The 72,089-nt window shown below is 33.5% G+C and overlaps 1 protein-coding gene across 1 annotated transcript; it reads left to right on the top strand.

Annotated features, from left to right (window-relative positions):
* The first annotated feature begins 19,812 nt into the window (after nucleotides 1-19,812).
* LOC139859321 (uncharacterized) lies at nucleotides 19,813-20,349 on the top strand. The gene has a single exon (XM_071848115.1). The coding sequence runs from the start codon at nucleotides 19,813-19,815 to the stop codon at nucleotides 20,347-20,349; it is 537 nt and encodes a 178-aa protein (XP_071704216.1).
* The last annotated feature ends 51,740 nt before the right edge of the window (nucleotides 20,350-72,089 follow it).

Raw genomic sequence — 72,089 nt, forward strand, 5'->3', positions numbered from 1 at the left:
CACCCAGGTTGGGTGATTCGGGTGAATTTATTGTTCCTTGTCTACTTAGTGATTGTGTCATGTATGATGCACTAGCAGATTTAGGTGCGAGTGTGAGTGTTATGCCTCTTTCATTATATAAGAGATTAGGAGTAGGTGAGTTAAGTCTAACAGAGATGAGTGTTCGACTCTTTGATCAAACAATTAGGCACCCAGTTAGAATCGCTGATAACCTACCGGTTCAAGTGGGTAATTTAACCTTTCTAGTCGAATTTATTGTCATTGACATAGAAGAGGACTCAAACATTCCTCTAATTTTAGGTCGACCATTCTTAGCGTCCACCGAGGCGTTATTTGATGTAAGAAAGGGTAGAATGACACTTAGTGATGGTGAAAAATCGATCACCTTTGTGAGTCGAAAGTCTAAATCTCCACCAACCAAAATCGTTGAACCAACAAAAACGATTGGTAAAAACTATATTGATTTACCAACTCCAACGGTAGTGCTTAACAATAATAAAACGCCTAAGTGTGGGGAAGATAAAGCAACACCTAATGATGACCTGATAACAAAGAACCCCGTTATTGATACGAAATTAAATGACTCTGTTATTAACAGTTCAATGAAGAAACTTATTAAACGGATTCGTGATACTAGAACCAAGGGGAACTTTAAGTTATGTAACCGGTTAGTATCCAATCTATCGCCTAAAGAAAAGGCAAAACTAGTTGAATTTGTAGATATTACACAGGAATCTGACCAATGGCTTAAAGCAAAAGTCACAGATATGCAAGTTGATTATGGTCCAAAAGAAATTGACGATGAAGTTAATCACAATTTCGACACCACAGCTACCTAAGTGTGGGGAGATTCAAATGTTCCAAAAAGAAAACATTGTCTAGAGTTAGTTGTTCAGTTCTCGTGTAGTTTCGAGAATGGAATCCGATTGGTCTTTTCCACTAGCAGACACTAAAGAACTAGTTTTCTCCCCCCATTCTGAATTTTTGTTTTGTAGGTTTTGTATGAAATTAATTTGCATTTTTAAATTTAATTTTTGTGTGATTTAAAAACAAAATTTACTTTATTTCATTAAGTTTAAAAAATGATTTCTAAAATTCATCGTAAGTTAAAGACTAGGTCATGGAACCGAAATTGCTTTACCCGAGGGCGGGGCGGAAAAAAATTTTTTTATCATTATTTTTAATTTTATTGATCTAAAGTATACCAAAAAAATTAAAAAAACTCAAAAATCTTTGCTTTTAAAACAATCGCTTTAAAAACGACAAATTTTAAATTTTGTCGAGGGACGGACTAGGTAAACATACCGAAACTACCTAAAGTAAAAGGAAACAAAATTTTAAAAAATTAGTCATTTAAATTGTTTTAATAAATAACTGTTTATATATATATATATATATATATATATATATATATATATATATATATATATATATATATATATATGTTTGTAGTTTATCTTATGTACAAAACAGGGTAAAACAGCTCATTTTCAAAGAATGACATTAAAGTTCAGCAAAAGCTACTAATTTTGACGATAAGACGCAAAACATATGTGAAATTACAACAAAAGGAATGAACGATGAGGCGCACCATCTATCATTCGACGACCTTAGTAATTACAAGCTGGGTATTTTTAATCACTTTTCTACACTAATCACCCTCATGAATTTATAATTATAGTCTGATTTCATGCAAATGAGGGCATTGCATGATCTCAAGTGTGGGAAAGGGTTATAAATTTTCAACTAAATGAATTCAAAATCATGTTTATACATATTTATGAACGATAAAACTAGGTGTTAATGCCGAAATTATTGTTACCTCGGAGAGAACATAAATGGAGAAACAACCCAAAATGTTAGAATTCATTTAAAATGGAATAGAGGAGAATAAAAAGGCAAAGAAAAAAATAAATAAAAGCTAAGTGTGGGAAGAATTTACCAATTTCTTTAAAACACATATCACATATTTGGAACAGATTATTGCAGGTACTTTTGTTTTGGACGATTTTAATCAGTTTTACCCGATTTACTGTAATATATTTAAAAGAAATATGAATCTACACGATGAATCAATTCCATCATTAAAAGGAAGTAAAGTCTTCCGAAAAAGACACGCGCTTCTTGATTTAGGTCAGGAAGTTGTCATCCAGACCAGCTGTAGGTTGACGAAAAATCTAGAAAAGTCATCTCTAGAATCAGCAGAAAATCCACGGACCTCAGCATCAAACAGGGTCGCCAAGTGGTCAGACTTATCCTAACCATGAGAGGATCTGTCTCGTAAAATGGGGAGGGCGCCGTGCAAATTAGCTTTATAAGACTAATGAATCAGATCCCCAGAAAGGATAATCTCCTTGAAAGATTAAAAATCAGCTTTTATGCCTGATATTACTCAATCCTTGAGGTTGACTTTAAAGATTGAGAATTACAAACTCATGGAATTCGATGATATCTAAACTCGAGCTTGAAAGAGAAAATATTTTGATCAAATTAAAACCGATTTGTTTTCCGAAAACCTATTTTCAATGCGTTCATTACCATTGAACGTAAAATCCTAAGAATTCACCTGGAATTCATTAGGTCACCTGAACCAAATCGGGTGTCAACCGTAAGAACGGTGGTTGCATAGCATGGTCGAAGACAGGACCTTGTGCCAGATCGAAAAATTATAGGGTGATCTTTACTATTGCTCCTACAAAGGATAGTAACTGCATCCGACATGTTTTTGACCATAATTATCTGCATGTCATTGGACATTGCCTTAACAGTTGCTTGTTCAATGCTTTCCTTTACAACCGGACGGTAGTTTACCGAAAGGTAATATACGGAGCAAGTAAACTGGATGTGTGCTTTCCTAATACAAGGATTAGCAAGTGGGTGACACAAAACCATAAGTTTTGAGCTAAAATTTTCAAATCTGAAACCCACAAAACCCATAAAAATAATTTGCAAACACCGGTGAAGGGTTATTCTGAAAAACTTATCTAGGGTAAAAGCTAGAATGAATTTTCAAAAGATCAAATGTTTTCATAAAGATCCAATTTCCTTAAGGATCTAAATTTTATAAGTCTTGTGAGACTGTAAACCACATCGTTACTATCATTGTTTATACTGCCGTATCAAAATCACTGATGTATAAAGTGTGAGAATAAAAAAAGTGATTCGAGTGAAGTGTGATTTTATTTCAAGTTCTGTATTGCTTGAGGACAAACAACGTTCAAGTGTGGGGATATTTGATAGTGCTCCAAATGAACATATATTTAGGCACAATATCCTTCCAATATGTAAAGCTTTTAGTTACTATTGTTCTATTTTTATGTAATAATCGTTTAAATAAATAAGTGCGAAGACAAAAGAAGAAAACGACGATTTGAAGACGCAAACGACCAAAAAGCTCAAAAGTACAAAGTACAATCCAAGTGCTTCAAATTATTGATAAGAAACATCTCAAAATTACAAGAGTACGAGCCGCGAAACGCAAAGTACAAGATATTAAATAGTACGCAAGGACGTTCGAAAATCCAGAACCGGGACCAGAGGCAACTCTCAACGCGCGACGCAACGGAGCTAAAATTACAAATCAACTATGCACATTAATATAATATATATATATATATATATATATATATATATATATATATATATATATATATATATATATATATATATATATATATATATATATATATATATATAATTATATAAAATTATATATATATATTATATATATTAAATAAATATGTCGACAAGCTAGGAGCCAAAAAGTATGTGACCAGGAAATGACGGCCATGCGATCGCATGTCAAGAAGGCACAAATCTCATGCGACCGCATGAGTTACTGTAGCAGGCCACATTCTATAAATTCAGCATTTTTCGGACGAATTTATCACATCTTTTTCTCTTCTCTTCATCTGTAATATAAATATATATATTTATAATTTTAATTTTAATTTAAGTTTAATAATAATTGGGTTATTGTAAGAAATGTTTTACGGGTTTTAAGTCGGAACTCTGTCCGGGTAACGCTACGCGATAAATAATCACTGTAAGCTATGTTCTTCCTTTTTAAATTAATGTCTTGTAACTAAGTTATTATTATGCTTATTTAAGCCAAAGTAATCGTGATGTTGGACTAAAAATTAAGATTGGGTTATTAGATTTTGTACCATAATTAAGGTTTGGACAAAAGACCGACACTTGTGGACATTGGACTATGACTATTAATAGATAGGGGGTATTGTCTAATCAAATGACAACTCATTAGAATCTGTCGAACCTATCTTCAAATTAGGTAATCTAATAATTATTAAAATGATTTTGTATGTTCTATTTAGTGACGTTTATACGACATCTTTTACGATCATTTAATTAATTATTCGGGTTGGGTAATTGATTATTCATTCTGATCAAGTGGGTAAATTAATATTCATATCTCATTAAAACAGGGGTGGATTACATATAAGGATAATTGGTGTAATTGTTAACAAAGTTATAAAACCTTGGATTACACGCAGTCGATAACCTGGTGTAATCATTAAACAAAGTATTAAAACCTTGTTACAGTTCGAATCCCTAATTAGTTGGAATATTTGACTTCGGGAATAAGGTTAATTTGACGAGCATTTTATAATTATGACCGATGGACTATTATGGACAAAAACCAAATAGGTATCAAATAATCCAGGACAAAGGACAATTAACCCGGGTAACAATTAATCAAAACGTCAAACATCATGATTACGGAAGTTTAAATAAGCATAATATTTTTATTTCATATTTCATCGTACCTTTATTTACTATCATTTTAATTACTGCAATTTACTTTATCGCAATTTAAATTCTGTCATTTATATTATCGTCATTTATCTTTACGCTTAAAATATAAAATCGACAAAACGGTCATTAAACGGTAAAACCCCATTTTATAATAATATTACTATATATAATTATATATTTTTTATATAAGTACAGTTGTTAAAAATATAGTACGTAATCACTAGCTCCCTGTGGAACGAACCGTACTTACTAAAAACTACACTACTTTATGATTAGGTACACTGCCTATAGTGTTGTAGCAATGTTTAGGTATATCTCATCTATATAAATAAATAAAACTTGTATTATATTTCGCCGTATTTCGTAGTAAACAATAATAGTATTTCGTATACACCTCGCATCACATCAAGTGGATTCATTGGAGAATGTGCATTGCTTTTAAAGACCTAATAAAGCATGTCCTAAAGACAATTATCCACTTCCAGAAATTGATTTGAAAGTGGATTCATTGCATACCTTCCCATATAAATGTTTTTTAGATGCGGCAAGGAGATATCATCAGATCCCAATGGCTAGGGAAGATGCAGATAAAATAGCTTTCCATACAGGCAAGGGCATATTTTCTTATATGATGATGCCTTTTAGATTAATCAACGCGAGTGCAACATATCAAAGGTTAATTGATACTGTGTTTGAAAACCAAATTGGGTGTAATCTCGATGCTTATGTAGATGATTTAGTAATTAAAAGCGCAACGCAAGCGCGTATTTTAGATGATATGCGGGAAACATTTGATACATTGCGCAGAATAAATATGAAACTTAATCCGTCAAAATGTAGTCTCGGTGAAACTGAAGGAAAATTCTTGGGCTATCTCGTTACTGAGCAGGGTATTCAAGCTAACCAAAAAAGATCGCGGCCATTGAGAATATGACTGCGCCTAAAATGGTTAAAGAAGTGCAAAGTTTGACGGGTAAATTAGCCGCGTTAACGCATTTTTTGTCCAAGGCCGCTGAAAGGCAATTACCATTTTTCAAGACCTTGAAAGGTTGTTTAAAACAAAAGAGTTTCGTATGGACAAGTGAAGCTAAAACTGCGTTTCAAGAAATGAAGAAGTTGTTGAGAACTTTGCCTACGCTAACAGCACCAATTAAAGGCGAAATTCTTTACCTTTATATATCGGTGGCAAATGAAGCTTTTGGTTCAGTTCTAGTTGTGAAAAGGGACAAAATACAAAAGCCAGTGTATTTTGTCAGCAAAGCTGTCACGGGAAGCAAAATAAACTATACGCCCATTGAAAAATTTGTGTACGCGCTTATATTAACATATCGAAGGTTGAGAAGATATTTTCAAGGACACCCGATACATGCGCTAACTAACATGCCAGTCAAGCAACCTTTAACAAAACCAAAAATTACTGGTAGGCTTGCATTGTGGGCAGTGGAGTTGGGTGCCTACGAAATCTCTTACCTTCCGCGCAATGCTATAAAAGGCCAAGTTTTGGCGGATTACTGAAATGTCCCGTTCATATCGATTATAAACGTTCCATATTAATTAATTTCGTTGCGAGGTTTTGACCTCTATATGAGATGTTTTTCAAAGACTGCATTCGATTTTTAAACAAACCATAACCTTTATTTTATCAATAAAGGTTTAAAAATATTACGACGATTATCAAATAATGATAATCTAAAATATAGCGTTTTCACACGATTATTACATAATGGTTTACAATAATATTACACATCAATTTAAATCTTCAATGCAATTTTTAAATATTATAATATAAACATGCTGACTCCAACTCTTGTCCATAAATTAGCATGCAACAGCGGAAGCTCTTAATAATCACCTGAGAATAAACATGCTTTAAACGTCAACAAAAATGTTGGTGAGTTATAGGTTTAACCTATATATATCAAATCGTAATAATAGACCACAAGATTTCATCTTTCAATAACATACAATCTGTATAAAAATCAATCATATGTTGAACACCTGGTAACTGACATTAACAAAATGCATATAGAATATCCCCAAAACAGAAATCCATCTGTATTAATAACTCGAAGTACTAAAGCATACCATTTTCCAATATGGGGGAAGTTAGTGCCCGTAGATCTACCTTTAGGATTCGCGTCAATTAGGGTGTCAGTTCCCTAATTCTTAGACTACCAAGCTAAAAGGGTGATATTCGGTATTCATAATCCAACATAGAATGTAATTTCAAGTACTTGTGTCTATTTTGTAAAACATTTACAAAACTTCATGTATTCTCATCCCAAAAATATTAGATTTAAAAGTGGGACTATAACTCACTTTCACAGATTTTTACTTCGTCGGGAGTAAGACTTGGCCACTGGTTGATTCACGAACCTATAACAAATATATACATATATATTTCAAAGTATGTTCAAAATATATTTACAATATTTTTAATATATTTTGATGTTTTAAGTTTATTAAGTCAGCTGTCCTCGTTAGTAACCTACAACTAGTTGTCCATAGTTAGATGTACAGAAATAAATTGATATATATATATATATATATATATATATATATATATATATATATATATATATATATATATATATATATATATATATATATATATATATATATATGTATATTATCTTGAATCAATCCATGACCCAGTGTATACACGTCTCAGGCTAGATCACAACTCAAAGTATATATATTTTTGGAATCAACCTCAACCCTGTATAGCTAACTCAAACATTACTGCATATAGAGTGTCTATGGTTGTTCCAAATAATATATATACATGGGTCGATATGATATGTCAAAACATTTGTATACGTGTCTATGGCATCCCAAGATTACATAATATATTAGAATACATGTATAATACAATATAAGTTAGCTAGGATATGATTTGTATAGAATTGTTACAATATTTCCCGTAGCTACAACAATCAAAAAATATCCAATCTTGTTTTACCCATAACTTCTTCGTTTTAAGAGGTAATCATTTCAGTCGAAAGAACGACGTCTTGATGACCATTTTGAAAAACATACTTCCACTTTGAGTTTAACCATGATTTTTGGATATAGTTTCATGTTCATAAGAAAAATCATTTTCCCAGAAGAACAACTTTTAAATCAAAGTTTATCATAGTTTTTAATTATCAAACCCAAAATAGCCCGCGGTATTACTACGACGGCGTATGTCCGGTTTTACGGTGTTTTTCGTGTTTCCAGGTTTTAAATCATTAAGTTAGCATATCATATAGATATAGAATATATGTTTAGTTGATTTTAAAAGTCAAGTTAGAAGGATTAACTTTTGTTTGCGTTCAAGTTTAGAATTAACTAAACTATGTTCTAGTGATTTCAAGTTTAAACCTTCGAATAAGGTAGTTTTATATATATGAATCGAATGATGTTATGAACATCATTACTACCTCAGGTTTTGTGGATAAACCTATTAGAAATGAGAAAAATAGATCTAGCTTCAAAGGATCCTTGGATGGCTTGAAAGTTCTTGAAGCAGAATCATGACACTAAAACAAGTTCAAGTAAGATTTCCACTCGAAATAAGATTGTTATAGTTATAGAAATTGAATCAAATTTTAAATATGAGTATTACCTTGTATTAGAAAGATATCTTACTATAAATAAGAAAGATTTTTTGAGGTTGGATGATCACTTTACAAGATTGGAAGTAAGCTAGCAAACTTGGAAGTATTCTTGATTTTATGAAACTAGAACTTATAGAATTTATGAAGAACACTTAGAACTTGAAGATAGAACTTGAGAGAGATCAATTAGATGAAGAAAATTGAAGAATTCAAGTATTTTTAGGTGTTTTTGGTCGTTGGTATATGGATTAGATATAAAGGATGTGTAATTTTGTTTACATGTAAATAAGCCATGAATGATTACTAATATTTTTGTAATTTTATGAGATATTTCATGCTAGTAGCCAAATGATAGTTCCCACATATGTTAGGTGACTCATATGGACTGCTAAGACCTGATCGTTGGATTGTATATACTAATAGTACATACATCTAAAAGCTGTGTATTGTACGAGTACGAATACGGGTGCATACGAGTAGAATTGTTGATGAAACTGAACGAGGATGTAATTGTAAGCGTTTTTGTTAAGTAGAAGTATTTTGATAAGTGTCTTGAAGTCTTTCAAAAGTGTATGAATACATATTAAAACACTACATGTATATACATTTTAACTGAGTCGTTAAGTCATCGTTAGTCGTTACATGTAAATGTTGTTTTGAAACCTTTAGGTTAACGATCTTGTTAAATGTTGTTAACCCATTGTTTATTATATCTAAAGAGATGTTAAATTATTACATTATAATGATATTATGATATATTAATATATCTTAGTATGATATATATACAGTTAAATGTTGTTACAACGATAATCGTTACATCTATGTCTCGTTTCGAAATCATTAAGTTAGTAGTCTTGTTTTTACATATGTAGTTCATTGTTAATACACTTAATGACATGTTTACTTATCATTTATCATGATTAAACATAGTGTATCAATATCTTAATATGATTCATATGTATTTAGTAAGACGTTGTTATAACGATAATCGTTATATATATCGTTTCGAGTTTCTTAATTCAATAAACTCAATTTTATGTATATAATTCATTGTTAAAATACCTAATGAGATACTTACTTATCATAATATCATGTTAATCATATATATGTCATCATATAGTTTTTACAAGTTTTAACGTTCGTGAATCACCGGTCAACTTGGGTGGTCAATTGTCTATATGAAACCTATTTTAATTAATCAAGTCTTAACAAGTTTGATTCCTTAACATGTTGGAAACACTTAATCATGTAAATAAAAATTTCATTTAATATATATAAACATGGAAAAGTTCGGGTCACTACAGTACCTACCCGTTAAATAAATTTCGTCCCGAAATTTTAAGCAGTTGGAGGTGTTGAAGTATCTTCTGGAAATAAGTGCGGGTATTTCTTTTTCATCTGATCTTCTCATTCCCCGGTGAACTCGGGTCCTCTACGATTATTCCATCGAACTTTAACAATTGGTATCTTGTTTTGCTTAAGTCTTTTAACCTCACGATCCATTATTTTGACGGGTTCTTCGACGAATTGAAGTTTTTCGTTGATTTGGATTTCATCTAACGGAATAGTGAGATCTTCTTTAGCAAAATATTTCATCAAATTTGAGACGTGGAAAGTGTTATGTACAGGCGCGAGTTGTTGTGGTAATTCAAGTCGGTAAGCTACTGGTCCGACACGATCAATAATATTGAATGGTCCTATATACCTTGGATTTAATTTCCCTCGTTTACCAAATCGAACAACGCCTTTCCAAGGTGCAACCATAAGCATGACCATCTCTCTAATATCAAATTCTATATCTTTTCTTTTAATGTCGACGTAGCTCTTTTGTCGACTTTGGGCGGTTTTAAACCGTTGTTGAATTTGGATGATCTTCTCGGTAGTTTCTTGTATTATCTCCGGACCCGTAATCTGTCTATCCCCCACTTCACTCCAACAAATCGGAGATCTCACTCTCTACCATAAAGTGCTTCAAACGGCGCCATTTCAATGCTTGAATAGTAGCTGTTGTTGTAGGAAAATTCTGCTAACGGTAGATGTCGATCCCAACTGTTTCTGAAATCAATAAAACATGCTCGTAGCATGTCTTCAAGCATTTGTATCATCCTTTTGCTCTGCCCATCAGTTTGTGGATGATAGGCAGTACTCATGTCTAGACGAGTTCCTAATGCTTGCTGTAATGTCTGCCAGAATCTTGAAATAAATCTGCCATCCCTATCAGAGATAATAGAGATTGGTATTCCATGTCTGGAGATGACTTCCTTCAAATACAGTCGTGCTAACTTCTCCATCTTGTCATCTTCTCTTATTGGCAGGAAGTGTGCTGATTTGGTGAGACGATCAACTATTACCCAAATAGTATCAAAACCACTTGCAGTCCTTGGCAATTTAGTGATGAAATCCATGGTAATGTTTTCCCATTTCCATTCCGAGATTTTGGGTTGTTGAAGTAGACCTGATGGTTTCTGATGCTCAGCTTTGATCTTAGAACACGTCAAACATTCTCCTACGTATTTAGCAACATCGGCTTTCATACCCAGCCACCAAAAATATTTCTTAAGATCCTTGTACATCTTCTCCGTTCCAGGATGTATTGAGTATCTGGTTTTATAAGCTTCTCTAAGTACCATTTCTCTCATATCTCCAAATTTTGATACCCAAATCCTTTCAGCCCTATACTGGGTTCCGTTTTCCCGAATATTAAGATGTTTCTCCAATCCTTTGGGTATTTCATCCTTTAAATTTCCCTCTTTTAAAACTCCTTGTTGTGCCTCCTTTATTTGAGTAGTAAGGTTAGTGTGAATCATTATATTCATAGCTTTTACTCGAATGTGTTCTCTGTCCTTTCTGCTCAAGGCGTCGCCTACCACATTTGACTTCCCCGGGTGATAACGAATCTCAAAGTCGTGATCATTCAACAATTCAATCCATCTGCGCTGCCTCATGTTCAGTTGTTTCTGATTAAATATGTGTTGAAGACTTTTGTGGTCGGTATATATAATACTTTTGACCCCATATAAGTAGTGCCTCCAAGTCTTTAATGCAAAAACAACCGCGCCTAATTCCAAATCATGCGTCGTATAATTCTGCTCGTAAATCTTCAATTGTCTAGACGCATAAGCAATTACTTTCGTTCGTTGCATTAATACACAACCGAGACCTTGCTTTGAGGCGTCACAATATATCACAAAATCATCATTCCCTTCAGGTAATGACAATATAGGTGTCGTAGTTTACTTTTTCTTCAACAATTGAAACGCTTTTTCTTGTACATCCTTCCATTCAAATTTCCTCCCTTTATGCGTTAAAGCAATCAAGGGTTTTGCTATTTTGGAAAAATCTTGAATGAATCTCCTGTAATAACCAGCTAGCCCTAAAAATTGGCGTATGTGTTTCGGAGTTTTCGTGGTTTCCCACTTTTCAACGGTTTCAATCTTTGCTGGATCCACTTGAATACCTTCTTTGTTCACTATATGACCGAGGAATTGAACTTCTTACAACCAAAATGCACACTTTGAAAACTTAGCGTACAGTTTTTCTTTTCTCAGCAACTCTAGTACTTTTCTCAAATGTTCTTCGTGCTCTTGATCATTCTTCGAGTAAATAAGTATGTCATCGATGAAAACAATGACAAACTTGTCAAGATATGGCCCACACACTCGGTTCATGAGGTCCATGAACACAGCTGGTGCGTTAGTCAATCCAAACGGCATAACCATAAACTCATAATGACCGTAACGCGTCCTAAAAGCAGTCTTCAGAATGTCATCCTCTTTCACCTGCATTTGGTGATATCCAGAACGTAAATCGATCTTCGAATAAACCGACGAGCCTTGTAGTTGATCAAATAAGTCTTCGATTCTCGGTAATGGGTAACGGTTCTTGATGGTAAGTTTGTTCAACTCTCGGTAGTCGATACACAATCTGAATGTACCATCCTTCTTTTTGACAAACAAAACATGAGCTCCCCATGGTGATGTGCTTGGTCGTATAAAACCACGCTCTAAAAGTTCTTGTAATTGGCTTTGGAGTTCCTTCATTTTACTGGGTGCGAGTCTATATGGAGCACGAGCTATTGGTGCAGCTCCTGGTACGAGATCTATTTGAAATTCAACAGATCGGTGTGGAGGTAGTCCCGGTAATTCTTTCGAAAATACATCGGGAAATTCTTTTGCGACGGTAACATCACTGATGTTCTTTTCTTTAGGTTTGACTTCTTCGATGTGTGCTAGAATGACATAGTAACCTTTTCTTATTAGTTTTTGCGCCTTCAAACTACTAATAAGATTTAACTTCGCGTTGTTCTTTTCTCCGTACATCATTAAAGGTTTTCCTTTTTCACGCATAATGCGAATTGCATTTTTGTAACAAACGACCTCTGCTCTTACCTTCTTCAACCAGTCCATGCCAATTATTACATCAAAACTCCCTAACTCGACTGGTATTAAATCAATTTTAAACATTTCATCACCCAGTTTAATTTCTCTATCCCGACATATATTATCTGCTGAAATTAATTTACCATTTGCTAATTCGAGTAAAAATTTATTATCCAAAGGTGTCAATGGGCAACTTAATTTAGCACAAAATTCTCTACTCATATAGCTTCTATCCGCACCCGAATCAAATAAAACATAAGCAGATTTATCGTCAATAAGAAACGTACCCGTAACAAGCTCTGGGTCTTCCTGCGCTTCTGCCGAATTAATGTTGAAGACTCTTCCACGGCTTTGCCCATTTGTATTTCCTTGGTTTGGGCATTTACTCTTGACGTGACCCGGTTTTCCACATCCATAACAAATAAAAGCAGCATTACTTGTCCCGACATTACTCGTTGCATTGTTTTTGTTGATCATCGGTCCGTAGATTTGACACTTCGTCGCGCTATGACCACCTCTCTTACACTTAGTACACGTTGTCATGCAGAACCTAGTCGGATGGTATCCTTCACACCTCTGACATGGTTTTTGCCTTTTGTTATTATTGTTGGGATGGTTGCTGTTGTGGTTGTTGTTGTTGTTGTTGTTGTTGTTATTGTTGGGACGTTTATTGTAGTTATTGTTAGGATTGCGGTTATTGTTGCGATTGTTTTTGCGGTTGTTGGGATAGTTATTGTGATTGTGGTTGTAATTGTTGTTGTTGTTGTTGTTGTACTGGTAATTAGTATTGTTGTTGCGGTTGTTGGGATAGTTATTGTGATTGTGGTTGTAATTGTTGTAATTGTTGATGTTGTTGTTGTACTGGTGACTCTTGTCACCGTTTTCCTCCCACTTCCTCTTGAGTTGTTTCGTGTTGGCTTCTTTGGCCACCTGCTCTTTAATTCTTCCCTCAATCTGATTTATGAGTTTATGAGCCATTCGACTTGCCTTTTGTATGGACGCAGGCTCGTGTAAACTCACATCTTCTTGAATCCTTTCTGGTAACCCTTTTACAAATGCGTCGATTTTCTCTTCTTCATCTTCGAACGCTCCCGGACACAATAGGCACAACTCTGTGAATCATCGATCGTACGTGGCAATATAAAATCCTTGTGTTTGTAACCCTCTAAGCTCTACCTTGTGCTTATTGACCTCATTTCTGGGACGGTACTGCTCGTTCATCAAATGCTTGAATGCTGACCACGGTAGTGCGTAAGCAATATCTTGTCCCACCTGCTCGAGGTAGGTGTTCCACCATGTTAACGCAGTACATGTGAAGGTATGCGTAGCGTACTTTACTTTGTCTTCTTCAGTACATTTACTTATGGCAAACACCGATTCAACCTTCTCGGACCACCGTTTCAATCCGATTGGACCCTCGGTTCCATCAAATTTCAAAGGTTTGCAGGCAGTGAATTCTTTGTAGGAGCATCCTACACGATTTCTTGTGGAATTAGTTCCACTGCTAGAACAAGAGTTATTGTTGTTATTTTGCAATGAGGCCTGCACGGCAGCTATGTTCGCAGCAAGGAAAACACGGAAGTCTTCCTCGCTAATGTTCAAGTTCTGACGAGTAGTCGGTGCCATTTCCTTCAAAAATAGCCAAAAGAATCGAGTTAATCATACAGAATATTAAGAGTAGTCAATAGTATTTCGTAGCATAATATGAACTCATTTATAAAAACTTTTTCTTCATATTGGCGTTTTATAAGTTTAAATTCGGGTACTACCTATCCGTTAAGTTCATACTTAGTAGCTAATATACAATTCAACTACTACAATTCCATATTAAAAACTGATTATAATAATATATCACATACAAATATTCTTCAAACTTGCAACATCTCTATATTACATATAACATGAAATATAGTACACTTTGATATAGGACAGTTTTGAAGATAAATCTAGTTAATACGCAAGTTGTTCAGCAAAGGAAATAAAGACATGTAATTCATAAGTCCAGAAACAAGTCATGCATTTTGGTTTTACTAAGACGACTTCCCATCCTTGGTCTTGTGGAAAATAACCGTTATGTCCATTGGCTAGGCAGCATGTTGTAATGTCGTCAAAAGGACGAGGGTTTCGTAATGTCCAACAGCCCCGTAATAATCTAAAAACCTTGTTTCTCACCCCAACTACTGAATCCGTCACTTGTGGGAAGGTTTTATTTAAAAGTTGCAATCCGATGTTCTTTTTCTCACTTTGGTAAGAAGCGAACATCACTAACCCGTAAGCATAACATGCTTCTTTATGTTGCATGTTAGAAGCTCTTTCTAATTCACGAAATCCTATGTTGGGATATGTTGAGTCAAAATAGGTTCTTAACCCGTAGCGTAAAATTGCATTTGGGTTCCCCGCATTTAACGCTTTAAAGAAAACACGGCGTAACTTACGGTATCCCCAATGTGATATACCTCACCTATCAAAGGAAAGCCTTTTATAAACTAAGGCATTTCTGGAAAGTCTTTCAAATGTTTGACAAGTTAATTTTGCCATAAATAATTGTGCTGATGAATTCTGACCGACTCTAGACAAGATTTCCTCAATCATATCCTCTGGTAGATCTTCTAAAATATTCGGTTGTCTACCCTTAATGTCCATTTTGTTTTTATACTGTAAAATAGACAAGGATTAGATTCGTAAAAGATAATTAACAAACAATACAAGCAATTTTTACATAGAACATAAAAGTACAAGCACACTACAATACATATAATACACAACATGATTACAACCCTCTAATCTGAATCACTGGTTTCTTCTTCTTCGGACTTGGTTCGTTTTCCTAATTTTCTAGGAATATATGGTGTTCCTCTAATACGAGCCGCCATTTTTCACAATGGTTTAGAAAAACCTGGTGGTTTAGAGGTTCCCGGGTCATTGTTACATTTTAGGAAATACGGATGTTGCCGATACATATAAAGTTCATCGGGGTTGGAATCGGGTTTCTCTATTTTTATACCTTTTCCCTTATTATTTTCTTTCGCTTTATTAAATTGGGTTGAGGTAATTTCTATAACATCATCGGAATCCTCATCGGGATCCGATTCATCGGAAAATTGATAATCTTCCCAATATTTTGCTTCCTCGGCGGAAACACCATTGACCATTATTAACTTTGGTCCATTGGTTGAGGATTTTCTTTTATTTAATCGATTTACTATAGGTATCAATATTTCCTCCTCCGAAACCTCTTCTTCTTCCGGTTCCTCCTCTTTCGGTTCCTCCTCTTCCGGTTCCTCCTCTTCCGGTTCCTCTTCTTCCGGTTCTTCTTCGAGAATTTGTGAATCTTCTCAAAATATATTCGACTCTTCATTATTATTAGGTGAATCGATGGGATTTGTACTAGTGGTAGACATCTATCACACAATATCAAACACATTAAGAGGTTAATATCTCACATAATATTTACATGTTAATAATATATAGTTTCCAACAGAAGTATTAAGCAATCGTTTTTAAAGAAAACACGGTCGAAGTCCAGACTCACTAATGTATCCTAACAAACTCGATAAGACACACTAATGCAAATTTCTGGTTCTCTAAGACCAACGCTCGGATACCAACTGAAATGTCCCATTCATATCGATTATAAACGTTCCATATTAATTGATTTCGTTGCGAGGTTTTGACCTCTATATGAGACGTTTTTCAAAGACTGCATTCGATTTTTAAACAAACCATAACCTTTATTTTATCAATAAAGGTTTAAAAATATTACGACAATTATCAAATAATAATAATCTAAAATATAGCGTTTTCACACGATTATTACAAAATGGTTTACAATAATATTACACATCAATTTAAATCTTCGAATGCAGTTTTTAAACATTATAATACAAGCATGCTGACTCCAACTCTTGTCCATAAATTAGCATGCAACAGCGGAAGCTCTTAATAATCACCTGAGAATAAACATGCTTTAAACGTCAACAAAAATGTTGGTGAGTTGTAGGTTTAACCTATATATATCAAATCGTAATAGTAGACCACAAGATTTCATCTTTCAATAACATACAATCTGTATAAAAATCATTCATTTGTTGAACACCTGGTAACCAACATTAACAAAATGCATATAAAATATCCCCATAACAGAAATCCATCTGTATTAATAACTCGAAGTACTAAAGCATACCATTTTCCATTATGGGGGAAGTTAGTGCCCGTAGATCAACCTTTAGGATTCGCGTCAATTAGGGTGTATGTTCCCTAATTCTTAGGCTACCAAGCTAAAAGGGTGATATTCAGTATTCATAATCCAACATAGAATGTAATTTCAAGTACTTGTGTCTATTTTGTAAAACATTTACAAAACTGCATGTATTCTCATCCCAAAAATATTAGATTTAAAAGTGGGACTATAACTCACTTTCACAGATTTTTACTTCGTCGGGAGTAAGACTTGGCCACTGGTCGATTCACGAACCTATAACAAATATATACATATATATATATATCAAAGTATGTTCAAAATATATTTACAATATTTTTAATACATTTTGATGTTTTAAGTTTATTAAGTCAGATGTCCTCGTTAGTAACCTACAACTAGTTGTCCATAGTTAGATGTACAGAAATAAATTGATATATATATATATATTATCTTGAAATAATCCACGGCCCAGTGTATACACGTCTCAGGCTAGATCACAACTCAAAGTATATATATATTTGGAATCAACCTCAACCCTGTATAGCTAACTCAAACATTACTGCATATAGAGTGTCTATGGTTGTTCCAAATAATATATATACATGGGTCGATATGATATGTCAAAACATTTGCATACGTGTCTATGGTATCCCAAGATTACATAATATATTAGAATACATTTATAGTACAATATAAGTTAGCTAGGATATGATTTGTATAGAATTGTTACAATATTTCCCGTAGCTACAACAATCAAAAAATATCCAATCTTGTTTTACCCATAACTTCTTCGTTTTAAATCCGTTTTGAGTGAATCAAATTGCTATGATTTCATATAGAACTCTATTTTATGAATATAAACAGAAAGAGTATAGGTTTATAGTTGGAAATATAATTTACAAGTCATTTTTGTAAGAGGTAGTCATTTCAATCGAAAGAACGACGTCTTGATGACCATTTTGAAAAACATACTTCCACTTTGAGTTTAACCATGATTTTTGGATATAGTTTCATGTTCATAAGAAAAATCATTTTCCCAGAAGAACAACTTTTAAATAAAATTTTATCATAGTTTTTAATTATCTAACCCAAAACAGCCCGCGGTGTTACTACGACGGCGTATGTCCGGTTTTACGGTGTTTTTCGTGTTTTCAGGTTTTAAATCATTAAGTTAGAATATCATATAGATATAGAACATGTGCTTAGTTGATTTTAAAAGTCAAGTTAGAAGGATTAACTTTTGTTTGTGAACAAGTTTAGAATTAACTAAACTATGTTCTAGTGATTTCAAGTTTAAACCTTCGAATAAGGTAGTTTTATATATATGAATCGAATGATGTTAAGAACATCATTACTACCTCAGGTTTTGTGGATAAACCTACTAGAAATGAGAAAAATAGTTCTAGCTTCAAAGGATCCTTGGATGGCTTGAAAGTTCTTAAAGCAGAATCATGACACAAAAACAAGTTCAAGTAATATTTCCACTCGAAATAAGATTGTTATAGTTATTGAAATTGAATCAAAGTTTGAATATGAGTATTACCTTGTATTAGAAAGATATCTTACTGTAAATAATAAAGATTTCTTGAGGTTGGATGATCACTTTACAAGATTGGAAGTAAGCTAGCAAACTTGGAAGTATTCTTGATTTTATGAAACTAGAACTTATAGAATTTATGAAGAACACTTAGAACTTGAAGATAGAACTTGAGAGAGATCAATTAGATGAAGAAAATTGAAGAATGAAAGTGTTTGTAGGTGTTTTTGGTCATTGGTATATGGATTAGATATAAAGGATGTGTAATTTTGTTTACATGTAAATAAGTCATGAATGATTACTAATATTTTTGTAATTTTATGAGATATTTCATGCTAGTTGCTAAATGATGGTTCCCACATGTGTTAGGTGACTCACATGGGCTGCAAAGAGCTGATCATTGGAGTGTATATACCAATAGTACATACATCTAAAAGCTGTGTATTGTACGAGTACGAATACGGGTGCATACAAGTAAAATTGTTGATGAAACTGAACGAGGATGTAATTGTAAGCGTTTTTGTTAAGTAGAATTATTTTGATAAGATTCTTGAAGTCTTTCAAAAGTGTATGAATATATATTAAAACACTACATGTATATACATTTTAACTGAGTCGTTAAGTCATCGTTAATCGTTACATGTAAATGTTGTTTTGAAACCTTTAGGTTAACGATCTTGTTAAATGTTGTTAACCCATTGTTTATTATATCTAAAGAGATGTTAAATTATTACATTATCATGATATTATGATATATTAATATATCTTAGTATGATATATATATACAGTTAAATGTTGTTACAACGATAATCGTTACATATATGTCTCGTTTCGAAATCATTAACTTAGTAGTCTTGTTTTTACATATGTAGTTCATTGTTAATACACTTAATGACATGTTTACTTATCATTTATCATGATTAAAAATAGTGTATCAATATGTTAATATGATTCATATGTATTTAGTAAGACTTTGTTATAACGATAATCGTTATATATATCGTTTCGAGTTTCTTAATTCAATAAACTCAATTTTATGTATATAATTCATTGTTAAAATACCTAATGAGATACTTACTTATCATAATATCATGTTAATCATATATATGTCATCATATAGTTTTTACAAGTTTTAACGTTCGTGAATCACCGGTCAACTTGGGTGGTCAATTGTCAATATGAATTCTATTTCAATTAATCAAGTCTTAACAAGTTTGATTGCTTAACATGTTGGAAACACTTAATCATGTAAATAACAATTTCATTTAATATATATAAACATGGAAAAGTTTGGGTCACTACAGTCACCTTGCGGAAATGTCTGGTGAGTTGGAGGTAATCAATGAGAGAACTGAGTTAAAGCCAGTGCAGGGTAAAACTTGGGATTTGTTTACTGATGGAGCCTCATGTGCAGAAGGTGCTGGCGCGGGTTTGGTGTTAGCAAGCCCAAGTGGCGAGGAGCATACATACGCGCTACGTTTTAATTTCGATGTAACAAATAATGAATCTGAATATGAAGCGTTGCTTGCGGGTTTAAATATTGCGCATAAAATGAATGTTACCAAGTTGCGCGCTTTTACAGATTCGCAGCTAGTGGAAAATCAGTTTAACGGCTCTTTTGATGCACATGATCCCTCAATGCAAAAATATTTGAAGTTATTGCAAGAGTCAGCTGTGTGGTTTGAACATTTTGAGCTCGCACAAGTACCAAGGAGTCAAAATAAAAAAGCGGATGCGTTAAGTAAGTTGGCCGGTTTAACATTTTCACACTTTCAAAAGCAAGTTTGGGTTGAGGAATTGCCATGTAAATCCATAGATAATGATTTAATGGTTGCGTCAGTTGAAGAAGAATAGCCAAATTGGATGAACCAATTCTGTAATACATACGCAATAATGTTTTGCCAAATGATAAATGCGAAGCTCGTTTAGTTCGTGAGCGTCCACCAATGTACATCATTCAAAATGATATTTTATATCTAAAGTCATTATGCGGGCCAATGATGCGGTGTGTTGGCCCAATTGAAGTCGAGATGATAGTGGATGAAATACACAATGGTTCTTGCGCATTACATTCAGGCTATAAAACTATTGCGGCCAAAATTATGCGATTGGGTTATTTTTGGCCATCTTTATATCATGATGTTGCAAAGATTGTTAAGCGTTGCAAGAGTTGTCAAAGACATGCATCGCAGAATAGAATGCCAAGGCATGATATAATTCCTGTTAACTCGCCATGGCCATTTCACAAGTGGGTTATTGACATTGTAGGGCCATTTTCCGCAGGTCCTGGTAATGTCAAATTCCTAATTGTGGCCATTGACTACTTTACAAAATGGGTTGAGGCTAAGGCGGTTCGCACACTGGAGTGCAAGTGCGTAATTTTGTTTGGGAATATATTGTCTCCAGATTTGGCATTTCACGCGAACTACTTAGTGATAATGGTGCTCAAATAGCAAAAGATCCTTTTAAAACATGGTGCACTGATTTAAATATAGTCCAAAAGTTTACATCAGTTGCACATCCGGAGGCTAATGGCTTGTGTGATGTAACTAATCGCGATATTGTAAGTGGTATTAAAAAGCGGTTGTATGAAAAGCGAACTGGTTGGGTGGCTGAGCTACCCAATGTATTATGGGCACACCGTACTACTTTTAAGAAGAGCACAGGTGAAACACCCTTTAGTTTAGTATATGGCTCTGAAGCAGTAAAACACGCTGAAATTCCTGTGTCAACGCATAGAGTTGCTAATTTTGATGAAGAAGCAAATGGCGAAGCTTTGTGCGAAAACTTGAATTTAATAGAAGAGCGAAGATTAATGGCTACTATCACAGAGGCAAATAACAAACAACAAATTGCTAAGTATTACAACAAAAGAGTGTGCGCATTATCCTTTGATGTAGGTGAATGGGTACTGCGAAATAATGATGCGAGTAGAGCAGAAAAACTTGGTAAGTTAAGACCCAACTGGGAAGGTCCTTATCAAGTTGTTGCTATTAATGCGGTAGGATCATATAAGCTCACAGACATAGAAGGGCGAAATCTCCCTAATGCGTGGCATGCTGCCTTATTAAAGCGATATTATGCATAAACTTGTAAAAAAATAAAAGTGTGGGTCAATGTGCATATACATTCAACGTGCAGCTTGAGATATAGAAAGCAGAAATGCAGTTGCTATTTTTCTATGTGTTTTTTATTTTTATTTTTGTAACTCTTGATCACACTTGCAACAATATACTGAATACACACATGTAAGAATACGCGAAAAGCTTGTTTATATTGGTAAAATAAATAATACTTCACGGCATATCTATAGTTTATGAAACATTTCAAAAATGTTTAGCTTTAATGTACTGATATGTTTCACGAAGGCTAAATCGCGTAGTGATGACATTGCCCACTTACACAAAAGCTAATTATCGCGAAAGGATGTTAATTTCCTAAGTGTTTGATTTTGCCATGCTTAGATGCTTCGCGATGCTAATTCATTGCCTAAGGATCGTTTTGGTGGACTTAGAAGATACATAACGTATAAATATATGCAAATACAGATTATTTCGCGAAAGTACATACTTATTATGTGCACGATAATAATAGTTGGAAATTGCAAAGGGCAAGTCTATGTTATGAATATTATTGATAAAGCGCTATATAAATATAAGTACTTGCAAAAATATACAAATAAGCAAAAGTTTTATTAATGATAATGCAGAGATAGCTGCGTGCTATTTTTACATGATGAAATTTTATTCCTTAGATAAGTCAAGCTTGATGATGTCATCTGCAGTGGCATCATCCTGCTTGCTTATCGCCGTTATTTTTTCGATGGGGATCTCCGCTATGCTTTCCCTAGCAACAGCAAAGGCATACTGAGCATCTGCCACAGAGCATAATCGGTCCGCTATATCAGTCGGTAGCGGTTCTGGCAAAGGGCAGTGCATGGCAATCTGATCCATGAATTCCACCCTTTCGCGCAGTTGTAGCGCAATGGCGTATGTTGAAAATTTAGCAAAAATAAGGTACGAGTTGAGAATTTTCCTTGACAACTCAGGCAGATGTCGGCGAAGCTTTGTGAACTCAAGCTCCGCAGAGGCTTTAGCAGCTAGAGCGTTGTCCCGCTCTGCAGTTAGCTTTGCAACATCCTCTGTTAGCGCTTTAACAGTGGCCTGAAAATTGTTTTCTTTATCTGCTGCAGCAGAAACTTGATGTTTTAACTCATCAATAGCAGTTTTTGCTGCTGTAAGCTCATAAGACAGATCAACACAACGCTTTTTTCTATCCGCAGCTTTAGCCTTCTTAGTGAAATATTTGGCCTTCTCAGCCTCAAGAACATTGAAGAATTGCTCTTGACGGCTCATCATGTCGTACGCAGAGTTGAACACCATGTAGAAGTTTTGCACGAAGCAATTGTGTGCTTCAGGTGCAGGAAGCTTTGCGAATTCATGGCGAATGTAAAGGCCCGTCCTAATCTACCTGGACGAACACTTCAACATCTGGTCCCATTGCGAGGTACTAACCTAAATATGCCATGAACGACTCCAAGTAATATCTTTAAAATGAGCAAATGCACATCGGAAGATTTTTTTCATACCTAAGAATAAACATGCATAAAAGTGTCAACCAAAAGGTTGGTGAGTTCATAGGTTTATCATAACAATCATTTCCATAATTTTAATAGACCACAAGATTTCATTTTCAGAGTTAACTGCAGGAACACTCATCTGCAAAAATCATCATACAGGAACACTCATCTGTATAAAATCCATTCATATGGTGAACACCTGGTAACCGACATTAATAAAAATGCATCTAGAATATCCCCAGATATACAGGAACACTCATCTGTATAATATAAAAGTCGAAGTACTAAAGCATCCATAACCTGGATGGGGTTTGTTAGGCCCAATAGATCTATCTTTAGGATTCGCGTCAATTAGTGGCCAGTTCAATAATTCTTAGGCTATCAAGCTAAAAAGGGCCATATTCGGTTCGATAATCCAACCATAGAATGTAGTTTCGATTACTTGTGTCTATTTCGTAAAGAATTTATAAAAGCAGCGCATGTATTCTCACTCCCAAAAATATATATATTGCAAAAGCATTTAAAAAGGGAGCAAATGAATCTCACGATACGATATTTTGTAGTAAAAATATGCATACGATGGAGCTGAACAATGCAGGGTTGGCCTCGGATTCACGAACCTATATCATTTATATATATATTAACACATATAATCGTAATCAAATAAATTAGTGATATTATTTTATGACTTATGTGTTTCATTAAAATAGTAATATAGTTATATCATATGTATTAAATATATTTTTATATAAATTATTTGTTTTAAAATAATAGTTATATTATTACTAAAATAATAATAATAATAATAATAATAATAATAATAATAATAATAATAATAATAATAATAATAATAATAATAATAATAATAATAATAATGATGATGATGTTAAAAATAATAATAAAATATTGTTAGTACTAATAATAATAACAATAATACTGATAATAATAATAATTCTAAAAATGATAATTTTATTAAAAATGTTATTTTTAATGATAATGTTAATAATTATAAAATGATAATTTTAATAAGAATGATAGTTTTGATAATAATGATAATTCCTTTAATCGTGACCTTTATTATAATTATACTCATAACCAATTATTTATATCTTCTTAATCATAATCTTCTCATAATCAAATTAAATAAATGAATCATAATCTTCATATCATTATATTTATAATTATATCCATAATTATATTCATCAAGTTCTTAATTAGTAATAAAAATAATAATAATAATAATGATATTAATAATAATACTTGTATTATTACTTAATAGTGATAATAAAAATGATAATAAAAATAAATGATAAGATTTATACCATCCGATATCATCATCATCTTTAAGTGATCATCATCATTATTAACGGGTCATCATTCGATTATCATTTCATGTATCACTATTAATACCATTCATCATAAATCATATAACTGTAATCATCATCTAATCCATCATCTAATCCCATCGATATCGCCATTCATTATCATTGTCCTAACAACATCATCATCATACCCATAATCATCATCACGACGATCATCATCATTTGAATCATAATCATCATGATCATAACTAATTCATTATCAATATCATAAAATCTCATCCTCATCGTGACACCATGATTATTTATCACTTATCACCCTTGCGTTTTAAACTTAAACCGAAGGTAAGCAGTAAAAATAGTTTCAGCCCAACTGAAAAAGAAAAGAACTCGGGACCAAGCTGCGTTAATAGTCCAACAACATAAGTAGGGATCACGGCCCAAAGCAAAACAAACACAGCCCAATATTTATAACTCATCGGCCCACTTATCAACTTATGGGGTTTCATTGGTTTCGATTTACTCTTCCACTATATTTGCTTTTCTTAAACATGTTTCCCACTTTCTTCTACTCCTTGTTTTCTTTCATTAATTTACGGAAGAAAACAAAACTCTCCATATCATTTATTTATTTTTAAACGACTTGTATAATACGGACAGATTGCTATCGTTAATTCATCATTCGCTGTTTATAGTAAGAAGTAGAAACAGAAGGCCGATGCTAGCAAGAACGAAAAATCACAGGAGGTGGTGGTTGTTTAATGGTGGAGGTGGTGTTTTGGGTCGGTTAAACCGAAAATGAAACAGACGTAGCAGGCGTGGGTCATGGTGGTTGAAAGACTGCAGCAGTAGCTATTCGATGGTGTTGGTTTGTGGTTGATTGATGAAGATGGTGAGGTTTTGTTGTTTGATTTCGGCCAACAGTGTATCAAGCAGCTAACACAAGAAGGTTATCGAGTAACAACAGGTTAATGATAGTTGTCGATAGTTTTGAAGCAAGATACGTGCCTACAGTAGTAGTCCATGGTGTGTGGTTTTAGAATGGTGGTAGTAGGGTGTTGATTGATTTACAAAACAAAAGGTTATTAATGGTGGTGTATACGATAGTGATGATATCCGAAACAGTAGCAGCTAATTATTGAACAAATGGTGATGGTTTTTGGTTGATCACGATTAGAAAAGAAACAGAAGAAGTAAGCAATCGGATTGGCAAGGTGGTCAATTATGGTGGTAACTATAAGGAAGAAGAATCAAGTGGTGGTGGTTTGTTTTTGTGCTTGACGGGATAGAAGAAACAACGTCAGCAGTAGCTGCACACCAAGAAATTGTTGATGGTGTTGATTATGTTGGTCGACACTTATGAAATAAAAATAATAATAAAATGCAGAGGTGGTTTCACGGGTTAAGTGGGTTGGAGATGGTGTCTTTGAGGGTTGTTCTTGAAGGCGAGGAGTGGCGGTTTAGGGAGGGTGGTGATTTGTATCTGTGTCCATCAATATATCTAAGTGCTATATATGTATATATATCTCACTCATGAGATGATTAAGCAAAACAAAACAGTGCATATCTTTAATAATTTTCTACTCACGGATTGAATATAAGTGTTGTAAGTTGTAATTGTTAATGGGACAAAAGTGGTAATCATTCACTAGTGCATAGTTTAATATGAAAAGATATAGATTAATAATAGAAGTGTTGAATAACAGAAAGTGATTAAGGTGGTGGTCCTTGTTTGCTCAACAGAAGATAGAAAGGAAATATAATAAGGAAATGGGTTGGTGGATGTTTTGATAATTGTTGAATTTGATTAATGGTGGGTTGTTGAATTAAGAGATGCATGATTAGATTCCTTTTAATTAATTCATATTATGAATAATGAATGTGAAGTAGTGAGTCACTAGTGGGTAATTTAAATATTTAAGTTGTAATGTAGTAGAGAAAGATTATAATAGATTGATGAGACTTGATGATGGTGTCGAGCACCATAAATTAAGAAAGGAAAAATAATTAGAATGTGGCCTAGTGGGTTTGTGTAGGTTCAGTAATTATGAAAGATGCATACATATTATTTGTTTTTGTTCACAAAAGCAAACACAAGTATACATATAATACTTACATTTATTCTAACGTGCAATTAATCATAATATAATAAGAATATATATTAGCCGCCATTTTGTAAGTGTATCATCGACACAAGTTTCTAATTATTTAGACTTCATGTTTTCACGGACTGGATCTATATTAATACTAATGAAAAGACATCCGAGTGTTACCATCGTTTTCCTAACTAGATTCAAAACCATATATATATATATATATATATATATATATATATATATATATATATATATATATATATATATATATATATATATATATATACACACACACAAACACGTTTTAAATAGCGCGTTTTATTTTATCGTAAGTTATTTACATATTTCATTCTAACAATTAAGTCATTTAATATTTCAATTTATTATTATACATATATGTAATTAAAGATATACATATCTATTTACAAATATATGTTCGTGAATCATCGAGAACAGTCGAAGGGTAATTGAAACAGTTCAAAATTTTGAGACTCAACCTAACAGATTTTTCTTATCATGTCAAAAATACAAAATCGTATCGAGAGTTTGGTTTAAAAGTAGTCAAAAATTTCCGGGTCATTACAGCGAAGTTCGTCTGGTATCGCCAGCTTCATCTGATGGCGTTGGTCCAATGCCGCAGATGAGGAAGTGCAGGTATATCCTGACAGTCCGTCAACTCTCACCCCATAGGAGTTGGGTGGAGTACGAAATAACTCAGTAATTTGAGCGGCAGTGTCAGGACTGGTGAAGATTGGGTTACCAGCTGAGTCACCTGTGATAAAAAATTATGATTTAGCAAAGAAATATAATAAGTGAAATCGCTACGATAAGGGTGCAATGTTTTTTTTTGGCTTACCCATCTGTTGCTCAGAATCGTAATCTGATGTCACTATGTTATCAAAAAGTGTGGTGTCGCGCTGTTTTAATTTTTTGCTTTGCGATGATGGCGGCGTCTGGTCTGGTTGTTTAGCAGAGCCTGGTTTGGTGAGAGGTGATTTAGAAGTTAAATCGAAAATTTGAATCGTCTGCTTCTCCTTGCCAGACGATGCTGTCGATTTACTCTCCGGGCTCGTTAGTAGTTTTGTAATCAGCGTTTTCGGGTTCACTTTGCTATCAACCTCGTCGATCTTCATTATTGATGATGAGTAAGTTGTGAGTAATGTAAAAGTTGCGAAAATTGGTTGTGAATTTGATTAAGTACGAATGTGTTAAGTGGCGAGTAAGAATTTTGTGGTCGATGATGCTGATATATATATATATATATATATATATATATATATATATATATATATATATATATATATATATATATATATATATATATATATATATATATATATATATATATATATATATATATATATATATATATATATATATATATATATAGGTGAGATGGGAATGTTAATCGGTTATGATAAAGTATCCATTATGATAATTAACGATAACAATTTTCGCCAACGGATAGAAACGGTAACTTTGTTTAATCTAACGGTAACAAAGTTATAGCAAAACGTTACAATGCGGTTTGCGACCATAAAAATTGCGAATTTTATTTTTAGAGTTTATCATGATACATTTACTATGCGAAATGTACCATAATAAACTGGGGGGACTTGATGATATACATAGCATTGTATATGTATATTTTATTTGCTAAAGGCTAAAAACAGAAGTCGCGCGAAGTATACCCAAAAGGCTCGACATATCCGCTAAAAGTTAAGTCTGCGGATTATGACGCATTAATAAAAGACCGTGCATTATCTTCGCCAAGTTATCGCGGACAGCAGTTAAATCCGCATACCGCGAATATTTTGAATACTATAAATAGAGAGCTTGGCCTCTCATTTATAGGTTGTTGATTCTCTACCATTTGCCCAGACCATTGTAATTTTCACTTGTGACTGTGCCCAAAGAAGATTTACATCGAGTTAAGGTGAATCATGCTAATTAACAATCAAGACTGGGTCGGGGTGGTTGATCACTTAATTGAAAAGTGAAATACGATCATCAGGGCCCAAAATAATCATCAAACATCTCATCCTCCATCTTTATCGTTGCACTCAATCCTTAATTAAGTAACTCATTAATTTAGGATTGATCATATCACTTTTCTATATATATTGTGTACATATCACTTCCATATATATATATATATATATATATATATATATATATATATATATATATAGGAGATGATATTGATATTAATATTTTAACACCTTTATTGGAAATGATAACAATTTAATATGGAGTACAATATTGATTGATATTTATATTAATTTAATTTAGTTTATAACTAATGTACTCCGCAATAGATTATTACTAAATACAAAAGATAATAAACAGGAGTAGTGTAAGACCACTCCCAACCATGACGTCGTAATGAGCACTTTCTCAGTGCCACATCAACTTTCTCTCTCCTCCTTTCTCACCACTTACTCCCATAACACTTCCTGGACACACCATTGCCAACCATGACATACTTTCTCATATTTTTATTATTTTTAAAATTACATTAGTATTAGAATAAAATCAAATAAATAAATAAATAAATCAAATAATGGTAATTTGTAAAATAAAAAAAATGGAACCAAAGAGTAAATGTTATGAGTCCCTGATATATTAAATATTAATTATTAATTAAATTTATAAACATAAATATAAAATAAAAAAGACCACCTACTTCATCTTCTTCCTTTAACCTATTGTTTAAAACCTCCATTTTCCTTAAATTAAAAAAATCAGTTGCCATCAGCCAAAGAGTAAAAATTATTTAGAAATACACTTAAACATTAGATATAAACTTGAAAAAGCCCCAAAATGTTGCACCACGTCGCCCTCAATTATGCTTGGGGATGAAAATTTTCAGGGCTCTGATGGTGAGGGCGGCGGAGGGCGACCGAGGGTGGGCACAATGCCATCAGTGCCCTCCGATGAACTTGTTGATGACACCTCCGAAGGCTTACGGGTGGGAATGGTCTAAGAGATTATAATCATAATCAATTAAATTAAAATGAAAACATGAAAGATGGTAAAAAAAATAGTTTTTATATGTACTATTAAAGCATATCCAAGTTATACATAACTTACTCAATTTTTTCATTATAGGTAATAGGTATATATATATATATATATATATATATATATATATATATATATATATATATATATATATATATATATATATATATATATATATATATATATATATATATATATACGTACAAAATAAAACAAGAAGCAGTCGTTGCAATGCACGGCTCGATCCAGTGATAGTTCATTTTTTTTTGTTTGACGAAAAGAAAGAAATATAAACTCCGTATTAAATAAGAAAAACTTCATCAAAATGATGAACAATCCAAAAATATTACAAGAACCAAAAGCAAATCATAGCATCCAAGGATTACGATCGCTAACGAAAAATAAAAGACTTGAAACATATCTCATAAAAGGTAACACACTAATATGTTACCAATAAGCCTTCATCTTGGGTATAAATGAGTATAAATGAAGCTTTTCTCGAAAACGGTCACACGTTTACTATCGATGTTGGTAAACAATTGTGGCAAGCTACCGAATGGGTTACAGGATATTCGATTTGGAAGAATAGAAACAATTTCACATTCACTAAAGCTAAACCAACTAGCACTTTGGTCTTTAAAGACATCCAACTTAAAAATTTTGAATGGTTCTCTAATAGGATAAAAGGCATTAAAATCGAATGGGATATATGGTTAGCAAATCCATGTGCATACGATTCGCTAGCTCTTTCGTCAAAGAGATCCGAGATTGGTTAATATGTTGTACTCCACGTAGGTTTTTTGCCCCACTCCTGGAGTAGTCATTTTGGTCGAGAGAATTTGGGATGATTCAAGGTGCTTTGTCGTTGAATTGCCAACACTGTGCCATGTTCCCATTCCAGCTTGTTAAGTTAATTCTTTTCAAGTCTAATCTCGCCTTTAATGATAATGAACGGACTAAGGCATTTTCCTGCCATCTGTGGAGTCTTTTCATCTCAGTATCTATAATTTTTCTCGTTTTTGGTTTTCTAGATGAATGTGCTTTTATGTAATTGAAACTCCTTGTACATGTTTCGTATTTGTTGGTTGAATGTTGGTTAATGAACTAAATGACAAAGTTAAGTGTGAAGACCCGTCCAAATCCATTTGGACGAATAAATCATTCATCGATTTCACAGTGAGGTACTGACCTCTACATGATACGTTTTGTAAATATTGCATTCTTTTAAAAAGGCGCACCATAATAGAATATCAAATTCTAAGGTTTTAACGTTTGATGATTTCTAAATGATTTTGTGAATGCAACGTTTTATTGAATAAAGCATGTATGACTCCATGCACATAGCTTGTATCATATATAAGCAAACAGCGGAAGACTTCTAAGAACCTGAGAATAAACATGCTTAAAAGTGTCAACACAAAGGTTGGTGAGTTCATAATTTTAATGTTGTGCATAATCTGTATATAAAGGTGAATCACAAGATTTCAGTTGTTTCATCCAGAAACGTTTATCAAAATATTCTACAAGATTGAGCACCCTGGTAACTAAGCTTTAACGTTATAATAAGTACCCCTGTTTTAACATATATGCAACCAACATGTACAATACACGCAATCCAACGTGTACTAAACTCATATAGCATACGTCTGCTTTATAGTTCAGGCTAGGGTTTTTATACCTGGATTAGACGGGGATTTCAAGCCCTATGGATCCATATACAACTACTCGCGCCCACCAGTTCTTATAACCGGCAGTTACTAGTTACCAAAGCTAAGGAATTTTTGATTCAAACTCAGTGTAGAATTTAGTATGTACTTGTGTCCATTGCAATTAAAATAAAGTGCATGTATTCTCAGCCCAAAAATATAGATTGCAAAAGCAATTAAAAATGGATCTATAAACTCTCCTTAGCAGCACATAAGGTCATTCATCGAAATGTGACCGAAACTCGGAATGCAAACTAATCGTAGATCTCAACCTAGAGAACATATATTGGTCAATACATGTCTAACAAGCTAGGTCGGGTCATAGTGTATCACAAACCGACATGTAAAAGTTAACAAAAGTCATCTCAAAGAGTCAACTTTGACAATTGTTTAACAAAACGAGACGTGTCTTATATAAGAATTCATTTACTCGACTAGTAGTATCCAAAAATCTAATTTATCAATCTCATAGACAAGTTGTTTAAATATAAATTTACAGTTTTAAACACAATTTCAATTAACATTAAACATAATTCAGTTGACCATATCTTTTAATCCTTTCATCGAAATCACACGATTTCTAAATGAAAAGTTATTAATTTTTCGATAGCTTTCCAACGACATGCATATTATATACTTTATATCAGTAGTATATGTATTAAATTCATGATTCATCATAAAACTATCTAATGACGAAATTTAGCATACAAGCATGTATAAACATATATACTCGATCACTAAACATGGATACACTATTAATATATAAAAGATAAGATATGAATGCTCACGTATCAATATTGTGATTCAATATTGCAGAAAAGTACGTAGACGCAACGGAAATGATAAACGCTAGATTGACCTTTGACTCATTATCATAACCCATAACCTCCTTAGCAATAATCCATAATTTCTTTAGATTTGACTTACTCGAAGACTTTTTTTGAAATCGTTCGGGCATAACCTCGTCGTAATATTTTATGTATAATACTAATAATAATAATACTACTACTAATAATAAGATTAATAATAATAATAATAATAATAATCTTAATAATAATAATAATAATAATAATAATAATAATAATAATAATAATAATAATAATAATAATAATAATAATAATAATAATAATAATAATAATAATAATAATAATAATAATAATAATAATAATAATATAATACAGAGGGAGTAATATATGTGGAGTAATATATGTGTGCGTGTTGAAGCAGAAAAGTTCGAGCTTTATAGATGTTTTCTGACCCTGACTGTCATGCGATCGCATGGCTTCTCAGTGCAATTCCCATGCGATCGCATGTGGTGCCCTGACAGCTCACAATGTTCTGTTATTTTGCTTGTCAACATAATTGAATAAATATATAATATATATAATTTATATTAATTAATTATATATTATATTATATTCTCGTGCCTAGTTAACTTGAAATTTTGGTTCCGATGTTTTGTACGTTTACGTTCGACTTATGTCCTGTAACATCCCGCCTTTTTCCGTTTACCTTCCGTTATACTATTTTAAAGTCCGTTATATAATTATAACATCTTCCGTTAATACGCGTTTTAAAATATTTCGTTTAGGTAATTCACGCACCCGCTTTGAAACTTGAGGGACTAAACTTGCCAAGAGACCAAACTTTTGACTAGGTCAACTAGTCAACCATGAACTCTAATCCATTCATTCACCTCCTTCTCTCTTTCAATACTTCAACTTTTTCTCTCAAACACCAATTCAAAGATTCATCATCCATTTCCGATCTAGCAAGTGTTTCACAAAACAAATTACATATTTGGAATCCTTGCATCTTCCTCTTCGATTCCATACCAATTTCATCGCATTTGGGTAACTTTCTAAAATCACTAGATTTTTTGTTCTTGATGTTTTTAACTTATAAAAGTGTTAATTAGTGTCTATGGCTCAAGTCTAACATGAATATATGATTTGTATGCTCGATCTTGTGTTTTAGTGTAACTAGCATGAGCTTGAAATATGGTGTGTTTGATCTTGTGATTTGGTTGCTTAAATATTGTTAGATGTTAAAAGTGCATGTATTAAATGTGTTACTAGCATCACTAGTTTCATTTTGATGTGTAGGTTGATTAGGAAAACATCACTAACATGATTATTGAATTTATGATTTTGAGTTAGGGTTTGATAGAGGTAAAATGAACTTTTGACGCACCAAATACTATGAAATGTTGTTGGTAAGTGTTTAGTAGCAATGTGTGTTTAATTACCTTCGAAACGGCATATCATATATGTAAATTGGATCACCGAATCATGAAACGCATTTAATGAACTTGAATGTAATAAATGATGGGAATTTAATGCGATTTTGGTTGTTATAAATGTTGAATTGATTGATAAAATGTGCTTAGTTGCGTTCCTCGTCAAAATGTCCCGTTCATATTGTTTAGTAGCTCTTCACATCTGGACACTGTCTGAAATGTCCCGTTCATATTGATTATAAACATTCCATATTAATTGATTTCGTCGCGAGGTTTTGACCTCTATATGAGACGTTTTTCAAAGACTGCATTCATTTTTAAAACAACCATAACCTTTATTTTATCGATAAAGGTTTTAAAAAAAACATTACGTAGATTATCAAATAATGATAATCTAAAATATACCGTTTACACACGACCATTACATAATGGTTTACAATAAAAATATATTACATCGAAATAAGTTTCTTGAATACAGTTTTTACACAATATCATACAATCATGGACTCTAAATCTTGTCCTTATTTAAGTATGCAACAGCGAAAGCTCTTAATAATCACCTGAGAATAAACATGCTTAAAACGTCAACAAAAAAATGTTGGTGAGTTATAGGTTTAACCTATATATTATCAAATTAATATAATAGACCATAAGATTTCATTTATTCAATAATCTTACACTCGCAAGTGTATAAAAATCATTCTATGATGAACACCTGGTAACCGACATTAACATAATGCATATAGAATATTCCCCGCATACTCACAAGTATGTCATAAATTGGCAATCGCAATCACCATATAAATCGAAGTATTAAAGCATTCCAAATTCCAGAATGGGGTTTGTTAGGCCCATAGATCTATCTTTAGGATTCGCGTCAATTAGGGGTCATTTCCCTAATTCTTAGGCTACCAGACTTGAAGGAGCAATATTCGGTTTAATAATCCAACCATAGAATATAGTTTCGCATACATGTGTCTATTTTGTAAAACATTTATAAAGCTGCATGTATTCTCATCCCAAAAATATTAGATTTTAAAAGTGGGACTATAACTCATTTTCACAGATTTTTCCTTCGTTGGAAATAAGACTTGGCCACTGGTCGATTCACGAACCTATAACAAATATGTACATATATATCAAAGTATGATTTAAATATATTCACAACATTTTTTATTACATTTTTATGATTTAAGTTTGTTAAGTTAGCAGTCCTCGTTAGTAACCTACAACTAGTTGTCCACAGTTAGATGTACTGAAATAAATCAATATATATTATCTCGAATCAATCCACGACCCAGTGTATACAAGTCTCAGGCTAGATCACAACTCAAAGTATATATATTATTTTGGAATCAACCTCAACCATGTATAGCTAACTCAAACATTACTGCATATAGAGTGTCTATGGTTGTTCCGAAATATATATATAGATGGGTCGATATGATATGTCAAAACATTGTTTACGTGTCTATGGTATCTCAAGATTACATAATATGTATAATACAATATAAATTAGTTAGGATATGTTTAGTTTAGATTTGTTACAAAATTTTCGTAGCTAAAACTAGCAAATTTATCCAATTTTGTTTTACCCGTCATTTCTTCGTTTCAAATCCGTTTTGAGTGATTCAAGTTGCTATGGTTTCATAATGAGCTAAAATTTATGAAACTAAAAAGAAAAAGTATAAGTTTATAGTCAAAAATACAGGTTACAAGTCTTTTTTTAAAGAGGTAGTCATTTCCGTCGAAAGAACGACATCTTGATGACCATTTTGAAAAACATACTTCCACTTTGAGTTTAACCATGATTTTTGGATATAGTTTCATGTTCATAAGAAAAATCATTTTTCCATAAGAACAACTTTTAAATCAAAGTTTATCATAGTCTTTAATTATCAAACCCAAAACAGCCCGCGGTGTTACTACAACGGCGTATGTCCGGTTTTACGGTGTTTTTCGTGTTTCGAGGTTTTAAATCATTAAGTTAGCATATAAAATAGATATAGAACATGTGTTTAGTTGATTTTAAAAGTCAAGTTAGAAGGATTAACTTTATTTGTGAACAAATTTTGAATTAACTAAACTACGTTCTAGTGATTACATGTTCAAATCTTCGAATAAGATAGTTTTATATATATGAATAGAATATTGTTATGAATATCATTACTACCTCAAGTTTAGTAGGTAAAACTACTGGAAGTGACAAAAATTGATCTGGCTTCAAAGGATTCTTTGATGGCTTGAAAGTTCTTGAAGTTGAATCATGACACGAAAACAAGTTCAAGTAAGAATATCACTCGAAATAAGATTGTTATAGTTATAGAGATTGAACCAAAGTTTTAATATGAGTATTACCTTGAATTAGAAAGATATCTTACTGTAAATAAGAAAGATTTCTTGAGATTGGATGATCATTTGAAATGGATTAGAAAGCTTGGAAGTAGACTTGTAAACTTGAGAGTATTCTTGATTTTATGAAACTAGAACTTATAGAATTTAGGAAGAACACTTAGAAATTGAAGATAGAACTTGTGAGAGATCAATTAGATGAAGAAAATTGAAGAATGAAAGTGTTTGTAGGTGTTTTTGGTCATTGGTATATGGATTAGATATAAAGGATGTGTAAGTTTGTTTTCATGTAAATAATTCATGAATGATTTATAATATTTTTTGTAATTTCGTGAGATATTTCATGCTAATTGCCAAATGATGGTTCTCACATGTTTAATGACTTAGATGGGCTACTAAGGATCTGATCATTGAAGTGTATATACCAATATTATATAAATCTAGAAGCTGTGCATTGTACGAGTACGAATACGGGTGCATACGAGTAGAATTGTTGATGAATTTGAATGAGGATGTAATTGTAAGAATTTTTGTTAAGTAGAAGTACTTTGATATGTGTCTTGAAGTCTTTCAAAAGTGTACAAATACATCTTAATACACTACATGTATATACATTTTAACTGAGTCGTTAAGTCATCGTTAGTCGTTACATGTAAGTGTTGTTTTGAAACCTTTAAGTTAACGATCTCATTTAATGTTGTTAACCCATTGTTTATTATATCTAATGAAATGTTAAATTTTTACATTATAATGATATTATGATGTATGAATATATATTAATATGATATATATACATTAAAATGTCATTACAACGATAATCGTTACATATATGTCTCGTTTCGAAATCCTTAAGTTAGTATTCTTGTTTTTACATATGTAGTTCATTATTAACACACTTAATGATATACTTAATTATCATTTTATCATGTTAACCATAGTGTATCTATATCTTAATATGATTCATATGTATTTAGTAAGACGTTGTTATAACGATAATCGTTATATATATCATTTCGAGTTTCTTAATTCAATAATCTCATTTTTATGTATATCACTCATTGTTAATACACTTAGTAAGATACTTACTTATCATAATCTCATGTTATATATATATATATATATATATATATATATATATATATATATATATATATATATATATATATATATATATATATATATATATATATATATATATATATATATCATGTAGTTTTTACAAGTTTTTAACGTTCGTGAATCGCCGGTCAACTTGGGTGGTCAATTGTCTACATGAAACTCATTTCAATTAATCAAGTCTTAACAAGTTTGATTGCTTAACATGTTATAAACATTTAATCATGCAAATATAGTTTTCATTTAATATATAATCATGGAAAAATTCGGGTCACTACAGTACCTACCCGTTAAATAAATTTCGTCCCGAAATTTTAAGCGGTTGAAGGTGTTGACGCATCTTCTGGAAATAAGTACGGGTATTTCTTCTTTATCTGGTCTTCACATTCCCAGGTGAACTCGGGTATTTCTTCCATCGAACCTTAACAATTGGTATCTTGTTTTGCTTAAGCCTTTTATCCTCACGATCCATTATTTCGACGGGTTCTTCGATGAATTGAAGTTTTTCATTGATTTGGAATTTGTCTAGTGGAATAGTGAGATCTTCTTTAGCAAAACATTTCTACAAATTCGAGACGTGGAAAGTGTTATGTACAACCGCGAGTTGTTGAGGTAACTCAAGTCGGTAAGCTGCTGGTCCGACACGATTTATAATCTTGAATGGCCCGATGTATCTTGGATATAGTTTCCCCCGTTTACCAAATCGAACAACACCTTTCCAAGGTGAAACCTTAAGCATGACCATCTCTCCAATTTCAAATTCTATATCTTTTCTTTTAATGTCCGCGTAGCTCTTTTGTCGACTTTGAGCAGTTTTTAACCGTTGTTGAATTTGAATGATCTTCTCGGCAGTTTCTTGAATTATATCCGGACCCGTAATTTGTCTATCCCCAACTTCACTCCAAAAAATCGGAGACCTGCACTTTCTACCATAAAGTGCCTCAAACGGTGCCATCTCAATACTCGAGTGGTAACTGTTGTTGTAGGAAAACTCTGCTAACGGTAGGTGTCGATCCCAACTGTTTCCAAAATCAATAACACATGCTCGTAGCATGTCTTCAAGCGTTTGTATCGTCCTTTTGCTCTGCCCATCAGTCTGTGGATGATAGGCAGTACTCATGTCTAGATAAGCTCCTAATGCTTGCTGTAATGTCTGCCAAAACCTTGAAACAAATCTGTCATCCCTATCAGAGATAATAGAGATTGGTATTCCATGTCCGGAGACAACTTCTTTCAAGTATAATCGAGCCAACTTCTCCATTTTGTTATCTTCTCTCATTGGCAGAAAATGTGCTGATTTGGTGAGACGATCGACTATTACCCAAATAGTATCATAACCACTTGCAGTCCTTGGAAAATTAGTAATGAAATCCATGGTAATGTTTTCCCATTTCTATTCTGGGATTTCAGGTTGCTGAAGTAGACCTGACGGTTTCTGATGTTCAGCTTTGACCTTAGAACACATCAAACATTCTCCAACGTATTTAGCAATATCGACTTTCTTACCCGGCCACCAAAAGTGTTTCTTGAGATCTTTGTACATCTTCCCCGCTCCGGGATGTATTGAATATCTGGTTTTATGTGCTTCCTTAAGTACCATTTCTCTCACATCTCCAAACTTTGGCACCTAAATTCTTTCAGCTCTATATCGGGTTCCGTCTTCCCGAATATTAAGGTGTTTCTCCGATCCTTTGGGTATTTCATTATTCAAATTCCCTTCTCTTACAACTCCCTGCTGCGACTCCTTTATTTGAGTAGTAAGGTTAGTACGAATAATTATATTCATAGCTTTTACCCGCATAGGTTCTCTGTCCTTTCTACTCAAAGCGTCGGCTACCACATTCGCCTTCCCCGGATGGTAACGAATCTCGAAATCGTAATCATTCAATAACTCAATCCACCTACGCTGCCTCATGTTTAGTTGTTTCTGATTAAATATGTGTTGGAGGCTTTTGTGATCGGTATATATATAATACTTTTGACCCCATATAAGTAGTGCCTCCAAGTCTTTAATGCAAAAACAACCGCGCCTAATTCTAAATCATGCGTCGTATAATTCTGCTCGTGAATCTTCAATTGTCTAGACGCATAAGCAATTACCTTTGTTCGTTGCATTAATACACAACCGAGGCCTTGCTTTGAGGCGTCACAATATATCACAAAATCATCATTCCCTTCAGGCAATGACAATATAGGTGTTGTAGTTAATTTTTTCTTCAACAATTGAAACACTTTCTCCTGCTCATCCTTCCATTCAAATTTCTTCCCTTTATGCGTTAATGCAGTTAAGGGTTTTACTATTTTGGAAAAATCTTGGATGAATCTTCTGTAGTAACCAGCCAATCCTAAAAATTGACATATATGCTTCGGAGTTTTTGGGGTTTCCCACTTTTCAACGGTTTCAATCTTTGCCGGATCAACCTGAATACCTTCTTTGTTCACTATGTGACCGAGGAATTGAACTTCTTCCAACCAAAATGCACACTTTGAAAATTTAGCGTACAGTTTTTCTTTCCTCAACAACTCTAGCACTTTTCTCAAATGTTCTTCGTGCTCTTGATCATTCTTTAAGTAAATAAGTATGTCATCGATGAAAACAATGACAAACTTGTCAAGGTATGGTCCACACACTCGGTTCATGAGGTCCATGAACACAGCTGGTGCGTTAGTCAACCCAAATGGCATAAACATAAACTCGTAATGACCGTAACGCGTTCTGAAAGCAGTCTTCGGAATATCATCCTCCTTCACCCGCATTTGATGATACCCAGAACGTAAATCAATCTTCGAATAAACTGACGAGCCTTGTAGTTGATCAAATAAGTCGTCGATTCTTGGTAGTGGATAACGGTTCTTGATGATAAGTTTGTTCAACTCTCGGTAGTCGATACACAACCTGAATGTACCATCCTTCTTTTTGACAAACAAAATAGGAGCTCCCCCTGGTGATGTACTTGGTCGTATAAAACCACGCTCTAAAAGTTCTTGTAGTTGGCTTTAGAGTTCCTTCATTTTGCTGGGTGCGAGTCTGTATGGAGCATGAGCTATTGGTGCAGCTCCTGGTACAAGATCTATTTGAAATTCAACGGATCGGTGTGGAGGTAGTCCCGATAATTCTTTCGGAAATACATCGAGATATTCTTTTGCGATGGGAACATCATTGATGTTCTTTTCTTCAGTTTGTACTTTATCGACATGTGCTAAAACAGCATAGCAACCTTTTCTTATTAGATTTTGTGCCTTCAAATTACTAATAAGATTTAGCTTCGCATTGCTCTTTTCTCCGTACACCATTAAGGATTTTCCTTCTTCTCGTACAATGCGAATTACATTTTTGTAACATACGATCTCTGCTCTCTCCTTTTTCAACCAGTCCATGCCAATTATCACATCAAAACTCCCTAACTCTACTGGTATCAAATCAATCTTAAACATTTCGCTAACCAGTTTAATTTCTCGATTCCGACATATTTTATCTGCCGAAATTAATTTACCGTTTGCTAATTCGAGTAAAAATTTATTATTCATAGACGTCAATGGACCACTTAATTTAGCACAAAAATCTCTACTCATATAGCTTCTATCCGCACCCGAATCAAATAAAACATAAGCAAGTTTTTCATCAATAAGAAACGTACCCGTAATAAGCTCCGGGTCTTCTTGCGCTTCTGCCGTATTAATATTGAAAACTCTTCCGCAGCCCTGTCCATTAGTATTCCCCTGATTTGGGTATTCATTTCTGATATGACCCGGCTTCCCACATCCATAACAAATAATGGCGGTATTATTTGTTCAGACATTATTTAGTCCTTTATTCTTGTTAGCCATTGGTCCATAAACTTCACACTTCGTCGTACCATGACCCTTTCTATTACACTTAGTACACGATGTCGTACAAATCCCAGTCGGATGGTATCCTTCATACCTCTGGCATGGTTTCTGCCTCTGGTTGTTATTATTGGGATTGTTGTTGTTGCGGTTGTTGTTATTGTTGGAACGGTTATTGTAGTTGTTGTAGTTGTTGTTGGGATTGTTATTGTTGTTGCGGTTAAAGTTGCGGTTGTGGTGGTAGTTATTGCGTTTGTAATTGCGATTATTGTTGTTGTTGTTGTTGTATTGGTGACTCTTTTCACTGTTTTCTTCCCACTTCCTCTTGACTTGTTTCGTGTTGGCTTCTTCGATCGCTTGCTCTTTAATTCTTCCCTCAATCTGATTTATGAGTTTGTGAGCCATTCGACTTGCCTTTTGTATGGAGGCGGGCTCGTGTGAACTCATATCTTCTTGAATCCTTTCTGGTAACCCTTTTACAAATGCGTCGATTTTCTCTTCTTCATCTTCGAACGCTCCCGGACACAATAGGCACAACTCTGTGAATCATCGTTCGTACGTGGTAATATCAAACCCTTGTGTTCGTAACCCTCTAAGCTCTACCTTGAGCTTATTGACCTCGTTTCTGGGACGGTACTGCTTGTTCATTAAGTGTTTGAATGCTGACCACGGTAGTGCGTAAGCAGCATCTTGTCCCACCTGTTCTAGATAAGTGTTCCACCATGTTAATGCATTACCCGTGAAGGTATGTGTAGCGTACTTTACTTTGTCTTCTTCAGTGCACTTACTTATGGAAAACACCGATTCAACCTTCACAGTCCACCGTTTTAATCCAATTGGACCCTCGGTTCCATCGAATTTCAAAGGTTTACACGCAGTGAATTCTTTGTAGGAGCATCCTACACGAGTTCTCGTGGCGTTAGTTCCATTGCTGGATTCAGAGTTATTGTAATTTTGCATCGCAGCCTGTACTACGGCTATGTTTGCTGCAAGGAAAGCACGGAAGTCTTCCTCGCTCATGTTCAAATTCTGACGAGTCGTCGGTGCCATTTCTTTCAAAAATAGCCCAAAAGAATTAAGTTAATCATATAGAATATTAAGAGTAGTCAATAGTATTTCGTAGCATAATATGAACTCATTTATAAAAGCTTTTTCTTCATATTAGCTTTTTATAGTTTTAATTCCAGTAGTACCTACCCGTTAAGTTCATACTTAGTAGCTAATATACCATTCAACTACTACAATTCTATATGAAAAACTGATTATAATAATATTTCGCGTTCAAACTTTTATACAATATTTTACAAACTTACAATACCACTATAATACATATAGCATGAAATATAGCACACAATAACTTTGATACAAAACAGTTGTGACAACAATCCTAGTTAATACGCAAGTCGTTCAGCAAAGGCAATAAAACACGTAATTCATAAGTCCAGAAACAAGTCATGCATTCTGGTTTTACTAAGACTACTTCCCATCCTTGGTCTTGTGGAACATAACCGTTGTGTTCGTTGACAAGACAGCATGTTGTAACGTCGTTAAAGGGACGAGGGTTTCGTAATGCCCAACAGCCCCATAATAATCTAAAAACCTTGTTTCTCACCCCAACTACTGAATCCGTCACTTGTGGGAAGGTTTTATTTAAAAGTTGTAATCCGATGTTCTTTTTCTCACTTTGATGAGAAGCGAACATCACTAACTCGTAAGCATAACATGCTTCTTTATGTTGCATGTTAGAAGATCTTTCTAACTCACGAAGTACTACGTTGGGATATGTTGAGTCAAAATAGGTTTTTAACCCGTAGCGTAAAATTGCATTTGGGTTCCCCGCATTTAACGCTTTAAAGAAAACACAGCATAACTTACGGTGTCGTGATATACCCCATATTTCAAATGAAAGCCTTTTATAAACTAAGGCATGTCTGGAACGTTCTTCAAATGTTCTACAAACTAATTTTGCCATAAATAATTGTGCCGAAGAATTTTGACCGACTTTAGACAAGATTTCATCAATCATGTCCCCGGGTAGGTCTTCTAAAATTTTTGTTTGTCTATCCTTAACGTCCATTGTGTTTTTATACTGTAAAACATACGAGAATTAGATTCGTAAAAGATAATTATCAAATAATACAAGCAATTTTCACATACAACAAGAAAAGTACAAGCACACTTATTTTACGTATTTTACACCTCATGATTACAACTCTTTATTCCGACTCACTAGTTTCTTCCTCTTCGGACCTGTTTCATTTTGCTAATTTTCTAGGGATATATGATGTTCCTCTAATACGAGCCGTTGTTTTCACAAATAGTTTAGAAAAACCCGGTGGCTTAGAGGTTCCCGGGTTATTGTTACAACTTAAGAAATATGGGTGTTGACGATACATATAAAGTTCATCGGGGTTGGAATCAGGTTTCTCTATTTTGATGCCCTTTCCCTTATTATTTTCTTTTGATTTTTCAAATTGGGTCAAGGTAATTTCTATAACATCATCAGAATCCTCATCGGGATCCGATTCATCGAAAAATTGGTAATCTTCCCAATATTTTGCTTCCTCGGTGGAAACACCGTTGACCATTATTAATTTTGGTCCATTCGTTGAGGGTTTTCTTTTACTTATATGTTTTTCTGTGGTTCCTAATATTTCCTCCTCCGGTTCTTCTTCCGGTTCCTCTTCTTCCGGTTCCTCTTCTTCCAGTTCCTCTTCTGGAATTTGTGAATCTTCCCAATATATATTCGACTCTTCATTATTATTAGGTGAGTCGATGGGATTTGTACTAGAGGTAGACATCTATCACACAATATCAAACATGTTAAGAGATTAATATATCACATAATATTTACAGGTTACAATTTGTGGTTTCCAACAAAAAAATATTAAGCAATCATTTTAAAAGAAAACACGGTCGAAGTCCAGATTCACTAATGCATCCTAACAAATTCGATAAGACACACTAATGCAAATTTGCTGGTTCTCTAAGACCAACGCTCGGATACCAACTGAAATGTCCCGTTCATATTGATTATAAACGTTCCATATTAATTGATTTCGTCGCGAGGTTTTGACCTCTATATGAGGCGTTTTTCAAAGACTGCATTCATTTTTAAAACAACCATAACCTTTATTTTATCAATATAGGTTTAAAAAAAACATTACGTAGATTATCAAATAATGATAATCTAAAATATACCGTTTACACACGACCATTACATAATGGTTTACAATAAAAATATATTACATTGAAATAAGTTTCTTGAATGCAGTTTTTACACAATATCATACAATCATGGACTCCAAATCTTGTCCTTATTTTAGTATGCAACAGCGAAAGCTCTTAATAATCACCCGAGAATAAACATGCTTAAAACGTCAACAAAAAAATGTTGGTGAGTTATAGGTTTAGCCTATATATTATCAAATTAATATAATAGACCACAAGATTTCATTTATTCAATAATCTTACACTCGCAAGTGTATAAAAATCATTCTATGATGAACACCTGGTAACCGAAATTAACATAATGCATATAGAATATTCCCCGCATACTCGCAAGTATGTCATAAATTGGCAATCGCAATCACCATATAAATCGAAGTATTAAAGCATTCCAAATTCCAGAATGGGGTTTGTTAGGCCCATAGATCTATCTTTAGGATTCGCGTCAATTAGGGGTCATTTCCCTAATTCTTAGGCTACCAGACTTGAAGGAGCAATATTCGGTTTAATAATCTAACCATAGAATGTAGTTTCGCATACTTGTGTCTATTTTGTAAAACATTTATAAAGCTGCATGTATTCTCATCCCAAAAATATTAGATTTTAAAAGTGGGACTATAACTCACTTTCACAGATTTTTCATTCGTTGGAAATAAGACTTGGCCACTGGTCGATTCACGAACCTATAACAAATATGTACATATATATCGAAGTATGATTTAAATATATTCACAACATTTTTTATTACGTTTTTATGATTTAAGTTTGTTAAGTTGGCAGTCCAAGTTAGTAACCTGCAACTAGTTGTCTACAGTTAGATGTACTGAAATAAATCAATATATATTATCTCGAATCAATCCACGACCCAGTGTATACAAGTCTCAGGCTAGATCACAACTCAAAGTATATATATTATTTTGGAATCAACCTCAACCCTGTATAGCAAACTCAAACATTACAGTATATAGAGTGTCTATGGTTGTTCCGAAATATATATATATATATATATAATATATATATATATATATATATATATATATATATATATATATATATATATTATATATATATATATATATTAGATGGGTCGATATGATATGTCAAAACATTGTATACGTGTCTATGGTATTCCAAGATTACATAATATGTATAATACAATATAAATTAGTTAGGATATATTTAGTCTAGATTTGTTACAAAATTTTCGTAGCTAAAACTAGCAAATTTATCCAATTTTGTTTTACCCGTCATTTCTTCTTTCAAATCCGTTTTGAGTGATTCAAGTTGCTATTGTTTCATAATGAAATAAAATTTATGAAACTAAATAGAAAAAGTATAAGTTTATAGTCAGAAATACAGGTTACAAGTCTTTTTTTAAAGAGGTAGTCATTTTCGTCGAAAGAACGACATCTTGATGACCATTTTGAAAAACATACTTCCACTTTGAGTTTAACCATGATTTTTGGATATAGTTTCATGTTCATAAGAAAAATCGATTTTCCAGAAGAACAAATTTTAAATCAAAGTTTATCATAGTCTTTAATTATCAAACCCAAAATAGCCCGCGGTGTTACTACAACGGCGTATGTCCGGTTTTACGGTATTTTTCGTGTTTCGAAGTTTTAAATCATTAAGTTAGCATATCATATAGATATAGAACATGTGTTTAGTTGATTTTAAAAGTCAAGTTAGAAGGATTAACTTTATTTGTGAACAAGTTTAGAATTAACTAAACTACGTTCTAGTGATTACATGTTCAAATCTTCGAATAAGATAGTTTTATATATATGAATCGAATGATGTTATGAACATCATTAGTACCTCAAGTTTAGTAGGTAAACCTACTGGAAGTGACAAAAATTGATCTAGCTTCAAAGGATTCTTGGATGGCTTGAAAGTTCTTGAAGTAGAATCATGATACGAAAACAAGTTCAAGTAAGATTATCACTCGAAATAAGATTGTTATAGTTATAGAAATTGAACCAAAGTTTTAATATGAGTATTACCTTGAATTAGAAAGATATCTTACTTTAAATAAGAAATATTTCTTGAGATTGGATGATCACTTGAAATGGATTAGAAAGTTTGGAAGTAGACTTGTAAACTTGAGAGTATTCTTGATTTTATGAAACTAAAACTTATAGAATTTATGAAAAACACTTAGAACTTGAAGATAGAACTTGAGAGAGATCAATTAGATGAAGAAAATTGAAGAATGAAAGTTTTTGAAGGTGTTTTTGGTCGTTGGTATATGGATTAGATATAAAGGATGTGTAAGTTTGTTTTCATGTAAATAATTCATGAATGATTTATAATATTTTTTGTAATTTTGTGAGATATTTCATGCTAGTTGCCAAATGATGGTTCCCACATGTTTAATGACTCACAAGGGCTGCTAAGGAGCTGATGATTGAAGTGTATATACTAATAGTATATACATCTAGAAGCTGTGTATTGTACGAGTACGAATACGGATGCATACGAGTAGAATTGTTGATGAAAATGAATGAGGATGTAATTGTAAGCATTTTTGTTAAGTAGAAGTACTTTGATATGTGTCTTGAAGTCTTTAAAAAGTGTACAAATACATCTTAATACACTACATGTATATACATTTTAACTGAGTCCTTAAGTCATCGTTAGTCGTTACATGTAAGTGTTGTTTTGAAACCTTTAAGTTAACGACCTCATTTAATGTTGTTAACCCATTGTTTATTATATCTAATGAGATGTTAAATTATTACATTATAATGATATTATGATGTATGAATATATCTTAATATGATATATATACATTAAAATGTCGTTACAACGATAATCGTTACATATATGTCTCGTTTCGAAATCCTTAAGTTAGTAGTCTTGTTTTTACATATGTAGTTCATTGTTAACACACTTAATGATATACTTAATTATCATTTTAACATGTGAAACATAGTGTATCTATATCTTAATATGATTCATATGTATTTAGTAAGACGTTGTTATAACGATAATCGTTATATATATATCGTTTCGAGTTTCTTAATTCAATAATCTCATTTTTATGTATATCACTCATTGTTAATACACTTAGTAAGATACTTACTTATCATAATCTCATGTTAACCTTATATATATATATATATATATATATATATATATATATATATATATATATATATATATCATGTAGTTTTTACAAGTTTTTAACGTTCGTGAATCGCCGGTCAACTTGGGCTGTCAATTGTCTACATGAAACTCATTTCAATTAATCAGGTCTTAACAAGTTTGATTACTTAACATGTTGGAAACATTAAATTATGCAAATATAGTTTTCATTTAATATATAATCATGGAAAAGTTCGGGTTACTACACCGTCCAACCAATCTGGACGCCGTCCAGATGAACTACCAAGGGCTGTTTCGTTTGGTCGTTTAGCGTTTAATTCTAACTATGCTACGCACCTCCAATTAACATGTAACTTGTTCTAACATACTATTATATGATTAAAAACCTCAGAAAAATAGTTCGGGACCCGACCCGAACATGTTGACTTTTTCGTTGACTTTGACTTGACCAAAGTTGACTTTTGTTTAAACTTAACCAAATATTTATGCAATCATCCTAACATGCTTATATATTTGAATCATGAATGAAACTTGGCAACGTGATTCACATGCTATATGTAATCGAGTCATAACGAGCCATAGGACTAATTGAACAACTTTGACCCATTGTGTTTACCGTTATTGATACAACCTACTTGTTTAGGTCAAGACTAGCAATTGTCCTTGCACACGTTACTTGTGAAGTACTTTATTACTCGTGCACTCAAGGTGAGATCATAGTCCCACCTTTACTCTTTTAAACTTACATTTGGGATGAGAAAACGTAAACGTTTCATTTTACAAAGTGAACACAAGTACGAAAACAAACATTCTACATACGAGTTAGAACAAAAATCCTCAATTCGATTATCATTAGTTACACTTGACGGGTGTAAGCGAGAACTTATGTTGTATGGCCATATGGGTTTGACAAACCCTCATTCAGACGGTTCGCTACTGTTATTAGGTTGAAATATATTTTCGAGAAACAGTGTATGTTCTAACACTATTGTGATGGGGTTCTATGGATGGAAAGTTAAGCCTTGATAATTGCGTGCTCGTGATAACAAATTTTAGAATGGTTTACTATTATTTCAATGATATAAATCTTGTGGTTCATTTGTACTTACTTACTTACTTAAACCTATGATATCACTAACGTTTTCGTTGACAGATTTCTATGTTTTTCTCAGGTCCTTGAACGTTTTGTGATACATGCTTCCGCTCATTATTTTGATACTTGCATTTGATGTCGAGTATATATGCATACATGGAGCGTCTTTTGACTACTTTTAAATTGTGTCGCATAGGTGTCATTTGTACCTATAACGTTTTAACGTAACTTGTGGTTAAACTATTCTTGTAAACTTTGAAACAAATCTTTACATTTGAAATGAATGCGACATATTTTTGGTCAAACGTTGTTTTAAAGACTTATGACCACGTAACGGAACCTAAGTAGACGGCGCCGTCAATGACGATTTTGTCGGGTCGCTACATGTCCCGGTTCTGGTTTTTCGAACGTTACTTTGTACGCTTTAATAACTTGTACTTTACGTTTATCGACGTGTACCTTTGTCAAAATATAGACTTACATTACCAATAACTATATTACCCGAAGTGTATCTTGTACGTTCGAGTGTTTTGGTCATTTGCGTCTATAAATTAACGTCTTAATATATAATAATATTATTTTAAATCAAAACGTTTTATATCTAAGTTAATATTATATTTTTTTAACATTTGTAAAATATATATACATTTTCATTTTGAAATAGTGTTTTACTATAGCAAAATGATTTTTACTGTAGTAAATAGTGGTTTTCGAAAACACTGTAGCTTCGAAAACACTGGTTTTCATTTGTAAGAATCGCAGGAATTGTAGGTCTATAGGAGTCATCTAACCATCTATAATTCTCTTCATCTGCGTAGATTCTGTGACTGCCCGCTAACTAGATACATCGTTAAACCTACAATCATTAACTTGTCCCACTCTAATAAAATACAATGTAAATTATACAAATGATCAACGGGGGTATCTGATCATGCATATATTTTCCATAGGGTCAATACACATGCTCAATACGTATGTGGTGGGGGGGGGGGTTTAAGGATCTTAGAACTTAGCTCTCCGGTCAGGCTACCGTGAATAACCCTGGCCGACATGATGATGTCGGCGGGGTGGCTAAGTGATTAAGTCCATCTTCGATAACGTTCATTGATCAGAAGGCCCCAGATAAGGTTGTAGGTGCCAGTTTATGAAGAACTAACCTGTAAACCTTTAGAAGTCGAGAGTCGATGATTGTTATTACGTGTTGTAGGTTGTGATGATGTATTTTGTTAAGACGGCTAGGTTATATATAGGAAAACCCTAATTCTAGAATCGTCCAAGATAATGGTAATCTTTTCCATAATAAACTCCCCGAATCTCGGATATAATTATGGAAAAGATATTCATACTTAATGGCCAAGTAACCGCCATGCCGAGAACAAAGGTATTCAATACGCCACCGCATGCCGCATACCGCATATAAAGTATACGCATACGCACACTAGCGATTGCCCGCACACGTATAGCATGCGCATGCGGGTCGCGGTATCATTATGTCCCCCCAGTTTGATGTTATATGACGCAAGACTTATGATATCAAACTATTAAGTGAAAAAGAAAAATAAGAAAACGACCAACATTAAATTTCCCGCACGCGGCTCGAGGTCATTAAATGCCTGACAGTGTCTTAGAAGCCTGTTCGGCTAACAAGACATAAAGCAACAGTTGTACAGTGCACGTGAGCCACTCGCCTCTGGTTGGGAACGGCACCCAATGATGATTCATGGGTGAACCGTTAGATTGAAACACTTATACGCCCCTGATGAATTTGCCACCCCACGTTTGCCTATAAATACACGCAAAAAACCCTCATTTCTACCTTTTCTGCCAAATAGTCTCCAACACGCTGCTCAAATCAATTCCGATCAGACGTCATATATTTCCGGTCGTTCATAAGAGGTCAGTAATTCTCCGACCATCCTTATTTAATGACGAAAGCGAATGAAACCTTTGTAGATAGTGTAGAGTCTGTCATTGAGCAGAAACATATAGATCATTTGATTAACCAATATCCGCAACTAGCGCAGTACAATCCGGTGCCACCACTAGCCCACCAACTAGCCCATGAGCCACCTGAGAAAAAGGTGGCTATTTATAAACACGCATTTAAGTACGGAAACTTTAGGGTTCCACCGTCAGACTTTTTCCTAGGTGTGTTAGACCATTACCACGTAGGGTTAGGGCAGTTACATCCATACACCATAGGAAAGATAGTCCTGTTCGAAATGTGTTGTGATGCGCTAAACTAGGTGCCTATAGTCAACGTGTTTTGCAATTTATACCGTCTTGCCGCGCATCATAAGTCCTGGTTTACATTTTTCGCACGCCAAAATTTCACAAAAACCCCCAAATCAAACGCTGGCCAATGGAAAGAAACCTTCTTCTTTATTGACCAAACCGTCGTGGGTACAAATTTCCCGCAAACCTTAGTTTGGTGCGATGGTGTAACAAAAGAAGTAAACAAAACCCCGAAATTGGATGATGAAGAAGCCAAGCTACTCGTGGAGTGCGCAAACGCACAGCTCGTCCATCGCTCCTATGGAAATGTGATGCTGCGGCTAGGAAAGATATCTGCCCATTGGCCATGGAAGGATCTGCGACCAGCCATAGTCGCGCCGAATGGCAAGGGTAGGAATAGTAACGTGTATATCCATTTTACGCAGCCACATATATCTGTATTTAACATGCGTGTTTATGTATGCAGAGATGAAGATGAAGAAGGTGCTAACCGCAGAGGAGATTGTGGCGATCTCCTTCCGCAAACAGAATGTGAACGAGCCCCTTGAGCAAGAAAAGTCAGGCGAGAACGAGGTGCTCGCCCCACAGACATCGGCCAACAAGCGCAAGACGGTCGCAGACCCACCAACTAATGCATCCAAAAAGAAGAAGCTGACTCCGAAACAAAGGGAGGATATGCGAAACGACAACTTCGTTCCCATAGAGCAGCCATCCACAAACCTTCCTCCTCCAACCACTAGTGAGCATTACACTACTACCGTTTCTGGTGCATTATGACTACATTAACTAACTTATACGTCTTTGGAGAGCATCTGGATGACACGCATCACACGCCACCGCAGGCGAATCCCGATCTTGAAGCCACCGCAACGTCAAGAGATAAGGCGATACATCTTGACTTTGATTCTACACCAACTCCACCACGCGATAGCTTCCGCCTAGCCAACCTGAACCAGCTTACCCAGTCCTCCGCAGAGAATGCCGCCGAGCAGTCTGCTATTCTGCAACAGATTTTCCCGGTTCAATTCCGTGAGCAGCTAGCCGCACTGCCCTTCCACTAAGCGCACAACGCCTTTGTCCAAAATGGCCTTGTGTTCTTCGGCATGTTTGCGGATCAAGCACGCCGTGCCACCAATTTGTACCAAGTGGCCTTGCGGAAAGAAACGGAGCTAGGATTGCTGCAGGCGGGTGTTGATCAGGTAAAGAAAGACAAGGATGACGCGGAAGAGGCTCGTAAAGCTGCAGAGGTGACTGCGGTTGAGACAAAAACCGTATTGATTGAGGAAAGGAAGAAGAACCGTGAGCTAGTGGGGGCGGTCGATCAAGCAAAAGGGGAGATCGAGCGTCTGCAAGCAGTGCTTGAAAAGGTGCGCAGGGAGAAGGATGACGCGGTGACTTGCCGCGAGCTGGCAGAGGTGGACTTATTGAAGCTTCGCACCTCACTCCCTACCATTGCGCAAAAGGTGGTGGACTCGGATGAAACGACCCGTCCATATTACTATAAACACAGTACGTTCTCATTGGTCCCATAGCGAGGTATTTGACCTCTATATGATACGTTTTATAAAATATTGCATTCGTTTCATAAAAAGCACATCATTATTATACATAATGCATGTTTTAAATAAGTGGACAATTATTTAAGAAATAATCCCCAAAATACATCGATTTCCAAATACTACACACGTGATGTAACAGTCGAATATAATACATGACAATGGTTTTATTGAATGCAACACTTTATTTAAATAAAAGTATGAGACTCCATGCACAGCTTACTCAGATAATGCAACAGCGAAAGACTTTCTTAAGGACCTGAGAATAAACATGCGTAAACAGTCAACACAAAGGTTGGTGAGATATATAGGTTTATCATCGATATAAATATAGACCACAAGATTTCATAGTTATAAATATATGTACACTCGCAAGTGTATAAAAGTATTCTATAAGTTGTTGAGCGCTTCTGTAACCATACTTAACCATTAATGTGGCATATTCCCTTTATTATGAAATCTCCCTACACTGTACCAAGTGTAGTAAAAACGAAGTACTATGCAACCGTTTATGATACTAGAGCGAATAGCCCGGTTGGGATTGTCAAACCAGATAGATCTATCAATAGGATTCGCGCTTACATGTTCTTACAACATGTAAATATTAGTTACCAAGCTATTTGGGAAGATATGCAAGGTGGTACAACTCAACGTAGAATATATTTTAAGTACTTGTGTCCATGGCGTAAAACATAAAATGCATGTATTCTCATCCCAAAATATTTTTAGAGTTTAAAAATGGGACTATATACTCACAGTAGTAAAAGTATATTAATAATAAGTTTTCAACTTATTAAAAATATGACCGTCGTCCTTGGATTCATGAACCTATAACAATAATAACGATTCATATAATAATACGACATATGAATAAAATAAAGCAAGTTCATAGAATACTTATATAATAATTTTTAACATTTTATGTTAGTAGTCCATTGTTAGTAGTCCTTTGTTAGTAGTCCGAAAAGTCCAACAGTCCAATAATCGGTATATATATATAACCCCACGACGTATTGTATACGTATTATCTTTGCATCAACCCAGAGATGTATTGTATACATATTGTCTTAGAATTAACTAAGACATATTGTGTACGTATTGTCTTAGGATTTATCAAAACGTATTGTATACTTATTGTGTTAGGACGTACCAAGAATATTATTATACATATATACAATCACAGAATTAACCAAGATTATAATATTTTGTTATACTACTGATAACATGTCCAAATATATATAGGATATAGGAAAATTTAACAAGGATATGGTTAATATAGTTTTTATAATATAAATTTCGTCCATACAACGTTAATTTTAGCAGATTTTGTTTTGCTCGCCAAATATTCATTACAACTCCGTTTAAAGTGAATCAAATTGCTATGGATTCATTAAGAAGTAAATTTTACAAAAACAATTCAAAAAGTTCATCCCAAATAGTAATTTTTAGAGCTTACCCTCTTTTTGTGTCGGTGGACAGATTTGGAAAAATCCCGGCATCCACCCAATATATGATTTTTGATAAAATACTTCCACTTTGTCTAAAATCATGAAAAAAATGCTGGAAGTCTTATTTACATATATTATCATATTTCCAAAGTCTTAGCCTCGAACTCAAAGTCTAAGATTGGTTTTTAATTCCCAACCCAAAACAGCCCACTTTTTACCGAATGGAGATTAAAGGATATATGTTAAGTTTCAAGGTGTTCTTCATATGTACAAGTTATAAGTTCTTATATTAACTTAATATAACATCATAATACATATAAATAAGTGTTATTAGAGTTAAGTTAGAAAGATTTGGTTAGTTTTTCAAACAAGCTTGGTGTTCATCAAAATAAGTTCTAGTTTTTAAAAGTTTTATAAGTATAATAAGATAGCAACTATACAAGGAATTGAACAAGGATTTTGAGAAGTATTTTACCTTGATTATGAAGAGGAAAGTTGCTGAGATTAAATTATGATATGAGAGCATTCAAGTGTGTGTTTTTAGTTTAAGAAAATGTGGAGTAAAAATGAGTTAAAATGGTCCTTATTTATAAGCTTATAATTTTGGCTTTTAGTGAAAATATCTAAGGTAAGTTAAATTGAATTAAGTCATGCATGACATATTAAATTGATTAGGTCATGGATAACATATTACACAAATAATTGCAGATTTCTATTGGTATATACCAATAGTAAATACTTCTAGAAGCTGTGTATAATACGGGTAAAAATACCGTATGAATGCGAGTAGAATTCTTTGAGGAAATTGAACGGAAATACGAGTATAGCTATCCTTTATATGTATTGATATATTATAAAGTGTATTCAATACTTGTAAGGATGTATTTACACTCGTAATACATTATATGTAAATACATTTTAACATAAGTTAATTATGTCGTGTAAATAGTAATATATATTGTTTGAAAACTCTTTAAATTAGTAGTATGAAAATATATATATAATACTTTGTTAATATACTTAATGAGATATTTAATTATCATATTTTCAAGTTAAATATATAAAAATCCATATATATACACAATAATTAAACAATTAAACAATTAAATCAAGTTATGACGTTCGTGAATCGTCGGAATAAAAGGGTGACCAAAAGCTTGTGTAAAAATCTTTTCGGAGGTTCAAGATTTATTAAAATTCATTGCTTATCAAATCGAAATTATATAAAGATTAAGTTTAAATTTGGTCGGAAATTTCCGGGTCGTCACAGTACCTACCCGTTAAAGAAATTTCGTCCCGAAATTTGATCGAGGTCGTCATGGCTAACAATAAGAATTTTATTATGACGAATATAAGTTGATTCATAGGGTTTTATCATGATTGAGAAATATGGATAAAATAATTCGATTACTCGAAACGTATGAGTGAAGTTATCATAAAAGAGTGAAATGAGAAAATAGGGATTCGTCTTATCTTTTGACGTCATCACGGTTGATCTCCGGATTAAAGAAAATCTTTGTAATCTATATAAGATTTGATTCTTCGGCAATTAAGGAAATTATGATCCTCTTCGATTTAATGTAATAATCTGTCTCGATTTCTCTGTCGAATATTTTACTATAAATCAACCTCCTACGTTTCCTTATTTCCACATCTCCCATCTTTTATACTTTCTTCCTTTCTTCGTACTTCCAAAACATTCGTCAATATGCTCCATCCAGTTTTAATTCTTGATATATTCTTGACTATCACATCTATCATTCTTCTTTTTCATCTTCCACAGGAGGAATTCATTAATTTCTACTATGCTCTTGGGTTTATAGTGTTCTTAGTTTTCCCGTGTCTTTATGTTGCTATATGCATCGATATACACGGTTTGTAATTTCTGCGTTGTCTTGGTGCTTATATTTTTCCTTATATTTTGGAGTTTCATGCTTCCGTCTTCTTTTCCCGACTTCAAGTCAAGCGAATAATGGTCTAGAATTCATAGATATGAAATTCGGAATGAACATAGCTAATGCTCTAAGAGAGAAATTGTAATAGCACAATTTGACTTGTGAAATTACCAGAATCCAAAGGAAAATATAGAACTATCAATAGAATATGTTCTTGATATGTTTAGAGATTAGATTGAATGTAAGAGTCATGTAACATGGCACATGATGACGTTATGGTATGTGAATCATTACGTTCCATTTAGAAACTCAGCATGACTTACTGTAATATAATCACGTTGATCAAGTGTCATTATATTATACTAACTCATGCTTCAGTTCCCAACATTACTTCAAAAACATTCATACTTTACACTCAGAGGTTTCAGATATTTAGAAACTAAAACAGAGTTCTTTATGATGTGATACAGATAACGCGAAGGAATAAATGATTTCAGATAAGAATGGTTATGAAAATATCTTCAGAAATATGAAGAATATTTATAATGGAAGATACAATGATATCTTAGAATATTTAAGATAAGAGGATGATGAAGAATATTGTCCGCAAGGGTTTTAGAGTAAGGAGCAAGGTATTTGCTAAGGATTTTAGCAGACACCGAATCATTTGGATTCTTTAAAGGTAGATTTCGTCCTTGTGATTTGTCCACAGCCTCCTTCAGGATTTGCTCAATCCATTTTCAAGTTCCAAATATTCTCTTTTTCTGTGCTTTGCTAACACAATATTCTTTATCATCAACTTTTGACTGTTACAGTTGTCTACAGTTTCTGCTGCTTCATTCAGCTTTTTCAAAACTTCATAGTACTGATTCGTAGGCTGAAGTGCTATTCCGGATTTCAGAATTATAATTCCAGAAAATAACGTTATATGTATATACAGAAATGATGTGAGATTCAAGAATAATTATTGATGCTTCCTGGGGTTTGGTATGACAATTATTGTTACAAGATGTAGATGGGAACATGACAAGGTTTTATAGTGATCTTTCAGAGAGATTTAAATCAAAGAGCAATAAAGTTGCTGGTAAGCTTACTACTAATGTGGTGGAATATAAAAAGGTTCCCCAGTAACGATGGCGAAAAGACAACGTATATATCAAGGTTATAATAAGGCTACTCCGTATGAAAAGTCGAAGTTGTCTTTTTGGAGATGTGATAAAATTTGCTATTTTGAAAAGGGATTGTAAAGTTATTTTGGGTAATAATAATGCTAAAGGATCTAACACGGATACGTGTTGAACCTTTGCTTAGGTTCAAGTGTCCTCTGAATGCATATCTATATGCATATCTATATGCATATATTCTTCGTATGTATCGTGTGATTGGTTCATTCTCTTGATTGTTCCTTAGTTGAGATGTTTTCAAGAATTTTGAAGGGTTTAGACGCAGGTTGTCATCGTCAATATCCGTATAATGAATTCGTCGTGAATCTTGAATGATACGAATATCTTTATGAGTTCTATGAATGAAAGTGATGTTCTAGTATAGTTTGAATTTAAAGTATGATTTTGAAGGATGTAAGAATTTAAGATTGATGGCACTTATTAAATCTTGACTTGGATTTTGATCTGTCAAAATCAGAATATGTAATTGAATTGGTATGGAAAATGGTTGTCTTGAATTTTGTGAAATGATGTATATAGCTATGAAAGGAGAGAGTATAATTAACGATTGTCGAAACATCATTGAAAATGTACAGTGTAACATATTAATGTGAACTTAAGTATTTCTCGGGTATTACCTACCCGTTAAAATAAAATTTCACAAGTAATATTTTGTACAAAAGAATTTTTATTACAGTCTTTATGAAAATATATGTATGTATATTTTCTTCAGATGTAATATGGATTTGATGAGTTAATATTATATTAATCTCATTTGGTTTACGGTTAGAACTAGAAATGAATAATCCCTAAAACTTTAGAGATTACATAATCGCCGCGGAATATTTCTTCAACGTAAATGAAATAATGAATTAATACTTCATCACTCATTATTGTTGGTATCCCTCAGTGCCTGCCGTGCGTATGATGTTGATGCTCGTATTGCGGCTTGCGATGTTGAGGCTTGTGATGTTGTTGGTAATGCTGCTGCTGGTGCTGGTGCTGGTAGTGGTTTGATGTGAGTATAGATGATGAGAATTTATTTTGTTTTGTATTGTGAAAGAAGATATTTAAAGTTTCTTGAATAAAAAGAGAGGTCAAGAGTTTTATAAAGGGAATGAAATGATGAAGGATGCACTTGCAAATGAAGTTTTGCTTTTCATGACAGTAATTTTTTTTTTTTTTACTAAATAGTTCACCATGCAAGATACGGAGTAAAGGTCGGATAGCCTCAATAATATTAGTAGTATTATACTTGTTGCGGCATATCCTGGAAAGGAGAGAGAAAATGGTGTTACGAACGGGTTCGCCGGTAAGTGCCTCATGTTCTTCACCAAGAGGGCAATGTGGTGGATGGAAGGGATCACCTTCTTCTTGTCTCCAATGATTAAGTAAACTACGAACCCATCCCCAATTCATCCAAAATAAATGATGGCTAATTTGTTGATCCATTACGGTCACACTGCTTTCGGAGCTCGAGTGAAATTCCATATCGGAATTCGAGGGACTTGAACTAGTGGAGAGTTCCATTTCGTACGATTGAATAAAGGTTTTTTCGATATGAAATGATTTCCGGCTATCGGGTGGTATTCTAATTACATAGAATATCTATATATATAAAGCAAAAGATTTCAAACATTACGGAGAAATTTACGGAATATGTTTGGCAAAGTTTACAGTAACAGATACGCTAAGATATGAATTAGCATATACGCTAAAATATGAACTTTGTCTATACACTATTTATGCAATCAATGCAGTAAGATGTGTCTAGACTAAGAATGATAAGCATGTAATTTTTTAAGGGTGATAAGCAGATGATATCTGACTAGAAATGATAAGCAAACTTTTGACATGCAGTTAAGGTCGAAGTCCAAACTCACTAATGCATCTTAATAACTATCCGTTAGACACACTAATGCAAGACATGGTTCGCTAAGACCACCGCTCTGATACCAACTGAAACGACCCGTCCATATTACTATAAACACAGTACGTTCTCATTGGTCCCATAGCGAGGTATTTGACCTCTATATGATACGTTTTAGAAAAAATATTGCATTCGTTTCATAAAAAGCACATCATTATTATACATAATGCATGTTTTAAACAAGTAGGCAATTATTTAAGAAATAATACCCAAAATACATCGGTTTCCAAATACTAAACACGTGATGAAACAGTCGAATATAATACATGACAAAGGTTTTATTGAATGCAACACTTTATTTAAATAAAAGTATGAGACTCCATGCACAGCTTGCTCAGATAATGCAATCGCGGAAGACTTTCTTAAGGACCTGAGAATAAACATGCGTAAACAGTCAACACAAAGGTTGGTGAGATATATAGGTTTATCATCGATATAAATATAGACCACAAGATTTCATAGTTATAAATATATGTACACTCACAAGTGTATAAAAGTATTCTATAAGTTGTTGAGCGCTTCGGTAACCATACTTAACCATTAATGTGGCATATTTCCTTTATTATGAAATCTCCCTACACTGTACCAAGTGTAGTAAAAACGAAGTACTATGCAACCGTTTACGATACTAGAGCGAATAGCCCGATTGGGATTGTCAAACCAGATAGATCTATCAATAGGATTCGCGCTTACATGTTCTTACAACATGTAAATATTAGTTACCAAGCTATTAGGGAAGATATGCAAGGTGGTACAACTCAACGTAGAATATATTTTAAGTACTTGTGTCCATTGCGTAAAACATAAAATGCATGTATTCTCATCCCAAAATAATTTTTAGAGTTTAAAAATGGGACTATATACTCACAGTAGTAAAAGTATATTAATAATAAGTTTTCAACTTATTAAAAATATGACCGTCGTCCTTGGATTCACGAACCTATAACAATAATAACGATTCAGATAATCATACGACATATGAATAAAATAAAGCAAGTTCATAGAATACTTAAATAATAATTTTTAACATTTTATGTTAGTAGTCCATTGTTAGTAGTCCTTTGTTAGTAGTCCAAAATAGTCCGAAAAGTCCAACAGTCCAATAATCGGTATATATATATAACCCCACGACGTATTGTATACGTATTGTCTTTGCATCAACCCAGAGATGTATTGTATACGTATTGTCTTAGAATTAACTAAGACGTATTGTGTACGTATTGTCTTAGGATTTATCAAAACGTACTGTATACTTATTGTGTTAGGACGTACCAAGAATATTATTATACATATATACAATCACAGAATTAACCAAGATTATAATATTTTGTTATACTACTGATAACATGTCCAAATATATATAGGATATAGGAAAAGTTAACAAGGATATGGTTAATATAGTTTTTATAATATGAATTTCGTCCATACAACGTTAATTTTAGCAGATTTTGTTTTGCTCGCCAAATATTCATTACAACTCCGTTTAAAGTGAATCAAATTGATATGGATTCATTAAGAAGTAAATTTTACAAAAACAATTTGAAAAGTTCATCCCAAGTAGTAATTTTTAGAGCTTTACCCTCTTTTTGTGTCGGTGGACAGATTTGGAAAAATCCCAGCATCCACCCAATATATGATTTTTGATAAAATACTTCCACTTTGTCTAAAATCATGAAAAAAATACTGGAAGTATTATTTACATATATTAACATATTTCCAAAATCTTAGCCTTGAACTCAAAGTCTAAGATTGGTTTTTAATTCCCAACCCAAAACAGCCCGCTTTTTACCGAATGGAGATTAAAGGATATATGTTAAGTTTCAAGGTGTTCTTCATATGTACAAGTTATAAGTTCTTATATTAACTTAATATAACATCATAATACATATAAATAAGTGTTATTAGAGTTAAGTTAGAAAGATTAGGTTAGTTTTTCAAACAAGCTTGGTGTTCATCAAAACAAGTTCTAGTTTTTACAAGTTTTATAAGTATAATAAGATAGCAACTATATAAGGAATTTAACAAGGATTTTGAGAAGTATTTTACCTTGATTATGAAGAGGAAAGTTGCTGAGATTAAAGTATGATATGAGAGCATTCAAGTGTGTGTTTTTAGTTTAAGTAAATGTAGAGTAAAAATGAGTTAAAATGGTCCTTATTTATAAGCTTATAATTTTGGCTTTTAGTGAAAATATCTAAGGTAAGTTAAATTGTATTAAGTCATGCATGACATATTAAATTGATTAGGTCATGGATGACATATTACACAAATAATTGCGGATTTCTATTGGTATATACCAATAGTAAATACTTCTAGTAGCTGTGTATAATACGGGTAAAAATACCGTATGAATGCGAGTAGAATTCTTTGAGGAAATTGAACGAAAATACGAGTATAGCTATCCTTTATATGTATTGATATATTATAAAGTATATTCAATACTTGTAAGGATGTATTTACACTCGTAATACATTATATGTAAATACATTTTAACATAAGTTAATTACGTCGTTTAAATAGTAATATATATTGTTTGAAAACTCTTTAAATTAGTAGTATAAAAATATATATAAAATACTTTGTTAATATACTTAATGAGATATTTAATTATCATATTTTCAAGTTAAATATATAAAAATCCTTATATATACAAAATAATTAAACAATTAAACAATTAAATCAAGTTATGACGTTCGTGAATCGTCGGAATAAAAGGGTGACCAAAAGCTTGTGTAAAACTCTTTTCGGAGGTTCAAGATTTATTAAAATTCATTGCTTATCAAGTCGAAATTATATAAAGATTAATTTTAAATTTGGTCGGAAATTTTCGGGTCGTCACATCGGATCCCGTGTCTGAAAAGTTCAATGCCTATGTCGATGCGGTGAAGGAGCATGACCGCAACAAGGTGATGCTGGAGGTGATCAAAGGCTGCGAACTTACGCCACCGTACCCCGAAATTGTACAGAAATTTGAAGGATGGTACGGCTGAGGTGCTCCTTGAAGCTGAGCAGGCCATCCAGTCCATCCCAATCCCCTTAATAAACGATTTCGCTGCGAATCCGAATATGTCACTTGATGGGTTCCTCAAGGAAGAATTTTGATTTGAACAATTAACTGATCATTCACGCCGTAAGTCCAATGCTTAGGCAGGCAATTTGTAATTATTTTTTGTTGAGCCCTAAGTCCCTTGTTGTCCAGGCGTTTAAAACAATTTGTATTTGTAATAACTTATTGTGCTATATATGTTTGTATTATGCATGCGTTGTTGTGTTCGTTATTTTTTATATATCGCGAGTCAAAACAAAAGATGAACCGCATGCCTATGCGCTCAAGTTAGCCAAAACTCATGTGCATACGCGGGTACTGCGTAAAATAAACCAATACTTTAGCAAATTTACCCTTATATTTTTACTCAAAAGCTTCTGTGTTCTTGCTTTGTCATGTGCTAGAGGTGCACTTTAGCTGTATGGTAAGCAACACAACTAAAAACAAAACAATTCTTTTATACTTAAGAGTTCCTCAAGCAAACCAATGCGAGAGTAAATACGCACAAGGAAACCAATGCTTGTATTTTTAAGTCGACTTGGCAGCCATCTAATCTGCGTGGTGCTTGGTTAGGGGAAAACCAATTCCCTTCACCTGCCTTTTATATCTAGCCTTGTAACCAAACAGGCTTCTGCCGTGCGGGGGCTAGAGGACACCCCTTAAGTAGGCAAGAACCGCATACAAAAAGAAACATACATATAGATAGTGTATGCTCGAGTAAATATTTTAATTGGCATTAATCATGATTACAATCGCGACACATCCAAACGGACAAAAATTACATAGGAAAAAAATAATGTGCTAAAATATTTGGAGTGATCAGGTCCAACCAGCTACATGTAACATTTTTTCAACAACGTCGCGTGCTAAGTGCGCTTCACAGGTTTCCATCTAATATCGCGAGATGGTATGCCCCGGTGTTGCTTGCTCCCACTACCTTGTATAGACCTTCCCAAAGGGGGCCCAACTTCGTAGTATCTTCCGCATGACTTGCGTCATTTTGACGCCAAACCAGATCCTCGCACTTATAAGAGCGCGAACGCACACGCTGATTATAGTACTTTGCGATTTCTGCTTATAATTAGCTTCATTAACCACCGCAGAGAGTCTGCGTTCTTCTAGCAAATTAAGATTTTCCCGCAAAGCTTCTGAGTTGTTTTGCTCATCAAAATTCTGTATGCGGAATGTTGGTACCCCAATCTCCACGGGTACCACAGCTTCTGATCCATATACCAAACTAAACAGAGTCTCACAAGTGCTTATTTTAGGCATTGTTCTATGCGCCCATAATACCTTTGGTAGTTCGTCCACCCAACCGACGCGACCTTGGCCCAATCTATCTTTAATTCCAGCTACTATATCCCGGTTGGTGACTTCGCACTGGCCATTTGCTTGCAGATGCACAATGGATGTGAAAGTTTGCTTAATATTAAGCCCCGCACACCAAATGCGGAAAGGTTCTCCCGCAAACTGCGTGCCGTTATCGCTAAAGATTTCGTTTGGTATTCCGAACCGACAGACAATGTCTTCCCATACAAAATTTCGTACCCTTTTTCTTGAAATTGTTGCCAGCGGTCTTGCTTCAACCCACTTTGTGAAATAATCAATTGCAACAATCAAAACTTGATATTTCCTGCATTCGCAGAGTATGCGTAAGATATTGATGTAAGTAGCATGTGTTAGAAAATAAATGCTTATATTACCTCGGCCTTTTGGAAATGGTCCGACTATGTCGATTGCCCATTTGCAGAATGGCCATGGTGATGAGACTGGAATCATTGGATGCGCTGGTGCCTTGCTGACAGGTGCATGTATTTGGCATGATTTACAGTGCTTAACTATGCGTGCGGTGTCTGCGTACATGGTAGGCCAATAATAACCCAGACGCATAATCTTTGACACAATAGACATGTGCCCTGAATGAAGAGCGCATGCACCCTCATGCACCTCGCGTATAACCTTCTCTACTTCGTTTGGGCCAATGCACCTTAAATGTGGTCCTAAATAATTTTTTCGATATAGGACGTCACCCTCAAGGGCATACATTGGTGCCTTGGTACGAACTTTCTTTGCATCGATAGAGTCTGCGGGTGTTGTGCCATCCCACAGAAAAGCAATGATGGGTGTCATCCACATTGAGCTGGATTCCTCAACAGGTGCCACTAAAGGCATCATAACAATGGATTTAGCATGTAGTTCTTCTATAAGAACTCTCTTCTCCAGATGATCAAAAGCTAATGCAGCCAATTTGCTAAGCACATCTGCCTTCTTATTTTGCCCCCGCATTACAAGAGAAATTTGAAATGTCTCAAACTGATCAGCGAGGTTATGAACAAGCGATAAATATTACTGCATGGCTATGTCATGCGCCTCAAAGTCCCCACTGACGTGGCTGCATACCAACTTTGAATCCACATAAGCGTGAAGAACTTTAACATTTGATTTATGCACAAGCCGCATACCTGCTAACAAAGCCTCGTCAAATGCTTCATTATTTGTAACAGCAAAATTGAACCGCGGAGCATATGTATGCTCTTCGCCATCCGGCCCAGTTAAAATTATACCTGCACCCGCGCCAGCTGCGCTACAGGCACCAACGGTTCCATGGTGTCAAGTTTGGTGCAGGCGTGTCCTGATGTTCGGTCGATGCTTCAACATCCGCAGGTAACTTCGCTAGGTAATCTGCAAGTATTTGACCCTTAACCGCGCTTCGCGAAGAAAAATTTATTTCGTGTTCCCCTAACTCAACTGCCCACTTAGTCATTCGGCTAAAAATCTCAGGCTTATATAGCACCTGAAAGAAAAATGATTTGCGTTAGTCAATGCGGTATTCCCAGACATTGCCGCAAATTAGGTATTTACCAACCTGTTTGATTGGCTAATCAGTTAGAACCACAATTGGGTGCGCTTGAAAATACCAACGCAAACGTCGCGCTGTATGGACTAGCAGATACACTAGTTTCTCCATAGGTGAATAGTTTACTTCGCTTACTATCAGCGTCTTGGTTACGAAGTAGATTGGCATTTGCGTCTGAGAAAACCTCAGTGTTACGAAATAAATAATTCATATGTAAACAAATAAAATAAAAATAATGGATTACCTTTCCACGGTCCGCGATAAGCACCGAGCTAATAGCTTCTTTTGATGCTGCAAGGTACAATGTAAGCGTTTCTCCTGATACTGGTGCGGTGAGTGTTGGTAATTCAGCAAGTACCTTCTTCATTTCATGAAAAGCTGATTCTGCTTCCTGAGTCCATACGGAGTCTTTCTTCTTTAAACAATTCTTCAAAGTATTGAAGAATGGTAGCTGCCTCTCTGCGGCCTTTGACAGAAACCGCGTAATCGCCGTGAGCTTCGCGGTTAAACTTTGCACGTCTTTCTTTGTCCTTGGAGATGGTAAACTATCAATGGCCTCAATCTTTTTGGGATTTGCCTTGATTCCCCGCACCGTCACCACATGACATAAAAACTTGCCTTCCTCTTCCCCAAAACTACATTTGAGCGGGTTAAGCTTCATGTTGATCCTACATAAAGACACAAATGTTTCTACGATATCCGTGGGCATTTCTTCTTTGGTGTTACTTTTAATTACCAAATCGTCGACATATGCTTCAAGATTTCTCCCAATTTGGAGCTTGAAAGATGCGTCAATTACGCACTGATAGGTAGCTCCTGCGTTCTTTAATCCAAAAGGCATCTTAGTATAATAATAAATACCCTGCGGTGTATGAAAAGCAGCTTTATCCTCATCTTCCGCATCCATGAGGATTTGGTGATAACCCTTATACCCATCCAGAAAGCACTTGCATCGAAAACCTGACAATGACTCCACCTTCCAGTCAATCTCTGGGAGAGGGTAATTGTCTTTAGGACATGCCTTGTTAATGTCCTTAAAATCAACGCACATCCGCCAGTGACCATCAGCTTTTTTCACTAACACAGGGTTAGCAACCCATGTCTGGTACCGAACTTCTCGTAAAATGTTTGCTCTGACAAGATTATCAACTTTTGCGCATAACCAATCACTGCGCTCAAGGGCCATGTGCCGCTTCTTCTGCCTAACGGGCGTGAGTGATGGGTTAACATTCAACTTATGTTCCGCAATATCCCGCGGGACCCCGGTCATGTCTGATTCTTGCCATGCGAAAACATCTGCATTAGCGGACAAGATACCGTGCAATTTAGCTTTGGTTTCAGCTGACAAGCCTGCACCTATTTTGATACGCTTGTCCGTATGCAATCGATTAGCTATGACTATATTGCCTTTAAATTGCTCTCCCATGCTGGGAATGCTCACAGGCACAACTAAACCACATAACTCATCTGTTTGATGTGACGCAATTGTGGCAACTCCGCTCATTGTAGGAAACTTAATCAAACCATGCACTACCGATGGTACAATGTTAAAATGACGTATGAAGTTTCTCCCTAGCAGCGCATTGTAATACGAAGTCGAACGAACCACATAAAAGTCAACTGACTCGTGTCTAACCAACTGCAGATTCTTATAATCCGCAAGCTCTACTATTAGCTCTATCCGGCCTAGCGGCCATGAGCTTTCACCAGAAAATCCTGATAGCGTAATATCGGGTTGGCGTAACTGCGCTTTAACTTCTGCGGGAAGAAAACTATAGCAATGCTCATACATAATGTCGACACCACTTCTGGTGTCAACATGCATACGTTTAATCTGTATTCCGCAATTAGGAATGCGACACTTGATGATAATAGGTTCGTTAACTATGTCGATTGATATTACAGGAGGGGATGTGATTGGAAGAAGTTCCCAATCCTGGTGTTCATTGTACTTTCTTTGCTGGCTAACTTTCTCTGCGTCAACCATATTAATGGTTAAATCAGCAATTTTAGCTTTATCTGTTTTCTGCCATGCGAAAGTTTTGGTTTTTGAACCTTCCTCCGCAGCTTTTCCCTTACCCTTCTTAGGTGGTTTTAGGTGATCTAATTTACCTACACGTAGTGCTTCCAGCACACGCTCCATTAGGTTTTTACACTGATTAGTGTCATGACCGTGATCGTCATGGAATTTGCAATACTTTGTTTTATTCCGCTTACCAAATTCTGTCAGCGGAGTTGGAACCGCAAAGGTCGCGCACACTGGCTTGGTGGCCAAAATTTCTTTTGGCGTCTTAGACAGGCTTTTGAGCAGCGCATAGTTCTGATTATTAATGCTGCGCTGATTATTGTTTCGATAATTACCACTTTCTCGTCCTTTATCACTCCTTATAGGACCACCGCTAGGATACCTTCCGCGAGAATTGCTGTGATGCCCTGTACAAAACCATCGTGTACGAATCATCAACAACAGGATCATTACAAGGTTAAGTACTATATGCTGTAATAAAAGAAGTTGCATTCACGATAAAAAGGTGACGTCATAACCGACATCAAATGTTTTACACCAACAGTATGCTTCTACGAATAGCAAGCATGAATAAATGTATGTGACCCTTAGGTCGTTACAAGACATAGTTCAAATGTATTAAAGTTTGAATGCAGTTAAACAGTTCATGCGGTGATAACACTAGAGCAGCGGGTGTCTACGGCAAGACTAGCACGACAGCAGAAGCAAATAACCTTAAGCACCTGAGAAAAACATGCTTAAAAACGTCAACACAAAGGTTGGTGAGCTATAGTTTAAGTATAACAGTATGTAAGGTAGGCCACGAGATTTTAGTGCTACAAAGAGCATTTCAAAACAGTATGATAAAGTATATGTTAACCGTGGGCACTTGGTAACTAACTTAACGTTTATACCCCCTGAAAGTACACTTGGCAAGTGCGTATGTCTACGAAGTATTAAACACTCGTTAAATGTGTGATGACCCGGGAATTTCCGACCAAATTTAAACTTTAATCTCTGTATGTTTCCGACACGATAAGCAAAATCTGTAATATTGAATCTCAAAAGTTTTGAAATCTATATTCATGTAATCAATTACCCTTTGACTATGCCCGATGATTCACGAACAATTGTTTGTAAAGAATTAAATATATATATAAATATATATACAATTATAAATGTAAGTTTTAGAAATTATAAAATGGTATTAACTCATTAAAAATAAATATGTAAATATTTACACATATGAATATATATATATATATATATATATATATATATATATATATATATATATATATATATAAATATATATATGTATAAATTCTATACATAAGAAATATTAAATATAAATAGTAAATAAATACTAAAGATTCGATATATTATATTATTGGTAAAAATGATATAATTGAATTTGTAACATATTAAATTTAATTATAATTTTAGGTGTAAATGCTATATTAATATCATTATCATTATTTTAATTATTATTGATAATATTAATATTAATATTAATATTAATATATGTATCATCACTATTATTATATATATATAGGAAAGTAGATAAGCATAAATGGTTATATTAGTATTATGAATATTATTATCAGTAAAGTTAACTAATATTATTATTAGTACCACTAATAATAAATTTTTTTATTATTATCATTATTAACATCAGTATTAGATGTGTCATTATTATCAATAGATAATATATAAATATAGAAATTGATATAAATATATTTTGTTATAGTATTATTAGTACTAATACTATTGATATCAGTATTATATTATTATGATGAGTAGTAAAATTATGATTAAGATTATTATTGGCATTATTAATTATCATTATCATTTAAATCATTATTAATATTATAAATCTATTATAAAGATAATACAAATTATTATTTTTATCATTAGTGATATCAGATTTAAGAATATTATTAATAACTACTTTATTTATTAGTGCTTTTAGAATTAATATTAAATAATATTATTATTATTATTTATATAATTATAATTATTATTGTATTATATTATTATTAGTATAATTTATAATCTATATTTATTAAAAATTCCTTATATATTTAATCAGATAAAGATTAAGCTTTATGTTCCAATCAGACTGTGATTGGTTTTGTTTTGTGTCTCCAAGTTGTTAGCTATCCAAATCAGAAGTTGTACGTAATTGATTCCAAACAAAAGAATAACTCCAAATTCAGTAGTCTTTACTTTCAATTTTTATTTATTTATTTACTTCGATTCCTGTTGATTTTTCTGTCGACCTTAATAAACTCCACAAATCAATTTGAGTGTTCTTCTAAATCCTTTACAATCAATTATAATCCAACATCAATCATACAGCATAATTCTTTCACTGCAACTTGAATTTAAAACAGATAAAAGAAAAGTCGTCCCTGTTCTTAAAATCATTTTATCAACACCTCTAATTCGAATCTAATTTCAAAATGTAATAATACCGTTTTGTTAGGAAACTTTTACTTAATCTTCCTGCAAAGTTTGAAGTCTCAATTCTTTATATCGAAATCAAATTTTGAGGTCAAAGTTTTGTTTCAAAAAGTCAATCAAATGTTCTTCAATTAAATTGAAGTTATAGAGGTTAGTTCAGTTGAAATTAATGACACACAAAGTTTCTATGAAGGATTTACAACCTAATTCGTGTTGGAAAATTTTTCTAAAACGTTATAAAAATCGAAGTCAGGTATTGAGTTGTTATTTTTTTCACTCGCGACAGTTCACAGCTTCTTCTACCTGTTTTATTTTTTTTTTCTTTCTTTCTTAATTCATGACTGTTAATTTCAGATACAAGTCGGTTATTATTATTTTTTTTTTCTTTCGCAAACTGTGAATTGAGATTGGGTATTGATCGAAGGTTAATGATGGGGAAGAAGAAGAAATATGAGAGAATGTTTATACGGGTTATAAAACTTAAGTGATAGAATAATTCAGAAAAGCAGAAAACAGATCGATGGTTGAGTGTGTGGTGGAGTAACGAGAGGTCTCGGGTTCGATCCCGGTTTGGGGCAATTCTTTTTAAAAGTTTCTTTGGAAGGTAGTTTTTCTCTACAAAAATTATTATTTTTTTTTATTATTATTGTTATTATTATTGTTGTTGTAATTATTATCATTTCTATTATCATTATTTTGATTATTATTATTATTATTATTATTATTATTATTATTATTATTATTAGATTGTAAATATTAGTTTTATTAATTAACATTCACTATTATTATTAAAATTTTTGTTGTTATTATTATTATTATTAGTATTATTGTTATTATTAGTGTTATAATCATTAAGTATTATTATTTATCATGTATCATTAGTATTATGGTTATAGTAGATAAGTTAATATTAATGATATTATTACTAATCCTATTATCATTACTAAGAATTAATATTTAGTATTATTATCATTAAGATTATTAGTATTAATTAAAGTAAGTATTAGTATTAATATTAATACAAGTGTTGTTATTAACATTATCATTAGTAATAAATTGATTAATTGTATAATTACTATTAATATCAGTATTATTATTATCATTAATACTAAAAGTATCTTTAATTTTTAAATCTATCATTTATTTAAAAACTAGTATTATTATTAAGAATATTATTAGTAGTATCACTATTATTAACATTATAAATATTATTAAAATTATCTTTTTATATAAAAACTATCATTTTTTTTATTTAATATTATTAGTAAACCTAATAGTATTATTATCACTATTTTAGCATTTTCATTAAATTAACTAACAAATGATATTCATATAACAATATATTTAATACACAGAACATAACAAAAATTTAATATATTTTTATATACAAAATGAATATAATAAACATATGTATTTTAATAATATAAAAAGGATATAATTAATAAATTTAAATTTGTTCAATTTCCATTTTATGCGTTAATATATATATAAATGTTATAGGTTCGTGAATCCGAGGCCAACCCTACATTTGTTCCATGTCATCATATGTATTTTTACTACAAAATACATTAGGTGAGTTTCATTTTCTCCCTTTTTACTCATTACATTTTTGGGCTGAGAATACATGCAAATGCTTTATTAACTGTTTTACAATATTTATATGCGTGAGTTTCATTAATCCCTTTTTAAATGCTTTTGCAATATATATTTTTTGGACTGAGAATACATGCGCTGCTTTTATAAATGCTTTACGAAATAGACACAAGTAATCGAAACTACATTCTATGGTTGGATTATCTAATCGAATATGCCCTTTTTATTAAGTCTGGTAATCTAAGAATTAGGGAACAGACACCCTAATTGACGCGAACTCTAAAGATAGATCTATCGGGCCCAACAAGCCCCATCCAAAGTACCAGTTGCTTTAGTACTTCGAAATTTATATCATGTCCGAAGGAGGATCCCGGAATGATGGGGATATTCTTATATACATATTGTGAATGTCGGTTACCAGGTGTTCAATCCATATGAATTATATTTTTTGTCTCTCTGCATGGGACGTATGTTTATGAGAAATGGAAATATGAAATCTTGTGGTCTATTAAAATTATGAAATGAATTATTTATGTTAAACTAATGAACTCACCAACCTTTTGGTTGACACTTGAGAGCATGTTTATTCTCAGGTACGAAAGAAATCTTCCGCTGTACATTTGCTCATATTAGAGATATTACTTGGAGTCATTCATGACATATTTCAAAAGACGTTGCATTCGAGTCATTGAGTTCATCAAGATTATTATTAAGTCAATTATATTTGGATATATTATGAAATGATATGCAGGCCTGTCAACTGTCGATGTAACGAAAGTTTGTCTTTTAAAAACGAATACAATGTTTGTAAAATGTATCATATAGAGGTCAATTACCTCGCGATGTAATCAACTATTGTGAATCGTTTGTAATCGATATGGACTTCGTCCGGATGGATTAGGACGGGCCATCACAGTTGGTATCAGAGCGGTGGTCTTAGTGAACCGGGTCTGCATTAGTGTGTCTAACTGATAAGTCGTTAGGATGCATTAGTGAGTCTGGACTTCGACCGTGTCTGCATGTCAAAAGTTTTGCTTATCATTTTTGTCGAAAATCATTTTCTTATCATCCTTAGTAAATTACCTGCTTATTATTCTTAGTCTAGACACATCTTATTGCATTGACTGCATGAATAGTGTATAGGCAAAAATTCATATCTTAGCGTAATTGTTATTGTTATCTTTGTCTGATAGCTTCTGTAGATTCCTACGTAATTTATGAGATTTTAGTATTATATATACATATGTAAATTATGTATTGCATGATACTAATCTACATCCTATAATCTATTTCTTATCAAAATCCTTCATCTGATCGTACGAGATGAATCCTGCAACCAGTTCGAGTCCCTCAGATTCCGATAGCTATTCCGATAGTTATTCTGACAGCTATTCCGACATAGATGTTCACCTAAGCTCTGAAAACAGCGTCATCGGCATGAATCAACCAATCAGCCATTATCAATTCATCTGATGGGTTCGTAGTCGACTTAATTAATGAAAACGCGCAGAAGGCAATCCCTTCCATCAACTGAATTCACCTCACAATGAACCTGAAGTGTTTACCGGCGAACCTGTTCGAGACACCATTTTCAGTCTCATTTCCAGGGTAACTCGACAAGATTATATTCTATCCATAATTCTGAACCTTATTCATCCACTTGTTCCAACCGACAATCATCCTGGAGTAATAGAAGAAGTCAACGAGCT

This window comes from Rutidosis leptorrhynchoides, chromosome 7 (assembly GCF_046630445.1).
Source record: "Rutidosis leptorrhynchoides isolate AG116_Rl617_1_P2 chromosome 7, CSIRO_AGI_Rlap_v1, whole genome shotgun sequence".
Taxonomy (NCBI): Eukaryota; Viridiplantae; Streptophyta; class Magnoliopsida; order Asterales; family Asteraceae; genus Rutidosis; species Rutidosis leptorrhynchoides.

Bases quoted from the DNA above. Each gene is read 5' to 3' on its own strand.
- LOC139859321 (XM_071848115.1), top strand. From the start codon at position 19,813: ATGTCTGGTGAGTTGGAGGTAATCAATGAGAGAACTGAGTTAAAGCCA.